This window comes from Copadichromis virginalis, linkage group LG13 (genome assembly GCF_057382275.1).
Source record: "Copadichromis virginalis isolate Kocher_CV1m ecotype Utaka linkage group LG13, C_Virginalis_male_GT1.1, whole genome shotgun sequence".
NCBI classification, from domain to species: Eukaryota; Metazoa; Chordata; class Actinopteri; order Cichliformes; family Cichlidae; genus Copadichromis; species Copadichromis virginalis.
The window spans coordinates 25,507,655-25,579,743 of NC_140630.1; the positions used below are offsets into that span (position 1 = coordinate 25,507,655).

At 43.0% G+C, this 72,089-nt stretch overlaps 1 protein-coding gene across 7 annotated transcripts; it reads left to right on the forward strand.

The window, feature by feature from the left end:
• Window positions 1-11,239: 11,239 nt before the first annotated feature.
• On the forward strand, window positions 11,240-49,364 carry fgfr2 (fibroblast growth factor receptor 2). 7 transcript variants are annotated; one of them, XM_085478212.1, is made up of 18 exons: window positions 11,240-11,874; window positions 13,931-14,183; window positions 21,185-21,442; window positions 21,766-21,840; window positions 25,798-25,967; window positions 27,630-27,753; window positions 32,153-32,343; window positions 32,626-32,764; window positions 35,297-35,496; window positions 36,982-37,121; window positions 39,148-39,269; window positions 40,100-40,210; window positions 40,863-41,053; window positions 41,700-41,822; window positions 42,955-43,025; window positions 45,470-45,607; window positions 46,142-46,247; window positions 47,639-49,364. In XM_085478212.1, the coding sequence occupies exons 2-18, from the start codon at window positions 14,006-14,008 to the stop codon at window positions 47,801-47,803; spliced, it is 2,502 nt and encodes an 833-aa protein (XP_085334338.1). In that variant the 5' UTR covers window positions 11,240-11,874; window positions 13,931-14,005; the 3' UTR covers window positions 47,804-49,364. The 7 variants fall into 7 exon arrangements, with proteins under 7 accessions (XP_085334338.1, XP_085334339.1, XP_085334334.1 ...); XM_085478213.1 differs by having other exon boundaries at window positions 35,297-35,490; XM_085478208.1 differs by lacking the exon at window positions 32,626-32,764 and adding an exon at window positions 33,428-33,572 and having other exon boundaries at window positions 11,241-11,874.
• Window positions 49,365-72,089: the final 22,725 nt, after the last annotated feature.

Consider the following 72,089-nt stretch of genomic DNA (forward strand, 5'->3'; position numbering starts at 1 on the left):
AATTCTATTGTATTGACTGTATTGAATTGAATAAAGTACCCTTTAATTTCTGAGGAATTCTACAGTAAATCTGGCTGAAACTTGGCACACAGGTACAGTAGGTGTCCCAGAGGGGGGATGTGTTGAAAGTTGGACATCAACTACTCAGGATGATTTTTAAGGAATTTTTGAAAATTGACACAATTGTAGTGCATTGGCTGTATTAGATTGAATAAATGTTTTCATTAATTTCTGAGGAATTCTACAGTAAATCTGGATGAAACTTGGCACACAGGTACAGTAGGTGTCCCAGAGGGGGGATGTGTTGAAAGTTGGACATCAACTACTCAGGATGATTTTTAATGAATTTTTGAAAATTGACATAATTAAATTGTATTGGCTGACTGCATTGGATACAAGTACCCTTTTATTTCTGAGGAATTCTACAGTAAATCTGGCTGAAACTTGGCACACAGGTACAGTAGGTGTCCCAGAGGGGGGATGTGTTGAAAGTTGGACATCAACTACTCAGGATGATTTTTAATGAATTTTTGAAAATTGACACAATTGTAGTGCATTGGCTGTATTAGATTGAATAAATGTCTCCATTAATTTCTGAGGAATTCTACAGTAAATCTGGCTGAAACTTGGCACACAGGTACAGTAGGTGTCCCAGAGGGGGGATGTGTTGAAAGTTGGACATCAACTACTCAGGATGATTTTTAATGAATTTTTGAAAATTGACATAATTCTATTGTATTGACTGTATTGAATTGAATAAAGTACCCTTTAATTTCTGAGGAATTCTACAGTAAATCTGGCTGAAACTTGGCACACAGGTACAGTAGGTGTCCCAGAGGGGGGATGTGTTGAAAGTTGGACATCAACTACTCAGGAGGATTTTTAATTAATTTCTGAAAATTTACACATTTGTAGTGCATTGGCTGTATTAGATTGAATAAATGTCTCCATTAATTTCTGAGGAATTCTACAGTAAATCTGGATGAAACCTGGCACACAGGTACAGTAGGTGTCCCAGAGGGGGGATGTGTTGAAAGTTGGACATCAACTACTCAGGATGATTTTTCATGAATTTTTGAAAATTGACATAATTAAATTGTATTGGCTGACTGCATTGGATACAAGTACCCTTTTATTTCTGAGGAATTCTACAGTAAATCTGGATGAAACTTGGCACACAGGTACAGTAGGTGTCCTAGAGGAGGGATGTGTTGAAAGTTGTACATCAACTACTCAGGATGATTTTTAATTAATTTCTGAAAATTGACACATTTGTAGTGCATTGGCTGTATTAGATTGAATAAATGTTTCCATTAATTTCTGAGGAATTCTACAGTAAATCTGGATGAAACTTGGCACACAGGTACAGTAGGTGTCCCAGAGGGGGGATGTGTTGAAAGTTGGACATCAACTACTCAGGATGATTTTTAATGAATTTTTGAAAATTGACATAATTAAATTGTATTGGCTGACTGCATTGGATACAAGTACCCTTTTATTTCTGAGGAATTCTACAGTAAATCTGGCTGAAACTTGGCACACAGGTACAGTAGGTGTCCCAGAGGGGGGATGTGTTGAAAGTTGGACATCAACTACTCAGGATGATTTTTAATTAATTTCTGAAAATTGACACATTTGTAGTGCATTGGCTGTATTAGATTGAATAAATGTCTCCATTAATTTCTGAGGAATTCTACAGTAAATCTGGCTGAAACTTGGCACACAGGTACAGTAGGTGTCCCAGAGGGGGGATGTGTTGAAAGTTGGACATCAACTACTCAGGAGGATTTTTAATTAATTTCTGAAAATTGACACATTTGTAGTGCATTGGCTGTATTAGATTGAATAAATGTCTCCATTAATTTCTGAGGAATTCTACAGTAAATCTGGATGAAACCTGGCACACAGGTACAGTAGGTGTCCCAGAGGAGGGATGTGTTGAAAGTTGGACCTCAACTATTCAGGATGACTTTTAATGAATTTTTGAAATAAACATAATTGTAGTGCATTGACTGTATTGCACTGAATATGAGTTTACTGTGATTTCTGAGTAATATTACAGTAAATCTGGGTAAAAACTGGCCCAGAGGTAAAGTAGGTGTCCGAGAAGAGGATTGTGTTGAAAGCTTGGCATCAACTTTTAAGAATGATTTTTAATGAATTTTTGAATATGCAACCAGACTGTCACGATGGCTGTATTGAGCTGTTCCATTGTAATTTGTGTGCGCGCGTGCGTGTGACTGTTCACACGCGTGCGTGTGTGCGCGAGTCTAGGCTTTCAATCAGGATATAAAGCGAAAAGGCGCTACCGTAAAGACTGGTGTAAAAGCGCAAGGAAATTTATGCGGCGGATAGGAGGCGGCTGGCTTGACCGCGGCTCACAAATGACGGCTCACTTTACCGCAGTCCTCTCTTCTGTTAGGGATCATGGGTGATGTGTAGCATGGCCAGTTGTTTGTTGTCACTGTGAATTATGGTGACATGCTGAAGGAGTGAAAACTCACGCTGGGCAGCACTTGCAAGGAACAGTGAGGGTGTGTTTGTGTGTGTGTAGGGGGATGGGTTGAGGGGGCTTTTATCCTGCCATTTATACCCAAGGTTAACTGCACAGGAAGGGACAGAGGGGCGGAGCTTTTGGTGAGAACATCGGCGTTCTCAGGGATCAGTTTACAAGGTGTGTCTGGTTGACTTTCACTGTTACAGTTATAAGATTTTCCCGCGGTGACTTTAATTACTACAAACACTCCATTGGATGATGAATTGTGTCCAGGCTGACGAGTCATATTGTCTGAGCACAAGAATTTATTTTATAGTTTATCTATCCTTTAACAGCACGCTACACACAGTGGGCAAAATTAGCGAGACAGTGACATTTTGTTTTTAGTCAACTCAAATGGAAACCTGAAGAATTATTAGCATGTGAGAAACCAACAGCTGTTTATTGATGACTTACGCAGATTTATAATTGCAGAACTAATGGCTGCAAAGCATAGCGGCCTCCAAAACAAACAGTCTGCAGTTGTAAACTGTACCTTCTAACTGAATGCATGGTTAATTCAACTAATTTACTGCTTCAGTTAAATGTTTCACATATAGGTTAAAGTATCGCTGTTTTGTTTTTTTAAATGTAGTTATTTTAAAGTTAGTCATTTATAAGCTAAAGTGAAGCAAACTCTTCAGTAAAAACGTGGCATTGCATCTCAGCTCCCAGATGGATTTCGGTGCTTCTTTTTCTAACCACGCTCTACTTTTCACCACTAACACATTTACAGTTCCATCAGTCTTTGCTAAAATGCTTCCCTGCTGGAACAGTTCTCCGTGCTGGCCCGGTCCCATTTTTCCACAGTGATTTGATCATGATTGATGGGTTACATGCTAACAGGGCACCCAAACTGCGAAGCTCTAAAAAGGAATGAGAATGAATGAAGTGCACGACGGGAGCCCGCGTGTTAAAGCATGCGTCTGTTTACACGAAGAAATTATTCTAAAGACTTTTCCTGGCCCGTCCCAAAGGTTTGGTGCCAGAATGATCTTTTTATATAAATGAAGCAGTCAAAAGCTCTATTGTCTCGAGGAGTGTTCACTTGTGCAGAGACGAGTCTATCCGGGTGCCTTTATAATTGCACGGTTATTCTATAAACCTTGTAGGAGTTTTTAATCTGCTTTGCTTTGCCCAGCCCAAGGTTTCTATTGCATTGCTGTGGGCAAGAAGGCTGAAAAATAAAACATGTACATGCTGAGAGATTCTTTTTTTCATTGCTCAACAGCACAATTAGAACTTGCAAGTGCAGAACAACATGGTAGACGACAATATAAATCTGTCAGTCTGTGCTCCAGAGGTGGGCATGCTGCAACTTGAACTCTTAAGTCTCGCTCGCAGTCTTTCCTCTGTTACTAAGTACAGGAAACCGTATAAACAGAAGAGAAAAATGTATTCAGGAATGAGCACAGAAAAAAAAGGTTATTTAATGCAAGCATTGTACTGTCATGTATGCACAGGAGTTATTTTCCAGGATGCAGGCTGAAGAGATGCTTAAGCAGACATATATCTCTGTCACTCTCTCTAGTTCCCTCTTTCTGTTTCTCTCAAGCGCAGAAGAAACTTGGGGGCGGGGTAAAGGTCAGGGCCCCGGTGAGGAGGTCGCGCCTCAGGAGCACACTCAGCTCAAATTAGGTCTCAGATTGGCATTCACGGTCAAAATAGTTAACCTCAGCTCACCTCACCGTCCCTTAAGAAAACATATGCTTTACCTCAGCGCCTTAGGTTCATTTTAACAAACTCTTTCACCCACACAAAGGTAAACGTGCTTCGCTGTGAAGCACCACTGACACATGTCTAAACACCTCCTCGGTAAACCGTCGCTTTCAGACGCCCATATTAGCACATGGGTTGGACCCAGGCTGTGTTTTCACAATCATCTGCTGCCCTACTACGAGTAGGACCAGATGAAATATGTTGGATGGAAGTAATTTACTGCTCCCCTAACTTACAATATCTTATGCCCCTGCCACTGGACAGAGTGGTAAGAAGAGACGCGGAGAAACAATAAACGTGGTTAAATGTGGGAGTGGGGAGTGGAAAACGGCACAGAGCCAAGGTCAAGTCTATAACTGCTGCTGCAAGAATGATTTAGGTGCTATGGCCAGGGGGCTAGACCAATAGCGGCTCGGCAGAGTGAATCAGGGAGGGATGGCAGAGGTGTTGAGAGCCTTGGTGGTAATGACTTGCTGATGACATCAGGACATAGCACAGAGTCTTTTCTCTGCAGAGGGGTTAAAGTTCAGACAGCCCATTCAGTGACCCTGTGATTTATTCCCGGGGCCTCCTTTAATATATAAACACAATGAAAGCTGGGTCTTTGCTGGGAATGCACGACTGTCTGTGAGGCATAGTCCAGAGAGCTGCTAAACACTTTTTGTTTGTTTCTTCAGCCCTCTTTAGTGCTTACTTTATCACCATCTGTGACAATGAAAGTTTCCCAAAAAGAAAAAAGTCAACAACCAGACAGACTGGGCTCATCTCTGAATGTTGTAAAGACTCACACCTGCTTTCAAAATGCAGCGAAAGTCTTTCAAAAGCCCCACTGCCTCAAAGGAGTGTCCCCGAGGACAACCTCGAAGATAGCATCAGTTCAGTTCATAGCAGCGGATAATGCTGCTGGTAAGAGCAGCCGATTATAAGCACTACAAAGCACACATCCTGTGAGTTGTCACTCAAAGCAGCTGTTAGTTCAGGGGAACAGTTTGGCCCTGATGCACAGTCTAATATTTAACCTGACTTCCTGCTGCACCACAGAAGAACTGCAGGAATCACTGCAGTCAGCAAAAATACCTTACTCCCTGCCAGAACTACGAAGCAGCAGTAAGGCTCAAAATGATATCAATTATATGCATTTAAATAAATCACGCTGAGCATTTAAACAGTCCTTCATTCCACAGATAAGATTTTAAAAATGCATTTCTTTAAAAAACCCCAACAACTTTTAATTACTTTAAAACGGTTTGTGTTCACTTTCTGATGGAGAGTTATGGGAAAGAGTGATAGCTCTCAAATGCCTGCGTGTTCGCTAAAGGACCTGAAGCCATCAGCCAGCTTGGAATGAAGACTGCAAAGAGTAAACACCTACCCCACGCCTGTTCAGGGGTGACAAAATCTTCCCCACCAGTCCTGCAAAAGCTCATTAACTAAAATCTACAATTTGGTGTAAAAATATTTTCTTTTTCCTTTTTTTTTTTTTTTTGCCAGGAGCCACGTGTCAGAATAAAAAGCGCTCAGAGCCAAGAAGCAGTCCAGCATACAACTCTCGATAAAATGGCAAATTAGCATTTTTTCCACAACATTTTTAGTTAATGAGCTTTAGAGAGGCTGGAAGCAGATTTCAGGCACAGCCAGGCAAGCTGTTTACCCCTGTTTCCAGTCTTTATGCTAAGCTAAGTTAATCAGCCACAGGGTTTATGGTTTCATATAAACATAGAGTGGCATCAATCTATAAATTTCTCTAGCAAGTGAAAAGCAAGCATCTCTAAAAATGACAAACATTAGCTTTTATACAAATTTGTTGCCACTACATTTGTCACAGATTTAAGTAGCTTGAAATAACTTTGTTTAAGCACTTAAATATTGTCTGATTATCGCTCGAGGCTAGCATATTTATTGTCCAGCAAAGATTACATAGATGAATTTTAATGTTTCATGCTCACTGTAATGTCACCTCAACATAAGAACTTAAATTCCAAACATCACACAAGAATGTGATAATTTTTGACTTGATGTAAAGGAAAAAAAAGTAATTTTCAATGCTCAACACAGTTACTTAGTGACTCCATAATTTAATCCATCTTTGGCTGCAGCATGCGTAGGTGAGGAGCAGCAGCAGTTAGCTCAGGATTGTCAGCTCGGGGTGAGAAACAAACCTGATTTCAACGCTGTCAGCACAGACCGAAGTCCTGACTTGCAAAGTGTGAGTCATGCAGGATGGCTGGAGTGACCTGCTCTCTGTGTTTGTAGTTATGTGTGTGAGTGTAATGTGTTTTGTGAGCAAAGGACGTTGAAATAAAAAGAGCAATAAAGCCAGGGAGGTAAAAACAACATCAACAACAACAAAAAGAGTGGGAGAGAAAGCCTCATCACTTATAAAGACAGGAGAAAGATCTGTTCATTCTTCATTTTATGTACGAGATATAAAGTTGTCAGTTCCACTCAGCTTTTCTCTGTGTTTCTCCCTGGAAAAAGTCATGTGTTATTTTTATTAGGTATAATAGTGCCAGTCAGGTGGGAGGGGAAGCAGACGTTTTGATCAGAGGTAAAGCTGCATTAGCACAAGCGGGCACATGTTTCTGCTCAGTGTGCTCCTGTTTGCCGTTTCCCGTCGTTGCTCGAGGGATTCGAAACTATCAAACGCCCTGCTCGAGCTGGAAACGCCAGCTTTCTCCGTCTGCTCGTGTCCCCCTTTATAGCTTAGCTCTGCAGCCAGCTCAATCTGCAGGCATCCCAGCTATTCCAAACACTCTGGAGCACTAAGGTGGAAACATGTGAGGAATCTGGATGACTGACCCTCCATCCACTCCCCTCGATCGCTGCATTCTGTTACCTGCTGAGGAGGCGGAGAGGGCGGCGGAGGCCTGGGTGTCCAGATGAGGTTATTATAGCGTATCAGTGATGCCTCCTGAGGTAAAAGCAGAGTCTGTGACAGCGTGAGATGGCTCAAGTCAGGCAGTATGAGAGTCCAGCGCTAAGATCTGACCTCCTGGGTGGAGAAAAGGCATATATGATATGATGACATTTTCAGGCGCACATCTAAAACTGATTTCTGCTTGTCTGTTTCGAATGCCCCCTAAACTTTCCCTTCACACCTTCTGTCAGGGTCCTCTTACATCGGCACACGGCTGCAGAGGAGCTACATGGTTCAAATTAGACCCTGAGGTGTGCTTTTACTTCTTCCTTCTCTCTCTCTCCAATCCCCCCCAACACTTATAGCTCCGCGCATTTGTTTCATATTTTGCTCAGGATATGACTCACTCACCCGGCTGATGTTTGATGTTTTAATTATGCAGTGTCAGTGATACACTGGGAGAAAAATGAGGGGTCTTTCTGGCTAAGATTTGGAACAGGGAAGTTGCAATAACATATCGCTGCCATTCATGATTAACTGCAGGACCCTCAAGGAGGAAGAAAGCACGGTGTTCAAAAGGAGAACAAGTCTGTTTTGTGTTCTCAATGGCAAATATCTCTGTTACGCTTCTATAGCATTCAGAGGGACACAGGGAGGAGTTTGGTGCTCTGGCTCTGTTCAGTGTGAGGGAGTGGATTGTCTATGTGCCACTGCAGTAAAAAAACAACACAAAAAAACACTGTATAATGGATGATTGACTCCAGCAGAGGCGTGCACGGCAATCATTGCTGCGATCACTAATACAGCACTGTGAGGATTTGTTGTGCAGACTGTGGCTGCCTAAAATAGACTTTTATGAGACATGATATTTCATGAATTGTTAAAAAGGAAAACGATAGAAACACATTCCCGAGACGCAACTGTATAAAAAAAGCAAGACGGCCCACAGCGATGCTAGCCTCTCTGTGAGGCTGCTTAAAGCCTTGCAAAAAAGGAAGTTTTCACAGGACTCTGTGTGAAAAGCTAAGCACACCCCATATGTCAGTAGTTTCTAGAACCAGCAATAACTTGAAGTGATTATTTTTAGTGTGTCTCACATCTTTGTGGAGGAATTGTCATTCTTCTTTACAGCGTTGCTTCATAAACTAAAGTGCAGAACAAATTAGATGTGCGTTCAAACGCAGTGGATCTCAAATTCATCCTCTGGGGAGCATGAATGTTTTTTCTAGCAGCCCATCAAGGAGTTGTAGAGATTTTCATCTGGAGTAAGTGGTCAGCCAATAACACACAGTGGTCCATATTACCGCTGCTGCCAAGGTGAGGTCAGGGGAGGTCTTCTTGAGCAATGATTTGAGTCTACTGCCTCATCTATTGGAAAACCACGAATCAATAAATGTGCGAGAAAAACAAATTCAGATATTTTAGAGCAGAATGTGTGATGTTTTATGCTAAAGAGTAGATAAAGGTTGTTATACTTCTACATGCTATTTGAATAACTGGGCTCTTAAAGCCCTTATGCAAACATATTTTATGCATTTATTTTGTTGTTTTTTAATTGGCTAATACTGTGATTTATTCTCAAAAGCTGCCAGGTTCATATTTTTCACATGCACCATCCATTTTCTGAGCTGCTTATCCAACTAGGATCAGGCTGTTCCCTGTCCCAGCTGACCTGAGGGAGAGCGACGTTCATCACGCTCAGCTCACCCATACATCACATGGTTAACACAGAGACAAAAACAGCACTTCACTCTCCTGTCCACACCTACAGCTAAGTTACAATCAGCAGTTAACCTAACAGGAAGAGTATGCAAACTCTGTGGAGGGAGATCCCAGCCAAGCACCCGGTTTGAACCCAGAATATTTTTGCTGTAAGGTGACAATGCTAACATCTGCACCAGCATGCAGACGTACACAGTTCATCTCATCAGACTTTCATACTAATACTTTCATGAAAAGATGGGACATCTGGGTGTGATCCAGGAATCGCTGTTATTCATCCCTCACATCATCTCAGATTTGCATATCAGGATGAGGTAAACATAATGACCTGTGATTGGCTCAGAGCAAAACCATCAGTTGCAGCTTCAGTTCTCACAGCAATAAGAGACGTTCTGGCATTAACATATCACTGGGCAGCCATTCCAATAAGCTCACCTCCTTACGAGTTCTATCAACAATGACGAGAAATCAATATATTCATCTAACATGCTGATTACAAGCTACTAGCTTGTTATTTCCTTCCCTGCATCCAAACACTGTGGTTGCTGGCACAGGAGGGAGAAAAAGCAAAACAAAAAAAGAAAAGATTGGAAATGAAGAGGGCCAATGACAGGTTGACGGATACCACAACACCAGGGCACTGAGTCCATCCCGTCCTCCGTCAAAGCCCCATGAGAATCTGCTTGATGAGGTTTCTTTCAAATGTGGGATGCCCGAGCAGTGGAAAATAAAGTGGGTGATTGTAAATAGACTTCTGTAGTGGGAGGAAAGAGTCACAGAGAGGGAGAAACGGTGGGGGGTATTTTGTGCCACTTGAAAAATGAGTCAAACTTTCCTTCCTCACCTCTTGCTCCCTCTGTATTTCTAGCCAACCTGTCAGCTCCACTGTTATCTGAAGGTTTTACTGGTTTTCAGGCAGAGGTGGGAGAGGAGAGAGAAACAGACGAGAAACTCTGCATTCACAGGACAAACCTTTTGCTGAAAGAAAAAAAAGCCTTATTAGTGCAAATTGAATGAAAGCGTTTTCCCTCCCTTGTTTAAAAAAAAGGGGCTCCTGCAGTGAAAGCGAGACAAAAATAAAAAGTCTGCAGAGATTAGAGTCTTCCACCCTCGCCTGTGTCTCTTTCAGAGCACTTGAACGCCTGAACCAATGCAGGAGACAGCTTGAATCAGTGGGGGACAACTTTTGTTGGGCCGACCTTCAGTTTCTCTCCGGGTAGCTGCAGACAGAGCTGTTCATTTATAGGAAAGTTATAAACAGAAGTTTTTTTCTAAACTCCGCAGCCTTGCAGAATATCATAAACCTCCCCCTCTCTTAAACTGTGATTCACTTCTTATTGCTTTCATTTATTGTTCTGTTATCACGAGCTATGAAAAAGATCTCTTATTTAAAAATGTGCACAATAGTATGAAACAGTAAAGGTTCAGACGCAGAGAGAATGTTTTCAGTGATATATCAGTATTACTTGGACTGCTATATTAGTGATGTTTTCTTATCCCAACTCTAAAAAAGTTGGGACGCTGCGTAAAATGTGAATAAATACAGAATGTAATGATTTATGACCGACACAAACTGTGTGGAACTGAGAAAATGTGACATTTTAAGGCCATTTAGAATTTGTTGGCAGCAACACCACTGTGTAGCATCCCCTCTACTGTCTGTAAACATCTGGGAACCAAAGAAATGAGTTGCTGGACATTTTGAAGGATTTTAAATGGTGCTGATTCTGGATCATTTTCACATATCTTTCACTTCTTTGCATCATAGGGCTTTGCACTGCATGGTGAGCTGTGGTCACAGACAATTTCTGGCAGTGTTCCTCAGGTCATACAGTGATTTCTATGCCTGTTTTTAATGCCGTGCTGTCTGAGGTACCAGAAACCACAGGCATCAAATACTGTCTTTTGCGCATGCTCTGAATCCTATTATGCCCTGCAGATGATGAGATAGTCAAAGTCTTTGCAATTTTATATTGAGGAACATTGTTCTAAAATTGTTCCACAATTTGTAGACATGGTTTTTGTAGTTTGGTGAACCTCTGCCGATCTTTCATTCTGACTTCAGTTTTCTTGCTCTAAATCACTGTACACTATTTCTACTTTGAGAAACTGATCTGAATATTCTAATACTGAGTCTGCAGGGATGCTTCACTACAGTCTACGTTGTGTCACGTCTTGGCCACTGAGCGGCGTTGCGGTCTGACAGCTCGGCAGAGGAGCAGTGGCTCTCGCATTCCCACTCTGTGTGAACGAGTCGAGCGCGGGGCAGGCAGTCAGGCAGCTCTGCAGTTTGATGGGCGGAGGAAGGCAGGGCCCGAAAGCAGTGCAGGCACAGGCTCGAATTACACTCGGGGTGCTCGGGACAGGAGGAGGGAGGGGGGGTGATGACACGCACTGGAGGGAAGGAGGAGGGCGGTGTGTGTGGAGACGTAAGGAGGAGAAAAAATCTAGTAAACCTGACAAAGCGTCTGAGTAACAGAGTGAAGACTGTCGGCGGAAGAAGTAGACGCGAGAGACGCTCGTTTCACCGAGAGGACGCACATTCACGGATTTTACGAGGTGTTTTTTTCTCCTTGCAGTGGACAACTATTCTCTTCTGCCCTTTAGAACTCGTCCCACGTACGTGGTAGCTGCAAACTTTCTGTTGAGTTGACAAGTGCGCTGTTCGGGGAACACTGGGCAGTGTTTTGCGCTTTGGAAGAAACTTGGTGACGAGAGGTGGAAAGTTTCGAGGGGGGGACAGCGATATGGTTTTACGAAGTGTTTTGGAAGGATAACGCGTGTAAACCCGGATTTCTGTGCATGGCATTGGTCTACGCTGTCAGTCGGGTTTGGAATATATCTTCAGATCCGAGCTGATGCCGGCTGATTGTGGAATAGTAAGCTGAAGAAAAAAAAAGCCAGCGCCTCGATTTTTTTCCCTTTTTTGCCGCTGCATTGTATTATTGGAGACATTCCTCCCTCTGGATTCAGCTCATGCTCTCTCCTCCCTTATCTGTGCATGCCAAAACAGAGATCTCCACGATTTTAGTCCTCCCTGGTAAGTGTTCTCTGCATGGGATAAAAAAAAAAAAAAATCTAATGCGTCTTCAGAGCCTCATCTGTCAGGGTTCCTGCTGCCATACGCGATAGTGGAAATGCGCTTCCACGGTTTGTGCAGTTATTTATTTTTTTACAGCTGCACGAAAAAAACCCTGAAAATTGTTTGTTTGTAGTTTTCTAACCAAAAGAGTTTCCAGAAGACGACGAAGTGCGTAAAGTTCTTAAATCTTAAAGTTTTTAAATTTTAGTTTCATATTTTCCTGGCATGCATTAAAAAAAACCCAATTTGTTTTTTTTTTCTTTTTTTGCACGTAAAAACTTATTGCTGTGAACTTCATCTTTGTTTATTTAAGACGCGAGAGGAGCCACACAACACCTTGCATCATCACTTTAGGGCCCATTAACAAGTGTCCGGGTTATTTATTACTTTGGTAAATTTTCTACATTGCATTTATGGTGCCAATTACCCCGTGACCGCTGTTGTTTTTTCACTGCTTGGTGCCGGAGCCCTAAATCACCGAGGAGCTCCAAATGAGCCCCCCTCATTGTGGAAAAAGCCAACTGATTTGAATTTCAATCGGGGATTCAATCAGTGCCAAGAAATTTCATTGAAAGCTCGAGTTTTTAAATGAAGGCTTGGTTATGTATGAGGCCGAGCTCTCAGTGGGTCCCGTTTTAGAGTGGATTATATCACGTATCACTATATACCGTTTACTTCTGAGTTTTGCGCATTAATTTTCTCTTTTTCCCAAATCGTTTCTGTTGTAGGTTATTTATTTGACGGCTGTAGAAAAATGTAGTATTTGTATTGCTCTCTTTAAGCAGCGTAGCACAAAAACACCCCCACATGGAGGCTTTTTTGGTGGGGGCGTGTTATCTGGGCTCTTTTCGTCCTGCAGAAGTTTTTAGACAGCGGTGATGCCAGTAGTACTTGATTGGTGCACTGATTCGTTTACTTTTCATCAATAATTCATGAGTCTGGGCTGTCACTATGCGGAACTGGGTACTCTAATTGCAAAATTCACACCGGCGCATTTCTCTAATAAAGTTAAGACGTCGGATGAACTCAAGCATGCACGCCGACATCAGGTGCTCGGTCACCGTCCGTGTCCCGCAGTCCCCCGCCCCCGAGCGGTTGAATGAAAGATAACTCGGCATGTGCACGTCTTCTTTTTCGCCCTCTAAAAGTCAAATTACATTTGTCTTTGCGGGTGAAACCAATCGATACTTCCAGCTGGAAGAGAAGGAGCTCAGGGAAGCGTGACTTAACCAAACCTCCAGAGACACTTCGCCGCGGTTGAACCGCAGATGTCTGGCTAAACGGAACGATGTGTGTGTTTGTCCCCATGTTGCAATATCGCTTTTTTCAATTAAAACCGTACGGCTCTCATAATCAAGTCCTGGGCATGCAATAAAAGCTCTTACGAATGCGATTAACACAAACACAACAGCGCGGGCAACAGGTTTGGTGCATCTGTTGCGCATAAGCGGCGTCCAGCGGAGAAACTGGTGCCACACTGGCTGCTGCTGCTTTGCCTTTTCTGCACCAGCGACTTTTGAAAACATATAATGACTGATCTGTTACAAAAGAAAACGTAATATTAGTAATTTAGCGGGGAAAATGAGCAGCGTGGAACAGGTGATGCTCTTTTTTTCCATTAGATTCATGTGAGATTAAATAAATGCTAGAAGTCTGGGGGACGTGAGTGAAACGGCTCCTTTGACACTAAAATTTAGAAGAGGGATGTTTGAGTTCGTGTTCTGAAATATATGTCAGTGCGTACAGATCAAAACTAAAGGTAGATGCGGGGCGGCTCTGTGTGGGCTGCCTCACCTTTCAGGTATGTCTGTGGTGTGGCTTGTTTGACAGCATTTTGAAGCACTTGGTGACTCTGTTGTTTCAGCTGTCTCTCACTTTTTACGTGGCTCAAAGAGCATCTATGAATTAAGATGAACCATTTTGACTAAATCTGTCTTCTTGTTCTCTCCCCTTGCTGCCTTTCACACTTCTGCCTCTTCAACCTGTCTCCCAACTTCTTCCCCTTACCTCCCAGCCCAGGTGATTGGGTGAATTCCGGTGAGTGACAGGCCAACCCTGCAGCAGTTGATGGTTGGGCGGACCCCCTCAGATGGGATCAGTGTCCAGGGGGAGGTGGAGAAGGGGGGTATGGGGAGCGCTGTCCCCCAATAGCGGGATGGCCTCGTGGGCCTGGCTCCTGGCCGCTGTCCTGCTGTCCCTTTTGACTGTCAGCGTGGCCCGGCCGCCCCTTACTGCCACCAAGGGGGAGGCCACTCTGGAACCTGAAGGTAAGCAGTGAGGGGCTGTAACACGGGGTAGGAGAGGGGTGGGGGGGGGACCCACATTTGTTTGCCTTGTTTTTCAAGAGCAGGCACCAGTTTGTCAATAACTAAATAAATAAATCCACCCTTCATCCTATTTTTGTTTACTTTTGCATCCTTCCCTTCAAATTCTTGTCATTTACTCACATTGAGGTGGATAAGAATCCAGAACTGGCCCGTGACACAGTTTCTATATTTTATACTCTTATTTATTTATTTATTTTGTAACTTTCGGAGTTTCATGCAGAAGCACAAGTTGTTGTTTTTTTTCATTTAACTTCCAGTAAAAGTTAAAATATTGGAAAAGAGACAACATTTTAGAGGGAGAAATATAAATAAACTAAAGAGAAACAACTAACCTTGGCATGGCCGACCTCTTGTTTTCCTCACTGAGTTCTAATTCGCACTCTTTTTGTTTTATTGTTCTTCTCTGTGCGTAGCTTACTGAGCTATACTTGAGCTGTAAAGCCTGGTTTGTGTCTCTGTTTGGAGGGAAAGTTGTGAAGAAGGGTGGCACAATGTTTAACCCGGCATCTCTCTCATGACCTTCTCGCCTGGAAAGAGATTGAGATGGAGATTTAGAGTTCTGGTCTTTGCTTTCTTCCAGTCACGACTGCTGTTATTTCCTGTTCCTGCAAAGTTTGAATAATTGTTTTAAGCTATATAGTTTTGAGAAACATCTTAGTGAAAGGCTTTTTTTTTTTTTTTTTTTTTTTTTTAAGTCTTTCTTTTAGGCTTCTCTATTTCTGTGTCTCTGGTCTCGGAGTCTGGTTAGAGACGAGTTAATTAGTTGTTTTGATGGATGGTAAGTCGCATTCCAAAGTCCTTTGTTCCCTGGCTTTAATCAGCATGCTAATTGTGAGTTAGGCCAAACAACAGAGCATCACTTTTAAGCCACCTCCCCCACCGTCCTTCTGTCTTTACACAAACACACACTGTACCTTTTCTCGGCCTTTGCCCTTGAGGTCAGGTATCAAACTTACCTACTTGGATGAGAGGCTGCCCGAGCTCTCCTCTCCTGTTGTTTTTGTTGTTCTGTCTCAGACTGTTTGGCTCCAAGCCGGTGAGTTCAGAGCCCCACATGGCCCGGACGCTACGCTACATGGCCACAGAGAGGACAGGGGGAGTTTTCCAGAGTTACAAAATCCCCCAGAAGAGCTCTAAGAGGATTTGTGCATATTTGACTTCTCCTTTAGATGGAGAGATTACAGAGTGCTGCTGAGCAGCGATGAAGTCATGTGACTGGAGATTAAGTGGCCTGGGTGAGGTCACCTGTAGAAGAACAGAGGGCACAAAGAACCTGGTCTGCTTATCTGATTGTGAACCAATTTATCTGTTGCATGTTGCAAACAAATATTTATTTATTTAAATTATCATCAACAGCACCTTTGTGTGATTTTACTCAATGTGTTGTCCTCTTCAGTCTGTTGCTTTCTTCCATTCACTAATACTGACAGGACACTATGGAGTCACCTGTGGGATGCAGATGTTAGAGAGAGATGGACTGACTTGTCCTACCTACCGTAACTGTCTTGAATACCCCCCCGCCTCCGTCCCCACACCCCACCCAGAAAGGTTAAGAATTCTCAAAATTTGAATTCTCGCTCCCCTCCCCTCTGCCCTGCAGACGTGCTTGTGTCTGTGGGAGCAGTAATTACTTTAGATTCATCAGATTGCATATCAATGTTGTCTCTATACAGCCTGCCCCTGCACCCCTGGTAGTTTGCCTACCTGTGGCTGTTACAATGGAAGAAGCGGACTGAACGTGCTGTTTAATGTCTTCACACAACAGGCTTATTGTTGCCACTGTAGCCACTTCAATATGGGAAAGTTTACCTTGTCCAGGCACGCTCTGTTTGCACATTGATTAAAATACTCTGAATGACAATGGCAGAAAATACACAGGCATTTTTCTGCTCTTTCAAGCCACTCTTCTTGCACATAATGCGGAATAAATGTGGCACCAGGCGCACTGGAACGCAGGCTGACAAAAGTCAGCTCATGGTTTGGCTTGACTTTCATGTCGTCCCCGCCTGACTGTGTTCTTCAAAAATGCTCTGATCAGCATGGAGGCAGCGCTTCAAAATAGTCGAGCGGTTAAATAAATATAGGCTCCATTATGCATCAAGGAAGATTCTTTGATGCCTAGACAGGCACACGAATGGGATGGATGCTTGTTAACAACACACTAGTTGCTTTTCCACAGTAGGAATGTAATTGCTCTCTTGGCTTTCTTGCTGCATCGTTCCTGCTTTCACATGTACGCTGCGCCCTTTTAAACCAGTCACACAGTCGGCACATGTTAAACAAAATGGGATTACAGTTTTCTGTCTCAGCGTGTGCATCCGTGTGCGAGGTGTTGCTCATAACCGATCTGTAGCACTGTGCTATCTGCACAGTAGGAGTGCAGCTGTAAAAGTGTAAAACTGTCAGCTGGCCAGTTAATGACATGGATTGTGGGTTTAGATGTGTGGCGATGGCAATGGAACTGAACTCTAAACAAACACAGTGTGTCAGTCGGTGTGTGTGTGTTTGGGGGGGGGCATTGGGGTTTAATATACAGCTTTCACACAATGGCTTTTACTAGCCTGCCGTTAGCTGGTGTTAATCTTGTAGGTTGGAGTGCGTTATTTGCTTTAGCTTATGTGCCAGAAAATACCATGTCACTCCACCGCTCACTCTCACAGCTGTCTGATAAGAGGCTGGGAAGAGCCGCTACCTGTGCCAGCCTGTTTCGTCAGACCTCCATGCGCTGTCTGGTGTACTTCAGGTGGTAGACGGCAAAAAAACCCCACCTTTCCTATTAAGTGTGTGTGTGTGTGTGTGTGTGTGTGTGTGTGTGTATATATATATAAAAATAAAGATCCGTGGCCTCATAAAAGTGTAAAAGGTCTAGATCACATTGTTATTTGTTTTTCTCCTTTCTCTCACAAGCTGAGGTCACATTTGTTGTTATCTGCGCATTATGAAGATTTTTGAAAAGGTTACTTAACCACTTAATTGGTAACCATAACGATATTATTGAGTTAAGGAACAATGCTGCGTTACAGGCAAATTTAATGTGATTAGGGTGATGCAATACATTTATATTGTACTCTTTCTGCCATTAGCCCCACCCCTCCTCAGTAGCCCCCCCGCCCCCCAGAATTACCACCTCAATTTAAAAAAAAAATAAAAAAAAATTAAAATCAACAATACAAAGGGATCAAAATTAAAAAGAAAACTAAAACAACTCAAACTTGTCCATGCCACTGCAGCAGCACATTGATTTGTTGTACAGCTTTAAGAATTAAGCACTCAATATGTTTTTCTTAACATAAAATAACTTGCATAAGACAAGTGTTTTTATAGTCTACTGATCTGACAGATTATCATTAGATTGTCGTTACTGTTGGCTTCAGCGTGTCCTTCATCTGACTTGTTATAATCTCAAGATTAATGCAATGTTTCTGAGGGTCACTACTGCTACATTCAGCCTAAGAATAATAATAAACTTTATTTATAAAGCACACTTAAAAACCAAGGGTATGCCAAGGTGCAGAAGATTGTTGTACATAGTGTCCAAAGGGCTAAAGGGGTCGTGTGGGGTTCAGGGAAGGCCTTGATGAGGGGGTGAAGGGGTGAGCGAACTCGAGGGGCTGTTGCCATGGATGCTTGCAGGAGCCAGTTCACGGAGCTGCTTCTTTGTCATAAAAAAAAAAGCAGAGGAGGGATTTGAATCTGAAAGGACACAGACATTAGAAAAGGGGTAGAGACAAAAAAGGGGGAGAAAAGTCCTGGGATTTAAGTACGTGAGGGGGTTACAGAGGAAGAAGAGAGGGGTAAAAAGAAAAGAGGAAGGATAAGAAGGGCAGTGGAGATGATGTGATTTGAGCACGTGTATGTGAGTGTCTGTGTTGGACTCCATGCATGCTTAGTGTGCGCCTTTGAGATGGCAGTCATTACATTTAGTCTTCGATCTCATTTTGCAGAATGAGGCAGGGAGGAGATGGGAAGATAGGCCTGGAGGCAAATGTGCCTCTCTGAAGAAGTCAATTCCTAAGATCAGAGAAAAAAAACGTTGCTCTTGCCTTTTACCAACATTTCTGTGGGGCTCATGCCAACTTGATAGATGGACAGATGGGCAAGCAGACATTAAAGGGACTTTGGTGAGAATCGCTTGCTGCATTTAGCCACACATACACACACACACATGCACATATATTCGGATTGTGAGACTTAATTATTGCCAGCAAAAGATGGTGCGACTGAGGATGAGAAGAGGGAGCGGGGATAAGAGGGGCTGAATCTGTTCCACCTGATGGACACTTGTAATGGCTGTGCATGAGAGGGAGAGAGATGGAGTTTGAAATGTGCTCCAGGAGAAGAGAGGAAAGTGATAGGACTGTGAGAGGGTGGGAAGAGGAGAAAGCTGCTTTAGAACGAAATTGAGAAAAACGTGTGTGTGTGTCTATGTGTGAGAGAGAGAGGCTCCCGCCTCCTCCTGTTGTGCAGAAGGGGGATGAAACTTTGCAGAGATGAGAAAATCTGCAGTGAAGTGTTTCAGCTCTTACACACAAGAGGCTACAAGAGTCCATGTACACATGCTGAGAGTAAGTGTTTCACCGGAGCTGTGCATTTAGATAACATGTTTAAGATTCAGTTCTGTATCTTTATTTTCTTAGTTTGTCTACAAGTTAGTTTCTGCATTCTGTGTGTGTGTGTTTACATGGGGTTAGATGACACAGGTTCCCATGAAAAATCAGGTATGCTGGAGGTGTCAACAGGTTTGGGAAGGGTCGAGGTTAGGTCAGCAGGGTCGTGGTGGGTGTGGATGTGTGTAATCAGAGGAAGAAGAGGGCAAAGCGGAAGGAGAGGTGAAAGAGCAGCAGGAGGAGGAGGAGCTGATGGAGGGGCACAGATGGACACAGCAGAGAAAAGAAAATGATGAAGACAAATTCAATCACTCACACACCAAATGGATAAATTCCTGCCCTTCCCTTTTCCTGTTTTTCCTTCCAAACTTGCGTACCCTTCTTCCATCGCTCCTTCATTTCCAGAACTATCCCTGTGATATAGAAAAAACCCCTCCAAGCAGTAATAACATCACACTGAATGCCTCCAGTGTGGAAAACCACATTGTAAAAGGTAGCGGAGACAGCTCCCATCAATCAGCACAGGAGCTCCACCTCTTATCAGACCACACACTCGGCCCTGGGTGCCAAAGGGGGGTTTAATCACTTCCGGTTTGAAGGAGTTAAGAGGGAAAAACAAGACAATGCAGGAACCGTACCTGTGTGCGTACGTGCCTAGGGGCAAGAGGTTTGCGCACATACCTCAACTCCAGGCTTGTGGCGGAATGACTTTCCCTTCCTGTTGTACGTGTGTGTGCAGGTTTACGTTACATTTGACACAAACATAGGAAGCGCAGAGGTGTATAATGAGGGTGGGGTGTCGGTGAAAAGGTGCATTGAGGTACAGGAAAGGCAGGGAGTGCCGCTGCCTCTGTAATTACACATATCGGACTTCAGCTAAACGCTCTGCATATACCACCATCGCTGGCTTTTTTTGTACGCTTTTCCATTGTTGCGACTTTCCTCCCTCGAATCTTTTTAATCCCTCTCATTTTTCACCTTGTTCCCACTGAAGACGTAAACTTGTGAACATCTGCATTATAGAGAACAACACTGACTAAGATCAGTCTGCAATCGAGCTGAGTGAACACATACACGTGTGCATGAATGTGTGTGTGAAGTTTGCAACGTGCCCGGGGTGACTGGAATCGACTTGAGCATATACGGCAGAACCCAGCTTAGGTTTTTTCCTAGTTTGCTCAGCGTTCCCAAACTGTCTCAATGTGTGTGGATATGTAATCCATGATGATCCTGATGTAGAAGTGCAGTCTCAGCTATGGAAATTCAGAATTCTCTCTTTTTTTTCTTTTTTTTTAAAAACATGTCGGGTGTTCATCTTGCTCCGTCAGTGCAGATGTACGAGTCTGAGAACAGTGTGTGCACACGCACTCGCAGGCAGGCTTGATTTTTCTCCCAGAAATGAAGAGTTCTATGCACTTTGGAGTAGAGCGCTGAGTTTCTTGCTCTCTGCCTTGGCTGGCAGGAGCTGAGGCTGTAGATCTGGCCGAGCTGTAGATCCTCCATGGCCATGTTGTGAAAGAGAACGACGACAAGAGAGATGGAAAACAGAAGAGTCAGGCTGCCGCCAGCTCAAGGTTTTTCGTAGCTTAGGTGCACAGTCAGTACCAGAGAAATGCCAAGACAGGAAAAAAAAAAAAACCCCGTCCGATCCCATCCCCGCCTCCCCCCTCCCACTTCCCCTGCCTGTCAACTACTTCCGTCTTAGACTTTTCTGGATGCTTTCCTTTCTGATGGGCAGACATTCTGGAGTTGTATTACCTTCCCTTTTTCTTTTTTTTTTTTTTTTTAAACGCTGCAGAAATGTTTCTGCATTGCTCCTACTCACCTACACACACTGCTTGGCATCTGCACTGAAACAGATGGATGGCTGGGGAGGGGTGTTTCACCACAAAGATGTCCATTTCACAACTGTTCGCAAAGCTTGGATTGTTTTCTTTGGTTTTGTTTTTATTCCTTTCTCCTTTACACACAGCTATGGCCATAACTGCATGCACTGAATCTATAACAGCCAATCGTCTGCACACTTCAACAGATCTAGGTTTCCAAGGGTCTCATTTTAAATGACTGGGAGTTTGTAAAGATGTGTTGGTGTGGCGGTTTGAAACGTGGGCCTCCTCTTTTCTGTATTGCTCCTCCTGCATAAGTTGATTTAAATGCATCCGTTGGGTTTTTTTGGTGTTTTTTATTTCTTTCTTAAATTGCTTATTTCTTCCTCTCCCACCTCTCTTTCCTCCTCCTCCTTGTGCACCCTCTTCCTTCCTCATCCTTTACCCCCACCCACCTTCCCCGATCCCCTTCGACCTTACCCCACTCCTCCCCACATCTGCTCTGCAGAGGCGTCGAACAAATACCAAATTTCTAAGCCCACGGTGTGCTCAGTGCACCCGGGGGAAGTGCTAAAGCTCAGCTGCCCTCTGCCAGGGACGGGGACCATCACCTGGACCAAAGATGGCAGCTCTCTGGGCAACAACAACCGCACGCTGATAGAGCAGGAGGTGCTGCAGATCCGTGACACCACGCCCAAGGATTCGGGCCTGTACGCCTGCACCAGCGTGGGCAAAGACACAGTCTGCTTCATAGTCAATGTCACAGGTGAGTCAGGGATCAGGCAAGGTTAGGACAGGTCAGGATGTGAACTTTAGAGAGAGGATTGGTCTGTGCTTGGTGTGGATCCAGGAAATGGCCATGGAGTAGATGTGGTCAAGGATGAGCAGCCTGAAGCTCAATATATAGTGTGTGCGCTTGTATAACAACAGTAACTTACAATCATATTTTAATATTAAAAAAAAAAAATGCCCTCACGCTATTGATTCCTTTAAAACTGTGTTGCAGTGTTGTAACATGGAAATTGCTACATGTGTGTCTGTGTGTGGGGTGCAAAAAAGGATGGCAGTAACCGTGGTTACTCTGTGCAGATGCCATCTCGTCGGGGGATGATGAGGACGATACAGAGCGATCGGAGGACACTGGGGCGGATGGAGAGCAGTTAAGTGAGTATGGGAGGAAACCAAAGGGGGTATGAATGAGTTCGAGATGCTCTCCCTTTCCTCACCAGGTCGCGTAGATTAGGCACCCCTGAGCAAGATGCCTTAAAGAGACAGTAGTAACCCGTTTCTTCACCGATCTGACATCTTCCAACTTCTCCGTTCAATAATTTTCTCTGTTTCCTGACATTTGTTCCATCGTTAACTCAAGCTTCATTCTCCTACCAGTTACAGCTATGTCTCCATGACACTTTAAATGCACATTTTGGATGCAGAGAAGGCTAAAGCAATTAACTAATAGCATATTTGCCCATATCAAATAACAAAAAGTTCAGTTTAAGGGCTTTAAAATTAGCACATACCATGGTTTGAGTGCTCTAGTCTGTTAAATACCGAAGAGTCCCTAAGAGCATGTCAGAACTTAAGTGTGGGATGCTGATTGTGATAGCCAAATACTTAGAAAGGCTTAATCCCCAAGCGAAATAATCTACTTGGCTTTGTCAGAGTTTGTTAGCAGAAGTGAGATTCTGTGATTATGATTAAAGCAGCACAGACAGTGGATGGTCTTTATTTGTTCTGGGAGTGACACCAAACTCTTGTCAAATTGGACTTTTAGCCATATTGCTGCTATTCTATACATTAGTGTTCCTGAGATTTGCGTGCGCTGTGTGTGTGTGTGTGTGTGTGTGTGTGTGTGTGTGTGTGTGTGTGTGTGTGTGTTTCAGGCTGGACGCTCCAGGGGAGTGCAGGGATTCCTTACATTCTTCTAGCTTGTGTCTCACAGGTAGTCAGGCCTCATGGAGCCATCCTGTCAGCCATTTAGTCAGCTGGGCTCATCCATTATGAAAGATGCCCATCTGGACTCAGTTACCCACCTGATGGGTTTGTGTGTGTGTGTGCATGTGTGTGAGAAAGAGAAAGTTCTTTACCCAACTTTGTGGCGAGTATCTGGGATGTTTCTGCACGCGCGCATGTGCACGCTTGCGATCGCATACGCTCTCACGAAAAGGAGGCTGAAACAAAGTTGAGGGCTTCCACATCTTGTTAAACTTCTCCACAGGCGCTGCGTCTCATCGTGAGTTCTCCTTCTCCACTTTTGGGCTGACTGTAATTGCCTGAAATCCATTAAATATGTGGTGGTGATGGTTGGGGGGGGGGAAGCAGAACTCGAGCAAGAGTAAAAGGAAAAAAATGGTGGAGGGGAAAAGATCCAGCCACTCTGGTGGTAATAAGCTGTTTGAAAACAAAGGCGAAGCTGTTCTGGCAGTACAGTTGCATTTTCTCGCCGTGTGTGTTTCTGAAAATTCAAAACCAAGATTATTATTAAAAGAAAGGGGGGGGGGGGGGAGAGGGAGAAAAAGAGGCAGGGGAGTGGGGGTGTGTTGGATCAGTACCAACTCTTTTCTGAGCATGGCGTGGAGCCTTGGCCTCGGGCCGAGAAGGAGGAGGGTGGGCGTGGGAGGGAAGGAGAGTGGAGAGTGAGGGGTGTAGCTTTATATTCGTGGCTTTATTTTCTGGATCGGGCAACACAGAGCATTTTGTTTAAACTTTGTACAGAAGACTGACGAACATATGCTAGTGAAGAAAAGATGGAAATTTGTTTGTTTATCAGCGGGGGGTGGTGTAATTGGAGAAGATGCAGAGGAGCCTCTACAGGGATCTGTGAGGGGAGCCATGCTTAGGGTGGTGGATGGAGGGAAGGGGGGCAGGGGGGGACTGATGTCATGATTAAGTTGAAAAGCCACGAGGAGCTTCGCTCTAAGCTCGGGTCTAAATCATCAGACCTGTATCCTGTTTACAGTTGTGTTGTTTAGATGATTGCTCACTTTTATTGCGTGTTCCCTTTGGTAAAAGTTGTGCATCTTTCGAATTTTTATAAGGGAACTCCTCCCCGTCTCAGTTTTTACTTTGCTTATGACATCATCTTCCTTGTTGGGTGGGACTCAGCTGAAGAAAAGTTGATGTCATAAATCTAAGCGAACCAACCAGGATTAAACAATGTCTGAATCAAAACTTGATGACGATTGATCTGCCACTATCTTTCAGATCGAATTAAACCTTCCTCACATGTGTTAAACATATGTAATAACTCTTTGAAGCTTCCTTCGTTTGTTGCATATTTCTTTTTTGGATTTAGGAAATCCTGCCATCATGAAAGGTTGTCAAAATAAATAACAGCGTTTCGGCTTGATCAAGAAAAACATTACAAATTGAATGCTTTTATATCAAATTTGTCTTGGTGAAGAACCCATATGAACATGGTAAAAGTTGACATTTTAGAGGTACTTTGATTTGACAGATTTTTCCAGCACTGGTACTAATTTACCATCAAGAAAAATCACTTGTTCAGCTTGCACAGATGAACGGTAAACAGGAGGATATTGCAGCTTAACAAGAAATCATTTCAACAATGAAATACTTCTCTGGGACACTTGCAGATTTAGCTCTCTAGAGGAGCTTAGAGAGAAAAAAAAATCTTGACTCTCAGTGCCTGAGTTAGATAACCTCAGCTCACCCCAGGCCAGCTAAGGATAAACAGCCGTGAGCGGGGAGCCGGATGTGCAGGGCTTTGGGGGCGGCAGGGATTCCTGGAGGCCAAAGCGTTTGGGCCAGCGAGAGTTTGGCTTCATCTGAGGGCTTGTTGGGTTTGAAGTGCTATCCCTCCGGACAGAGAGCATGGGAAACTGCACTGCTCACCTTTTATGTCTCAACCTCATCTTCTGACCGGCTGCCAGTTTGAGGTCAGAGGTCGGTTTTGAGAGACGGGCTCACGATGGGTTAGTCTCCACCTAATCTGTCTCTGTCTGAATGGATGGAGTGATAACAGGGCGAGTGTGCGGAAGTGAAGCTGGAGGAAAAAGAAGAGCAGTGATAGTGAGAGTGAGGAGGAAGATGAAAGGGGTAGTGACTAATTATAGTGCGAGCACTTACTGTATGCATCCATTCAGGAAGGAAGAGCGATGTTTACTGACTGTACTTTCCAAATATGCTCGACTTGTCCGGTTGTTTAAGCCAGAGAAATGATTGGTGGCTTCTGCTGATAGTATGGGCGGGAAGGAAAGAGAGTGCAGGGAATAGTCTCCTTCAATTTAAGCTTGTGTTTGAACCAGTAGCAGTCTTATCTTTGGGTATTCCCTCTGTTACTTGCCATATGAGGGGGAAGTGATGGTGTGGAAGACCGTTTGGATTGTTGTTTGACTTGGAGTTTCTCTTCCCCTCCGAGTCCCATCTGCTTAGGCAATCACCCTCCCAGGTGCAGAGAAAAAAAAGAGGGGCGGGGGAATCCAGCTGACTGAGTGACTGAAATTGTGAGAAAAAGAGGAGCTGACAAATGGACGAAACACAAGCACGGTGACAGATTTCAGTAGGAGAAATAACGGTTGTCAGTTTGGTGTTGATATGAATCTGGACAAAAGTATGCAGCGAAAACTCTGATATCCTTCGTTAAATGTGACATTCATTTTCTCCCCTGACGGCACATAATGATTTTCAAAAGGTGATAAGCGTCCTGGGCCCTGCTGTCCATATCTAGCCAAGTGACAGGCAGATAAACAGGGCAGCTATGGTAATTGGAGGAAGTGGAGGGAGGAAAAAAGCTGCTAAGTGGAATGAGATGAAATTGAATGTGATGGTCTAGTTACCCTCCTGGCAACGCCCAGGCACATTCTCCCCTTAGAGCCGATGTTTTCCTCCCCTGCTACACCCCGTCGAGCCTGCAGGAAAAGTGTGTTTTTGTTTAGCTCTGTGAATGTTGAGCTCTGGTTTTTGTTCTGTTGGAGGGGGGGTTTGGGGTTCCCAAAGCCCTGGGAGTTTTACAAATGCTTCAGGTTTGTCTCTTCTTGCAGTAATTCTTCAAATGTACATGCCTTAGCCAGTCTGCAGTCCCACTGCCAAAATGTTAATGCCGAGGACATTATTAGGAAATCTCAGCCTCACTCAACACCAACTGTTCTCTGGTTGCAGGCGCGCCGTATTGGACCTCATCAGCAAAGATGGAGAAGAAGCTGCATGCGGTGCCAGCTGCCAACACAGTCAAGTTCCGCTGTGCTGCAGGAGGCAACCCCAAGCCCAAGCTGCGCTGGCTTAAAAACAGCAAGCCTTTCCGCCAAGAGGACCGCATGGGAGGGTATAAGGTAGGATAAACACTAATAGATCAGAATTTTTATTACTAACGTCAACTCACTTCCCTCTCTGGGTTTTGGCTGCTTTTCTGGGCTGCGGTTCTCATGGCCATTTTGTGAATTTTATTTGCAAGGAGAGCCTTCTCCTTTCAATACTTCCCTGAATGTCCTTTCACCCCTTTTCCACCCTTCGCTGGAGAGACGGGAGGAGGAAAGACAGAGGAAACGAGGGCAGGGTTTCTGGTGTGAAATTGGAATTGCTCATCCGTGCGCCTCTTCTCACCGGGATACTTTGCAGAGCCTCTCACTGTAACTTGACATGGTTCTATACCCCCAACAATTAGAAATGTAAGCCCAGGACATAAGGGTTAAATGCTCCTAAACAGTAATGCATAGAGAAAGTCGGTAGCGTCAGGTTTGAAATGAGTTCACAATGTTGAGGTAACTCGATCAGGGAGAACCTGTCCCACTGGCTTTAGGTTGGAGACTTATAGTGATTCCAGCTTGTTATTCTTTTGACCTGAAATATGATTTACAAATGCTATAGCTGAGCTTGTTTATATTTAAAATTCATGTGCTGTGCATGTTTACACCTTTGATTCCAGGTGTAGATTAAACTGGTGCTAGTCTGATACGCAATTTGGTTACAGTTTGTTTTCTCTCCTTTAAATTCATCTTTGTCCCCTTACTGTATATGATGGAGTCGTACTGATGAAGTGCATTAATAATGCAAATGGACAGTTATGAAATTCATTTATGAAAAGACCCAGTGATGCTGAATGAGTCTGGGGCTCCTGGTTAATGACTTGTGGTTTATGAGGAAACACATTTCACTGCCAGGAAAGTTTAGGTGCAGATTAATGTTGATGTAGCCGCTAATGTTGCTTCCCGTTGGCTTTCAGCACACTCATTACAGCACGGACAAAAAACAGCCACGACGTGGCGGAAATGACACAGTCAAGCTGTCAAATCTACCGTGGACAGTTCATTTCTCTCTTTTTGTCAACAAAGGCAGGACAAAAGCTGTACCTGAGCCCAGCCCTGTAGTATAATCTCTCCATTGTGTGAAATGTAGGCCTGTACAAGCAGTGGCTACAGTGTCTCTTCAGTGTGCTGATGGAAACTCTATTGTCAACTCACACCTGCTGATGCCACACAGAGGTGAAGCTATTTTTACAAATAAGTATGAATAACTGTATGTTTTTAAAATGGCTTTGACTACAGGATGGGGGAGACTAAATGAAATAGCAGTGGTTGACAGAAGAGGTAGACGGCTAACGTGGAAACACGCAGGGCAATGTTAGGCGTACTTGCAGTGTAAGTACTTCTTAGAGCACTCGGAACTTAGACGGTGATATAAACTGGGAAGCTTTCGCCATCAGGGTATGTAATCTGCATGAATAAAGAAAAGATTGTGACGTTGGAGAGTCATTTTGTTCAAATCTGACCTGAATATTGTTTGCACACCGGATCGTCTCGTTTCTTTAATGCTTCTTTTCAGATCCCCTCTGTCGTGTGCTCCTTTTTTTTTCTCTTTCCTCCTAGTCTTCACATTTAGCACCGGCTCTCGGTGTCTAATCTCTGCTCAGTGGCTCAGTATTTAATGACATGCACGTGATAATAAGTTGTGTGAGTTTCTGTCTGCGCATAACAAGAGACTGCTCCTTTACCCAGGTGCGTAGCCAACACTGGACCCTCATCATGGAGAGCGTGGTGCCGTCCGACAAAGGCAACTACACCTGTTTGGTGGAGAACGAGTTTGGATCCATCAACCATACCTACACCCTGGATGTAGTGGGTCAGTACTACACACACTTAGGCTCAAAGTACACCTGAGAGGCTAACAAAGGAGGGATGGAGGAGGGGGAGGGCAGTGGGTGTTTCTCACAGTGGGAATAGAGCGTCTTCTGTGGAATTGCCCAGGTGCGCTCTGGATGCAGGTGGAGGTCAATGAGGAATGTGGAAGCTAAAGATGAATATGTCAACAGTTTTAATATGGCTATCAATAATTTATATAACAATATTTAATTTGTGTTAAGTTAAACATTTGATGATTTTGAAACTACTCGAAGAATTGAGTGGTGTCTCACTAATGTAGAAGATCTTCATTTGGCCTGAAAAACATTTTATTGCTCTATTTTTCTTTTTGCCCTCTGTACAGCTGGTTGTCTCACTATTCAGCAGTGATTGAAGAAAACAATCAGACTTCAGCACTGTAGCCAGACTGACAGTCGGAGCTCTGTTCCTTTTACGTTAACTAGTAGTTACTTCATGAATTTCTTTACAAATAATTTAAAAAAAATACTCATAACCCTCTCACAGACATATCATTGCATACAGCTGCTTTGATAATTCTTTCTTGATTCTGAAGAATCTTGAAAGAGCAGTTGTGAAACAGCTAATTGATTTTCTGCAGAGGAAAGGCTTATTTGAAGTGTTTTAGTCAGGTTTCAGAGCCCATCACAGCACAGAAACAGCTTTAGTGAAGGTTACAAATGATCTTCTTATGGCCTCTGACAGTGGACTCATCTCTGTGCTTGTCTTGCTATACCTCAGTGCAGAGTTTGATACTGTTCACCACAGTATTTTGTACTGCGCTGCAGTGGTTTAAATCATGTCTAATAAAATCCAGTTTGTTCATGTAACTGGAGAGCCCTCTTCAAACACTAAGGTTAATTATGGAGTTCCACAGGGTTCTGTACTAGGACCAGTTCTGTTTACATTATACATGCTTCCCTAAGGCAGCATCGTTTGATAGCATAGCATACATTTTCATTTCTGTGCAGACGATACCCATCTTTGTGTCTAGGTGAAGCGAGATGACACACACCACTTAGTTAAACTGCAGGAATATCTTAAAAATATGAAGTCTAATTTCCTGGTTATAAATTCAGATAAAGTTCAGGTTGTACTTGTGTTGTAATTGGGGTTTCCCCTGTATTGTAGGGAATTTAGTGTCTTGCCACAACTGCTGTTGTGATTTGATGCTGTCCAGATAAAATAAAATAGGTTGTTTTTGTAATTTGTCTTGATATGTCAGTCCCAACGAGCTAAAACAAATGTTTAGTGTCTATTTAAAGGATAGTTTAATGCAAATTGCAAGAAAAAAATGTTGAACCTACTCATGTTTCTTACAAATTGGCCCCTGATGATGTCATGAAATGTCAAATTCTTGTCATTTAGTACAACTTACAAGTCAGTAAAAAGATTTGTGAATGATTTTATCATCTAGACTCTGAGACAACAGAATGCTGGCTGAGCAGTATCACAGGGTTCAGATCCACCTCAGTCAACCCCCTTTTCTGACCTTTGGAGTAAGACAGCAAAGACTGTTTTTCTGCTCAGTTTGCAAAATCGATTGTGCGGACAACAAGGGGAGTGGGATAAAGATAGTAGATAATGTAAGCCTGTGTGCTTGTGCAAGCGCACACACCAACTTTGATCTTAAATTGGATTTGAACCAGTTCTCCTTTGGCCTTTGCTGCGCATCATAACTTATCTGACATAGTAATTCTTCTACAGCCTAGTCAGTAAACCACAAATAATCAGAATAGACATGAAGCTGCAGCTGCTTGTTTCACTGAAGAAAATTTAGGGTGCTACACTCATGCATTTGTAGTTTATGGTTCTAGCTCTGTCACTAATCTTTAGCAGTCATGGTGTAATTGCACGCTCTTTTTATTAGTGCCTCCATGGTAATGATGAGTATTATTTTCACTGTATCAGATTTAGATCAAATACCTGAGGGTTTTAGCACAAAAGTGAACATACAGGCACACAAACATGTGGAGGTCGACACACGGGCGCAAATGCTCCCCAACTAAGGCCCCCTGCTCTGCTTCGCTCTGCACTTAGCTCAAGCTCTCCTTCAGACTGCATATTTCTGTTTTTGTTCTGTTTTATTGCAGAGCAGTAAACCCCCTCCATGTCTGGCTCCACAGCCACTGCCCCCTGCAACCTCTTGCTTCATTTTACTCCATTATAGCTGGTTGGACAGAATGGAGAGAGGGGGAGAAAGAGAGAAAAGGAAGGGAAGCAGGGACAGAAAATGCTGCTCTTATCTGTCTTTTTTTTAAAAAAATTTTTTTGTCCAAATGACCTGCATGATCAGCATGTGCTGTGCCAGTGTGCCTGCACATGTGATGTGACAATAAAAAGTGATTTGATTTGATTTGATTTAAAACCAAAAGCAGCCAGTTTGCTCTGGTTCAAGCTGGGCTTTGGAGAAAGGGTTGCAAAGTGACAGCCATGGCAAGTGGAGAAATGAGGAGTTAAAAGAGATCGGGGTGGCTATGTGACATTTTGTGGGTAGCCCTGTGTCCTCCTGTGCTGTGCTGTGTTTTTCCTAAGCCCCTCCCTGACCTTCAGGTCACTGTGTGCCAAGCCACCCAGCACCCAAAGTTCATCAGACTTGAACGATGGAATGCCATCTCCTTGTTGTGACCCTGGTAACAACAACACATAAAAAATTAATGCGGGGTTTGCTTCTTCGTTTGTTTTGATACAGAGAAACCTTAACTTTGGCCTATTTTTCTGTTGCTTACTGGAATTTTTTCCAAATATGTCTTCTGCTTCCTTCCTTTAAGTTCTTGTACAAGTTCAATGGGGAAACTTCTAGACCCATAACCACGCGTTACACACTTTCCCATCCCTTGTGTTCATTTACTGGAGACTTGACCATAACTACTACCTCGTTAACTCTCACCCTAACCTTATTCTAAACTTAAACTGACCTTTCATGCTAAATCTTTATGATTTATGCTATGGGAACTTCCCAAAGCCAAATCTCCTCCATGTGACAACATGAACAGACTTGTGTCCTCACAACATCAGATCTAAGCGTTTACACACACACACACACACACACACACACACACGTGATATTCCTTTTTCTAATTTAAGAAAGAAAAGCTCCACAGCCTTTTATTGTTTGCGGGTTTCTCCCAAATCATTACGTGGCCTATTTTTCTCACACCACCACATATTCTGTCATTTAGTCTAAGTAGTCAGCTATGCAGCTCTAAATGCTCCAGCCAGAATTGGCACAGCTATAATAAAGTTTCAAGTTCATTTAAAGAAAAAAAGAAAAAGGAAAAAGTCCTTTGACTTGCCAACATGTTCCTCTGCGTGTGATTGTTTCACATTTTGAAATGGTTTTAAAGTTCTTTAAAAAGAAAATTGCCTCATAAAATGCTGTTCGGTATGTTTTACAAAGAGAGCACGAAATTCAAGTCGATCACCTCTCCCTGTTTTGTAAAGATCGAGAGGGTGCGGAGGCTCGTGAAGTATGGGAGAGGAGAGAAAATGGGGGCAAATAAAGAGAGACAATAAACAAGACGTGCTCTAGGAATGTGCAGAGGGGAGGAGGGAGGAATAAGGGGTGGGATTGATCTGATCTGACAGATGTCAAAAAGGTGGAGCGTGGAGACAAATGCAGACACATGGAAGAAGTCTCTACCTCTTAGGTTCTGCACTATCCATCTGTCGATCCCTCGTCTTTCCTTCCTTTCACCCTGCTAATTATTCCCCCCCCTTTTTCCCCCTCTTTCTCTCTAATTCCCAGCCTCCACGCTCTGACCATCCCCCGTGACGAACCCCGACACGTATACATACACGGGCACAAACGTATTCACTACAGTTACCTTCAGGCTTTGTTTTGGAAAGGCGCTGCGGCGCCCCCGGCTCGGTGATGTCACTTTGTGCGTGTGTGAGAGTTTAGTGGCAGCGGGTGGTTGCTGTCAGTGTGGGGGTTGGTGGGCTCTTCATAGCGGTGGTGTTTGAAAGGGGGCATTGTTCCACAGGTCTCGCTCTGGGCAAATGTTTGCTTGTAAAAGAATGCAGATAAGTCGAGATGTGAGGGCGCTATGAAGATATTCCGCTTTCCGAGACGGGCACATAGTTTAGGTTAACCCCCAATGTGCGCCTCGATTTATAAAAGTCCTCCTCTACCTGATTTCTGTTTACTAGAGCTAGATACTCCTCTTTGTTTTGTTTGTAGCTTTCAAGAGCTTCTTAGATTTACACATCGGGATCACCATGATTATACCTGCCTGGGCTGCTCGGAAAAACCATTCACACTCGCAGTGCATAAAGCACAAATCAACGTTCACATTCTTAAACATCAGATTTAACTACGAGACTCTTAAAGGGAAGTGGCAGGCATTTAGACATGTTCTAATTTTCTTCTCTCTCAACAGAGCGGTCTCCTCATCGGCCTATTCTTCAGGCCGGCCTCCCGGCCAACACCACTGTCCACGTAGGAGAGGATGCCCGTTTCGTTTGCAAGGTCTACAGTGATGCGCAACCTCACATCCAGTGGCTAAAACATATCACTCAAAACGGCAGCCGCTACGGCATAGATGGACACCCCTATGTCAGAGTGTTAAAGGTAGGTCGCCTCACGTCCCCTTTTAGATTTTATTTCTGCGTAAACAAAAATCCTTCCCTCCGTTGTGGCGTTCTGCCAGTGACTCCAGGTGAATGTCAGCAGTCATATAAGGAACTAACTCTGTTTTTCTCCTGATGAAGTGCCAGGTTTTATCCGTGGGGATTCCTGCTTTCTCCTCTCTCCTGCAGATCCATATGCAGTAGCTGTAGTCGTGATGTTTGACTAATTCTGCTCATTCATTTGATGTGCGTGTCTAAGAATGTGTGTGTATGTGGATTGCAGCGTTCAGGCATTAACAGCTCAGACGTGGAAGTGCTCACACTCACCAACGTGACAGAAGAAGATGCTGGAGAATATATCTGTAAAGCCTCCAATTATATAGGCGAGGTCAGCCAGTCGGGCTGGCTGACTGTCATCACAGGTAACCTATGAGACCTGACTCACCTACACTCCCTCCCTACCTTCCGGTGTGGTTTCATAGGCTTCGATCCTGACTTGCTGTGCTGTGGTGGTCCTGCTGGTGGTCCCTTGGTTGTCCTGGTATCACAGTCCGTTTTCCCCCTTTATGTTGCGCCCTTGTGTAATAGCTGTTCCCCCACCCCCCGTCATTACCTGGGAATGGTGAGACCATGGAAGCACTGGACGAGCCCGCACACCTAGACATCAAAATTGACACAGCTAGCATCTTTTTTCTGTGCGAGCTGTGTCAAGGTGATGCATGGTGTTGCAGTGTTCTCCATGCTCGCTCTGTGTTGTGCATGTGTCTAATGTGTGGTTTAGACTTGCCTTTTCTTAGCAGGTTCTGTGGGTGATGGGAACCTTTTGGGTATTTGTTTCTGGTGCACTTGTTCTGTTTTCCTCATGTATTTGGTGGCATATTGGGTTCCATCTGTGTCCTCTCCAGCCCCGAGTGTTCCCAACATCCTTTCCTCTAGATGGAACTGCAACGATGGATACTATCCAGCTCCTCTGATTTCTCTTTTGGTGCTGTGGGGTCTCATTTTTTTCTCTTTCTCTCTCCGTCCTTATTTCTCTCTTTGACTCTTCTACTTTCACCTTCCCTCTTTTCCTCCTCCTCTTCCAGACTGCAGGTGTTAACACCACAGATAAGGAGATAGAAGTTCTCTACTTGCCCAATGTAACATTTGAAGATGCTGGGGAGTATACGTGCTTGGCGGGTAATTCTATTGGGATCTCCTATCACACTGCTTGGTTGACGGTGCTTCCAGGTATATACACCCATGTACTGTCTTCTGTTTCTCTTTTCCCGCTCTCATTCTTCTCCAAAAATGATTGGATTGTGTCATTTCAATTATCTCTCTGGAAGGCAAATCCTCCCTCTGGAGTCTAATTCACACAACTCAAATAGCAGATTATGGCTAGGAGCCAGCGCGGCCATCATCCAAGGCAATGCACTGCAAAAAGCAGGGAGAGCTTGTATTCTATAATATGATATGGCCTGGTGAGCTGCTGAATGCTCACAGCAGATGACAGGGTGGTTTGGTGTGCTCCAGCAACAGTTCAAGTACCTGTAGACTCCAAAACGTGGGGAAGGTTTGCCTTTCTTCTGTCGCTCTTCTTTGTCTCCTGCTTCTCGGGGAAAGTCTTTGAGTGCCACAAAAATAGCATTTTTTCCCCCTTATGCCTCAAGCTGTACTTTACCCCCTTCTGGCTCTGATAATTGGAATCTTTTAAAAACTCTTATTTCTCCCTGAAATAAAGGTTGAAAGTTAAAGCTCAACACTCGCTTCACGTTGGCTTGACTTTCTCAATTATCAGAGCCAAAGCTTTCAACTTCTGCACAGTGAATGTCTTATGCTTGTGTGCGTCGTCATTTATCAACATCCTTTTTTTTTTAATCCTCTATTTTTGTCCATTGCTGAATGTCCGGGCTGTAATTACACATGCCAAAGGATGAGAAACGTAAAACTCATCGACGAGTTAGTTCCAGGCTAAACGGGTGATTATTGATGCTCAAGTTCCTTTCAAAAAGTACAGTGGGCATTAAATGTGACTGAGAGTAGCTGGCTGTCGGCAGCCCTCAACAGACAGCCAGTATTAAACCATCATTAAGGCTGTAACAAGATAATAGTTTGGGTTTTGTCTGTAAACAATACCGCATAATGATCACAAGCAGGCTATTTCCTCTGGGAGTAATATGCAATATTTATTACACTCAATGAGCTCTATCTGCACGGCTGGCGCCTTTAAGGCTGTAACTCCTCTGTGTGTGAGTGTGTGTGTGTGTGTGTGTGTGTGTGTGCGCTGTGGTTTTTGGACCAGCAGATACAAAGTAGGCTGAAGAAAGGTTCCTACATGTACAGTAGCTTCACCTCCAGCTGGCTGAAAGGCAGTTTGGTTGGCTGTACTGTACAAAAGCCTTGTTTGTGGTCTGGAGGCTATGCATTATGGAACAGTCTGTTTCTATAGTGTACACACACACACTCAAATATAAACTAAGACCATTTCTGACAGGAAGTTCAGGCGATACGCAACCATATAGGACAGCGCTTTCCCTTTTGCAATCTGAAGTGAAGCGTTCATTGTTCCACCGTTTGTGGGTGTGGGTTTGTGCTCGCGTGTCTCCAACATTAGCACAGAATGCAGACAGATGCAGGCCTGGTTGGACTGGCTGAGTCAAGATTTAATTGTCTGTTTAGACTGTTAAGCCCTGTACGGAGTTTCTAGACTTTTTTTGTTTTTTAACTAGGAATGCTGGGAAAAATAGAGAGGAGAGGATATGCAACAAAATAATTTTTGTTTAGATAGTTCGTTGATGGTGATTACATTTATACATGAGTCACCTCCAGAGCATCTGTCTCTGTGTTTGTCTGTCTGATACCCGTGTTTGTCTGTGCAAATGGAGAGCACGTATGTGAGCAATCCTAGAGAGTGTTCCTTTAACCTTCTTCGCCTGACCTCACCCTCGCTGCCATTTCTCTGTTTTCCTCAGCCCTTGAGAAAACTCCTGAGTCCATTTCCCCAGACTACGTGGAGATCGCAATATACTGCGCGGGCGTCTTCCTCATTGCCTGCATGGTGGGCATTGTGGTGGTGTGCCGCATGAGGAACACTGCAAAGAAGCCCGACTTTGGTGGCCAGCCAGCGGTTCACAAACTGACCAAGCAGATCCCCCTGCGCCGCCAGGTAACAGAAAGTAGATAAAGAGTTCTAAAGGCATCTTACACCTCTAGAGGAGAATAACACACATTGCATACATGCTGAAAACACAAAACATAATAACAGACAGTCTAGATGATATAGTTGTTTTAACTGGGGGTATCAAACTTATCTTACAGGCCAGTTTAATCTCCAGTGGGTTGGATATGCACAGCCAGTGCATAATAATCTATTAAATAAACTTTTAATTACTGGTTCTTTTACAAATCGAACTATAATAATGCACTTTTTTCCCCACATTCAGTCACTTTACTGCATTACAAAGAAACACTCATGCTGCAAGTCAAGCAAATGTGTCAGCATGGCTCATTGCGTTGATCACCTTTCTTGGTGTGGTCCAGCAGGCCAGGGGTTATTTCTTTGTTAGTAAGAACGTCATAAAACTAATGAGGACTCCAACCTCTGGCTTGCATAAACTTAACCTTGCAACACACAATGCTTCTCCACTAAAATAAATAAATAAGCAGTAAAAAGTCTCCAAATTTGGGACCCTTTCTTTGCAGTTTTCACGCTTCTAGTCCAAGGGGCCAAATGGGATCGTTTTTGTCAGCTGTACCTTTGACAACCCCTGATATAGAGTAATGCTGAAAAAATAAAAGCTGCATAGCAAATAATGAGAGGTGAGGGGAAAAAACATTGTGGCACAATCTGAGCTACATAGTTTTCTCTCCTAATGAAGGTGTTGCCACAATTTAAACAAACAAACAAAAAAACATGCTATTTTTTTGTTTTTTTTATGATAACCATTTCTTTTAAAAGACCAAAGTAAGGCCATGTCGTATAAAGAGCAACAGAGCTCGCAAAGACTTGAGATAAAAAAATGCAGTAATCAGTTTTGTTTCTTTCTCACATGCCTCTCAGGGCTTTCATACATGGTTGATACACTTGTAAATAACACAAAGATTACAACTGATGTGGTATCTTAAAGAATCTACTTCCAGATCTCATTTAGGTGGCGTGCATTTTTGTACAAGTTAGCACTGCTGCCTGAAACTGCAGCCACAGTTTTTCTTTTTTTCACCCTGTGTATGAGCCACAGTTTTCCCTCAAAGGAAAACCAAAAGGTACAAAAAGTGTTGGATTACATTCTGCAGAGAGACTGATTCCTGTGTCAAGGTAAGGTTAGGCTGGAGGGAGGAGAGATGAGCCCTGGAGACGGTGGCGAAGCTGAGCATTTAACACATATTTATCAAAATTACTGTTGCTGCTCAATTAATCATCATTGAAATGTAATCTCCGGCTCTGGGAACGACTTTATCGTAATACCAAAGCCTTAAATGTGGAATTCCCAAATATACTACTTGTGCTGACGCGCCAGAGTTCCCAGCAATGTTGTTATTTTGTAAATAAAGTAGTCAGTCGTACATGCCTCAATTACTCCTCTAGTGATGCCTCGGAGCTCTAACTGATCTGTGAATCCAGACCGCGGTGATCAGCCAATCCCCTTTCATCCTGCAGGTCTCAGCAGACTCGAGTTCTTCCATGAACTCTAGCACGCCTCTGGTGCGCATCACGACACGGCGGAGCTCTGCACACGATGAGCCAATCCCAGAGTACGACCTTCCTGAGGATCCGCGGTGGGAGTTTTCTAGAGACAGGTGAGAAATATTCTTCCTTTTCCTGTCACAGACATTATCCTTCCTACTTACTGGTGTTTTTGTACCCTGAAGAAAGGAAAACCATAACTGATTATTTTTTCCCTCAGAAAAGAATTTGAGATTAGGCTCGTGTCACGCAAATAAGAACTCCCTGTTCTTATTTGCATGTCTCACCACTTTACAAAATGCCAAATAGACAATTATGTAAATCAAATTCAGCTCCTGCATAAACCAAAAAACACCTGAAAATGCTGATCTGCTACCCAGTCCTGCTTTCTTTTGAAAGGGGGTATTCAGAAAAACACTAAGGATTCAGAGCCTGTGTGCAGTAATTGTTTGATGGTATGCATAATACTTTTTTGGGGCCGTCTTTGAGCCTCTATCTGATTTGATCTCACCTGCTAAATGATCAGATTAATCATTTTTATAGGTGAAGAGTGCAGACTTTAATGACTAACTGTTAAAGCACAGTTGTGGTAACTGAGATAAAGGGCTGCTGGCTCATCTGTTGGTGCTTTAGTAAAATGACCTGAACTTGGCACGCTGCACACCGCCTCATCATTACAACGACTGCTACGTCACACTCTCGCTCACCCGTAGTGACACACACACATGCTTCTGTTGGGAAGGAGCGAAGATGTGCTAATTAGTGGTTAGCATTCACAGCTTTCATCTGCATGTTTGGGCTAGGAGTGTTTGCTCGGTTTCATACCAGAGGAATTAGCACCGCTGAGGTTTCGGTTAGTCACAGTAACTACAGCCAGTGATAAGCTTTAGGGTGGATTTAAAAGGACAGCAAAGGTTAGAGCAGTTTAAAGCTGTCTTGAGGCCTTGCGTTTTGAAATGAAAAATGAAAATCCAAAGCTGTTAGTCTGAAAGGAGGCCTGTCTTTTGTTAAAATGAGTTGTTAAAAAAACAGAACTTGGATCATAAATAAAAATTTTTAGCACCAGTCATCAGTGGGGGAAAAACATTTCTGATATCATATTAGACTTTGTGAGTGTGTGCTGCTGAATGGCATTCTGCTGAGGTTTGCTTTTTTTAACACTTAGACCCCCTTTAGATGAAGCAACCATAGTTGTTTTGTCTGGGTTGAATAAATGCATGCCTCTGTTTGAGTCTTTATTCCTTGCTTGCCATCCTACCGCCCGAGGGATCACGTTGGGCTTGCAGAAGGCTTAGGAATGCTAACGTTTGCAGTTTGTGTGCAGGAAAAATAACATTGATTATGTGTGGCTGGAAAGACAGACTGGTTGTCATTGAGTGTGGACAGACAGAGGATTGTGTTACTACATAAGGGCCACAGGCTTTTTTCATGTCCCAGTTTGAATATTTACATAGCCTGTACACTGAGCCTTAAGGTAAGGGCCTCTACTGTCAATCAAATAACAGACAGGAGGCTACACTACCAGCTCAGTGGTCTGATTGGTGCTGCAGCTCTGATGCAAAGTTATGAAAGAGCCTGTGTAAGAATTTCTCCCCCTGATTGATAAATCAGTGTAATAGAGTTTGGACGTTAAATTTAACACCAGATTTTGAAACATGCACCTGTAAGGCAAACTAAAGGAAGAATTCCATCCTTCTGAGGCCAATGTTTTAAGGCTAAAGTAGGCTCTGTGTAATGACTTGAGAAGAGTGTATATTGAAACATGCCAAGAGAGGGTAAACAGTTTAGAAATTAGTGCTCTCCCTGACTTTATCAGACGATTATCGTAGCCACGTCTGCCTTCCTACCTACTGCCCTGGCAGAGGCTGCGGTCGCTGTGCCAATAAAACACTCACACAGACACAATCTGATTTAAACGTAGCAGTCTAGAGAAAAAACCCCCAAAACCGATAGGGTGAGGTTGACAAGCTGGTTCTGTGCCAGGTTTCATTAATGCTCTCTCCCACACTCTAACCTGTTTACTGCAGCACTGTGGGTGAGTCAGTGCACACAAATCAGCCTCATGCATTTGTCTCCCTTTCTGCAGCTAATCAGCTTCCTGTCTATTTTTCCTTCTTGCTTCTCCTTCTGTGGCTGCAGGTTGACCCTGGGCAAACCCCTTGGTGAGGGTTGTTTTGGCCAAGTCGTAATGGCAGAGGCCCTGGGCATCGATAAGGACAAACCCAAGGAGGCTGTAACTGTTGCAGTCAAGATGCTGAAAGGTAAGTGAGTCTCAGTAGCGTTGTGTGTCAGACCGCGGGGATAAGATGTACACTTACTTCATTGTGTCTTCTGAGCAAGGTGAGAACATTTTACAGGTGATTTATGTTCCAGTGAGGGTTCACTAAAGGTGCGTGGTGGAGCCTGGGGCTGTCGTTATTATTCCTTATTGGTGGTTGCTGAGTGACAGCTAGAGGGATGCAGGTTGGGAAGGTAAGGGTTAGGGTGCGGTTACATACCTGACCCCAGAGCAGCAGCTGGCTGGAGCTCAGTCAGCACCCACACAAAGAAGTAAGTCACACTAGCAGCACTGCTGAGATTAATGAAAACAGGAGGAGGGGGCACTGGGTTGGTTTGAGGTTGCGGGGTACGGTGAGATCAGACATGGCAGCAGGCTATTGAGCCGACCTCGACAGTATACGTCTGCTTTTTTAAAACGACTCCAGATACGGTAATGGTGCAGTGGAATGCAGGCAATGCCAGTCTGGCTATTGGGATATCTCCACTTGCTCAATCAGTTCCATGACAAAAGGAGCCTGTGCAGCAGATAATGAATCCAGATTGAACGTCTTTAATTCCTTCTCCTCCCTTGCCCTGGTGCTGAAAGGATGCCTCTGTAGTCATTGTGGGGAGCTTCCCTCGCTGCTGTAACTCGAGCCGACATTGTCTGTCATCCGCACTTAATCAGACGCACCTAAAAAACAGGGTGCTGTCTAAAGGGACAGCTCCTTAGTCCTGAGCCAAAGGGTTAAAGGGGCGTTTGGAACATGGGGTGTGTGTTTTTCAGACCTTCTCTTGGCAACCTTTAATATGTGACTTCTTCTGCTGTTAGATGACGCCACCGAGAAAGACCTGTCTGACCTGGTGTCAGAGATGGAGATGATGAAGATGATCGGCAAACATAAGAACATCATTAACCTTTTGGGGGCCTGTACACAAGATGGTGAGTGCATTGATTGTGAGAATCAGTGTGCATGCATATGCAGATGAGTTTGCTGATTTTCTGTACAATGCCATAAAGGTTTGCCACAGGACCCTTTAGTGTCCTTAAGCACACTTGTTGAGTCCCCATGAAAACAATACTAAAAACCCACTGGCTTACTCTGCTTAGTTAGTCTCAGGGGACAATGTTAAAGTCTTTGAGGTTTCCAGTATAGCTGTCACTAAAAAAGATGATAAAAAGCTACATTGTCATCACATGATAGTCAGTGGTTTGCTCTTCAGTGAGCGTAGTCTCTTTCTGTGCACACGGGCTGTTCAGCTGCATGCAAAGCAACAGGAATCGTCTATTCATATGCAGATTTGTGTTTGGAGCAATTACTGTGAAAAGGAAAAGAAGAAAAAGAATTGGCTATTCTGAGTTTTGGAAATGCACATAACTGTTGAAATGCAGCTCTGCACAGACTGGCTGCTTTAATGCCGTTTCTCACACAGCCCTTCTCAACTGTTTTTGAGCAGAAATTTCCATGAAGCAAGCGCTGGTTTTATGATCTGAATGTTCTGTTTTTCATTAAAATTCACTCTGAATTTTGTCACTTTGTTTCAAAGGGAATAATTCAAGTTCAAACACTTGTTTGGCTCCGTCTCTTGTGCAGGCCCCCTCTATGTCATAGTCGAGTACGCCTCCAAAGGTAACCTCAGGGAGTACCTCCGAGCCCGCCGGCCACCCGGCATGGAATACTCCTACGACATCGCCCGTGTCTCAGACGAACAGCTCACGTTCAAAGATCTGGTCTCCTGCACTTATCAGGTGGCGCGGGGCATGGAGTACCTAGCATCGCAGAAGGTAAGGAGAGGACACGCACAGACACAGACAATGCCCTGTTCTCATATCGATCGCACGCTTGCTGGTTGCCAAAACAGATCTCGGTGCCAGCACACAGAGGGTTTGATGTGCTGTATCCACAAAGGTTTTACGTAGAAGCTTGTATGTGCTTCACTGTGGGAATACTGTCTCCTAAAAACACAACTCTTACCCCGCCTCTCTGCCCAAATCCCTACATTGTCTCTCATTCCACTACAAAAGCCCCTCTGTGTAGAAGAATTGTTAAGTTTTCACAATAGGGGTGCAGCCATGTTGGCCGAAAGCAGCATTACGCTCCCTCTAACTGTTGGAATGTGACAGAGCACGCTGCCTCACACGCACGCACACGCTAAAGTGCATATGTACAACCATACATGTGTCAAGGTATGCGAGGAATCTTTACTGATCCAGGCTTGTTGAAGACTGTGTAGTCGATGTGGCGTCGTGTTATTCAGTCCAGCACTCCCTTTGTGCAGGAGATTTCTGGATGATTTCATGCACCACAGACACTTTAACACCATCCCAAATAAAGCATGCACCTGTTTCCAAGTTGATTTATTTACAGAATGAGGTAATTGTCTTATTCTCATCTTCTCCCTCCCCCCTCTTTTCTCAATCCACATCTCAGTGTATACACAGAGACCTGGCAGCGAGGAACGTCCTGGTCACAGAGAGCAACATCATGAAGATCGCCGACTTCGGCCTGGCCAGGGATGTCCACAACATCGACTACTATAAAAAGACGACCAATGTAAGTACTCTGCGTGTCAGCGGATGCTTTTTGGAGAGCTTCAGCGGGGGATGAGTTCACCCTCCTCTCCTTTTGCTCCAGTTCCTTCCCTTCCCTCATCTTTCTGTTTCACTCCGTTTCCTCCGCTGGTGTCTTGGCAAAAGCTGCAGGTTCCCAGGCGGCCTGTGAATCTAGTGCTTCTGGAGATTCTGCCTGTTTACCCCTCAGTCTCTTGTTCTTTTGGTTTCATCGACACTTATACAATTAGCCCAGAAAAGAGACCGAGCGAGAGGGGAGGGAGCAGCAGCTTAGCCGTAATTGACATCTCCATAGCGGCCCAGTGGTGTCTTTCTTTCCCACCGCAGAACGTTGTTGCCTGCGCATCCTCATTTCATATGCATGATTGCCTTTTCATCGCATGCACAATCACGCTGAGAACTAGCTGACAACAACAACAATATTCGATGATGCTGACGGTGACGAAGATTAGGGCAAGCAAATGCGACAATGATTGAAACGGGACCAATAAAGACAGAGGCATCATTGTAGTGCTGCATTTTTTTAATATTTCTGTTAATCTTCATTGGTCTGACAGGAATGGGACACTTTACATCAGCCTTTTATTGAATTGCTTCATAATTCTTTATGGAATGAATGAAAACTACAGCAAATTCAGATTTTGTGTATTTAACTTGCTGCCCACCACAGCATCTGTAACTAAAGAATACCTATTTAGTGTCTGAATGATAATATATACTCACCAAGGTCGCCTTGTCAGCTACGCTTAGCTTCCCGGCAAGTGTTTCAATGCTACAGTGATAGACTCTTCTTTATCCGTGACCCTGTTTATCAGCTCTATTGCCCTAACAATGTAAACTGTCTAGGGGAGAATGGATTTCCCTGAGGAATCAGGGAAATCCATTCTCCCCTAGACAGTCGCTCCTCTAGTGCCTTATTCCCTTGACTACTTCCACATATCAGCTTTTCCAGGAGTAATGAGATCTCCTGGTCATGAGGGATTTGAATTTCTTGCTGATGAAGCAAGAAATTTAGAGCTCGGCAGTCTTTTAAGGGGTACATTTTATTTGACCTCTCACCTGAGTGAGTGTGTGTGTGTGTGTGTGTGTGTGTGTGTATGTGTGTCCGTCCTCAGGGTCGTCTCCCGGTGAAGTGGATGGCTCCAGAGGCACTCTTCGACCGGGTCTACACACACCAGAGTGATGTGTAAGTATATAACAAAGTGTTTCTGTGTCCCACCACTGTAAATAATCCAAAATCCATTTACTCACATCAGTGGTACATTAAGCTTTATCATAAAGTAAAAGATGCTGTCACAGCTATTTTCTATAGCCTGCAGTCAGAGTGATTGTTTTTCATGGGGTACAGGAACAGAGGGTAGGTGATGGTTTGGGGTTTTTTTGGGGGTTTTTTTGGTGCAGTGTTGGTGAGTGTTAGGTTGAGGGGGATGACTGGCTGTAGGGGGCCAGTAGTGGCCAGTCTGTGGCAAAAGTGAGGATTTCACGCTAGACTTGGAGCCAATGCCGTGTTACTAATCTGGCCGGCTTCAAAGGGCCTAGAAGGAACCCGGAGCCCACCAGCACCTCCTCTTTTCCCCCTCTGATTCACCCCTGCTCCTCCGGCCCTGCTCGGAAGTTTCCCATCTTGTTTGGGCCCCCCATGCACCTCTAAACGCAACAATGCTGCAGCCTCCCTGTGCAGGCCTCATCCTCCCTGCATCCAGCCTCTTTTAACTCCCTGCCATCCCCTCTTCACTCTCCTCTCCTTATTCAGCAACACTTTGAACATGTGGATCATCATTTTGGAGCAGTTCCACGATCAAAATACCCCCCCCCCCTTTTCCCCTACTCTTCTTATTTTCATTCATCTGGTATGTGAATTGCTGACCCGTCTCTCTCTCTTTCTTTTTAAGATCAAGAGTACTCATTCTAAAAACAGAACAAAGGGAGCGCGTCCCTCTCTTTTTGGTGTTTGAGTCTTATGTGTTCTGACAGCATCGTTTGAAGCTTCTGCTCCAGACACTGGCGGCAGAAAGTGTATGTGGCAATTAGATAAATGCCTTGCATGCTGACCCCTGGGAAGGGAGGCTTTATGTGTGTGTGTGTGTGTGTGTGTGTGTGTGTTTCAGTCATACAGCAGTAGCACACTAAATATAGCACTTATCCGTCTAAGCCCTTTGATAGAGAATTTCTTTCCTGTCCGTGCCTCTGTGTATTGTTTGTGCACATAAGGATGTGTAAGTACACATGATGCCCTTCGTGTTCCACAGCAGCAATCAATAACCCTAGGAAGTACAAGGGGGAGGAGCTGAATGGGAGGTGGGGTGCAGTCATGAAGTGGCCACTGTAGTTCTGCTTATTAGCTCACCGCTAATTACGATTCATCACTCACTTTTAGTAATTGGCTTTTTCTCAGAGGTGCAGTTGGAGCGGCGCTTACGCTGGTCGCCAGAATGACAAGCGATCCATACGTGACATCAGATTAAATGAATACATGAATTCCAATTGAACTCGTGTGCTGTTGTTTTGACAAATGGGGACTTTACAGTCCAGCTGTCAGGGCCTCGAGTATTCATATTTGCATACGAATCGCATATTCATTTATTCTCTGGTTTTTGTGCTGCATTCTGTCATCAGAAATTTCAACAATAGAGAACAAAAAAACCCAACTGAATGTTTATTGACTGGTTGTTTTTTAAGTATAGATTCTGCATCTAGTTGGCTGGAGTACATACAGATCCACCTGGCCGCATTCCAGGTCAGGTAAATTGACCCCAAGCGTGTTGCTTTGTTTGGTACGTCATGGCTGACTGCAAGTAGACACAAACTTGTTCTCCCCAACAAGCGCTGAGCGATGGTTACAATCTCAGAAAGGAGAAACGAGTGTGTCAACAAGTGCAGTGATAGAGCAGAGAAGAAACCTGGCTGGCTGGTTGTGTAAACAGATGGAAGATCCTGATAAATGCCCAACCTGCCTCTCAGTGCATACTTGCCTAGTTAGACCACTAACACAGATTGTGGTTGCCTGAATGCATGTGCACACACTGCGTTTTGTCAAATGTGTCTGCACGTTACAATAGCTGCAGCCATTGGGTGAACATGAATCAAGCGTGTTGTCATTGCTCGAATGATTCATTTGAAACGCTCGGTACGCGATGATGACATCAGCAGCATGAAAGCCGATGATGTTAAACAACCGGATGCTGCAATGAGGAAGTAGTTAAAAATTAATAGTCACCAGCCATCTCTGGAGTTCTTTTGTCTTTTCTGGCTCTTTTGTCAATAGTGGGTGGTCCAGCGTTTGTTTTGGTGTGGTGCGATCAGACAATGCGAGTCTGTGCAACTGGCCAGCCGGGAACAAAAGCCATCATTGAGATCGGGGCCAGAGTAGCACTGGCAGTGCGTTTGAACCACGAGTCATTGGACAACAGAAAGAGGGCATTGACACCACGGCTGTCACACTGTTGTAATTTTCTAACCCATAGCCAAGTAAATGTTATGTATGTAAATGATTAGAAGCTTAAGGACATTTGTACTGGTTTGCAAATTCTAGAGCACTATTTACACAGATATATATTTCCTGCTCTAGTCATTCTTAAACACCCTGGTTAACATGTTAATGTGTATATATGTTCATTCTTGTGTTGCCAGCTGGTCATTTGGGGTGCTGATGTGGGAGATCTTCACCCTAGGGGGCTCACCCTACCCTGGCATCCCCGTTGAGGAGCTCTTCAAGTTGCTTAAAGAGGGCCATCGCATGGACAAGCCCGGAAACTGCACCAACGAGCTGTAAGTTTAGCTTTTTTTTTTTTTCTGCGAAAAGCACATATTCTCTAACTGAGCTGCTACCAAAATACACATCACGTCGTGCATCGAGACTGAATGCCAGCCCAGTCTCCCATCAGATCCATGACTACGCGGCTCTGTGTCCACTCAGTCGGGCTTCTGCACAGCTGTGCCTGTCTGCTATCAGTGTCCTCATTCACAATGAGACCTCTGCAGTCAGCAGACAATGGCACAGTTTCTGCGGCGGTGCCACAGCGAGAGGGCTGATGGGGGAATAGCAGAGGCGGATAAACAGAGAGTACACATTATATTAAAATAAATCCAAAACACTGAGAGACATGTTTCTAATCAACAGCAGGGCTTCACAATGTGGGGAAAAAAAAAATGTCAGAGTCTGCAGTTTTTGTTTTTTTTCTTTGATAATGGAGAAATCTGAGTGAGCAGCTTACTGTATACTTCCCTAAACAATTTGCGGTCCTTCCCTTCATCCCCAGAGTTTTTCTTTTAATAAATTGACCATAATTATCTCTTTTTCAGGTACATGATGATGAAAGATTGCTGGCATGCCATCTCATCCCAGAGACCCACCTTCAAGCAGCTAGTAGAGGATCTGGATCGCATCCTAACCCTGAGCACCAATGAGGTGAGCGCAGGCTTGTCTTCTTGATTTCTGGGTGGTCAGAATTCACACTACATAAACCTTGCTGGCAAATGGGAGTTGAGCATTCCATAGCAATAAAATAATAATGATACAAAAGCTTCTCCATCCAAACCAAATTACGCTCTTGCCAATGCATGCATGTGTCAGAAAAATGTTGCATAAGGATTTTTGTGCATTAGCCGTGACGTTATTGAAATAAGGCCTAAATAGTGACTGAAAAAAAGGGGCCAGATGATTTGATCCAGGCCTAACATAGTTGCTACGGCCAAGTAAAGTTGCCCAATCATCAAATCCATACTTTGCTCCTTATGACGGCCCACTATTTTTTCCATTCCCCTTCCTGTCTCGTGTGATATCCGAGTGCCGACCTGAAAAGAGGCCGTCGATGGAAAGCTGTCAGGACTCGTCTTCTCTGGAGCTCGAGCTTCAGGAATTTATGCCAGCAAAGCCCCACTTTGAGTTTGAACTTTTGAAATGTAATAAAGCGTCTTTTTCTTGCTTTTTTCCCCCCCCCTCTCCATCCTTTCCCTTTTACCCCAAACCGCTGGCAGATGTGGAGATCTTTAGTAATATGAGCCTTTTCGTGTTGAGCTGGGAAAATGGAAGCCAGTGCTCATTTTCTACAAAACCCCAAGAACTCTTCCTCCTCACAACTTGTCCCAATAACAGCCATGAAAGACTGGGAGGAAAAAAAAGGGGGGGAAGAAGGCTGCCTCGGCCGACAGAAAAGACCAAAACAACTTCCCAATGCTGGCTAAAGTCAAAAATTAATAACAGCTTTCCATCTTATTTCGTTTTCATTTAGCTGTGCTCTGCCAGTTTCTTTATTTTTTTTCCCAACAATCTTGTAGTACTTATGTCTGGCGCTTCAGTGTCAGATATCAGATCTGTTTGGAGTGAAGTGAGATTGAGGTTTATGCCACATCCCTACCCAAGTTTCCTTCTCTAAATGTATCCTCTTGTCCCCAAATCCTATCCATCTCAAACCACTCTGTGGTGGACGAAAAATGCGTCCAGGTCGGCCCTGCTAGCTTCAAGCTCAGTCAGCAGTCCAACGTTCACTTTATTACCTATTATTCCTGCAAATATTTTCATACAGTATCCAGTTTAAGATTGCATTTTTTTCTGTTTCATTTCATAAGTCCTCCCAGGGTTTGGATAAATACCATAATAAAGGTGATACTCTTCTACTCCACTGCTCTCCCAATGCTCTGGAAAGTCCCTAATCCCGTCGACTGGATTTCAGCACGAAATTTGCGTTCTTGTGTTTGTTCTAGATCTTCTTCCTCTTACGTCTTCGAAACGTTCCTTCCCTTTGTTCTGCGTGTAAGCGATCTCACCCAACCCTCCCTTTCCTCTCTCTGTGTCTGCAGGAGTATCTGGACCTGTGCGCCCCAACAGAGCAGTATTCCCCCAGCTTCCCCGACACTCGGAGCTCCTGCTCCTCCGGCGACGACTCCGTGTTTTCCCACGACCCATTACCGGACGAGCCCTGCCTCCCCAAGTACCAGCACATCAACGGGAATGTCAAAACATGAGCCCTCATCCACCCTCGTCCACCTAGTTTGACCTACCCTAATCCTACCTGTCGGAGTCTTAAAACACGCTCCAAATTTCCTCCACCCGCCCTCCCCATCACCTCCTGTGGCTCCCGGTGGACTAATGGGCCCAGACAGGACTGGGTGGTGGCAGCGCTGCTGTCACACTCTCATACTGCCATACGCTCACACTTTATATATAAATATAGGACATGCTCACATGAGGTCTTAAAGGAGAGGATAGGGACCTTAAAGAAGCCTTTTTGTACTGACTGAATGAAGTGATGTTCCCAAGGGACTCTTCTCCTCTTCCTCTTTTGATATAAACAGAGATTTTTCATTTTGGTTCTCATGTTTATACCCAGAGTGTTTTTTTTCTCCTTTTTTGCAATCAACAATGTTTGGTGGTCCAATTCCAGTGGCTGGCATCCCAAGACTGTTGTGTACTCCTGGAAGAATGTATGGGTTCATGTGAACTTGTGGAAAAAACAAGGGACCAGAAGAGGACGGCAAATAGGAAATGGACTAAGAGACAGAGCTGCGACTAACAAAACAGAAGAATAGGTGGAGAGCAAATATTAAAAAAAAGCAAAACTTCTGTTTATTTTGTAATATTAATGCATTTCTTTTTCAGTTTTATTGATAAACCTTCCCAACTATCCTGGAGGAAAAAATACACAGTATAATGTATAGTGCTGGGTATATTTGTAAATATATTCAAATATGTATAAAAATATATTATATATTTACAATGAATTATTTTTTGTATGGACTTGGATATAACCCCCACCCTCACCCCGACCGCCCCCTATATGAGTTGAAAGCAGGTGTGCTAACAGGTTATGTGTTCTATGTTTCTCGCCACACACACGCACACACGAATACACACTTTAATACACACAAACACCTGTCTCACACTCACCCAGTAACACAGTCGAGTATTGGCTTTCAGGGACCGAGGTACCATGTTAATTTATTGACTTTTTTTTTTTTTTTTTAATGAATCAAAAAATATAAAAAATAATATGGAAGAAATTATGACATTAATGATGCTGATAATACATAAATAATCCATTAAAAATGTATGGTAATTTAAAATGATCTTTCAACAGTAACAGGAAAACTATTTTTAGTGGGTTTGAAAGATCCAGGTTTTGTAAGTTTTATATATGAATGTGAATATTAAGTTAAATTTTTCGAAAAACTGTACATTTTATAGTCAGCTAATCCCTTTCTTATGTAGATCTTAATGGCATTTTTATCCAGTCGTTCTTAGCAATGCTTTAGGAAATAAGAAGACTGGATATTTATATATGATTAAAATACATAAGAATTTGGAAACGCATACCAGCAGTCTGCTCCCTCAGTTTGACTAGATATAGGTTTTAAATTTCCGTGACAGAATTGAAAGCTGAAAAACAAAGTGTTAAATCATAAAAGTGGTTTATTTTATTTTATTTTTGTTGTCGTTTTTTTTTTTTTTTTTACTGGACCAACTTTAAGATGTTGTTTTGCAAGTGTTTATGCCACATTTGCGAAATAAATGATGGAAAAAAAGATATCACGACCCAATGTTTGGCTTTTTGAAATGTTTTCAGTGTGAAGTTGATTAGTTTTGCAGCAAGTGGCACTTTGTTTGGTTTTCCTAACACTGCACATTGTGTTGTACAGCTGCACTCTCCTCTGACCTAAATATCTTTTCGCTTTGTATCTGATAAGGGTAGAGTTGATTTAGCTGTTACTACTGGTATGCTTGGATTCTTTGCTTACTATGTAAAGAGAGGAATTTGTTACTCTGTCAGCCATTAAATCACACAAACTGCACAAATGTACAGGGGCTCTATGAACAGGCAGATGACGTTTTTCTGTTTCATTTCTGATAGAAGCTGTCCAGATGCAAAACCTCTGAGCTCATCACAAACTCGGAGTAAACCTGATCAAATTAGATATTGGATTTGTGCCAGTGGTTATACCGGCAGTTTTGTTAATGAATAGGGGACTCCTCATTCTCTTGATAGCTTTCCTCTGCGTCTCTATCCGTCTGACTCTGATCAGCCGAAGAGTCTGTTAGCCTTCTAATGTTCTGATTAGCTAATTGATTTCCATTTTATTCTTATCAGTATAGATTTAAATCAATGGATTCAGTTGTCTGACCTTATTTGATGTAAGATAATCAAAGCTGATCTATTAGCAAGTGTGATTGTTAGTGGCAGATGTGGATTTGGTTGCATTTGGCTAATAGTGGTTAGCTTGCACGCACACACACAGCCGATGGGTTATAGAAAAACCCAGTGAGGCAACAACAGTCAACTATGCTAACAGCTGTTGTGCTAGCTAAAAAGAATATTGTTAGCATGCTGTGTTAACTTTTTCTTATTAACAATAACCATAAAGTAGCTTACGATAATGATTCAGAGAATTATTTAATGAAAAATTAACTGCTAAATATGAACTTGTTAGCTATATGAAACATTACTGACCAAAGTTACTTGCAGGACTGTGTACCTAACTTTTACTTTTTAGTCTACTGACTGAATTATGTCGGTTCTACTAAACACCTATTTAAACCTACTAAGTTTTTGGGTACAGAGTAGACCTGGGTCAGAGGAAGAAAAAGAGGAAGCCCATGTAATAGCACGCATGCTGAAACTGAATTTAGTTCAATTGAGTTTTATTCACAACACCAGTCACCTTACAGCTTTGAAAGGTAAAGACAATGTTTGCAAGAAACCAGACAAACTCAAAGAGCAATGGTGGCATCCTGAAAGTCTAAGTGTGGTTTAACTTTTTACAATTCAACACATTTATCTTACACAACGCAAAGCCGACCATGGCAACACATTCAATCTGAAGAAATACTGGTCAAATACAAAATATACAATGTGAAGAGTCTACCATGTTGGATACAGACCTACAGCTAATGTTAGCACATGTGTGTCATCGTAGAGGAAGCTTAACCCATGGTTAATGATGATAAAGATGAAACTGTAAGTGCGGCCACCCTATCCACATCTGGCCGTTAGGTACCAGTAGTTGGATAAGTTGTTGTCTGAGAAATAGGTTGATGTCTTTTGACTAGCGGCACAGAAATTTCTTATAACAATGCTATTTATCGTAAACAGGCAGTATATTAGCAAACTTTCAAAGGCAAAGACTCTAACATTTCTATTTAATATTGCAGTATGCGAACAGGGACTGATGTCAACATTAGACACACTGTCAAACAGTGACCAAGGCAGCTGGTGTTATGTGTAAAATGTATTATTTTAGAGAATATGAATGTACTAAATTGTAGGTACTGGTAACAGTTCAAATGTGAAAGATACCCAACTCTAGTTGCTACAGTTCATTTTGTGGATGGATGAACATTTAAAAAAAAAAGAAGAAGAAGAAGAAGAAGAAGATTGACTAAAACCTCCATCATACACACTAAAGCATTTTTTTTTTTTTACATAAACCAGGAATCCACCCCCTCTGTTACCAAGCTTCAACTTGTTGTGAATAAAAATACAAACTTTAGTTCCAAGCCTTCCTCTAACAAACGTGTCCCCTCATGTCTCCGGAACCTGAAAAGGGCTTGGAGGAAAAAGTCAGATAGTCAGTCAGAAAACATTCCTCTTTTTCCATAGAATAACGGGGATGAAAGCAGCTACAGAGGACTGGAGGGGGTTTGGAAAGAAAGAGTGGCAGGATAAACCTTAGCAACATACACTCTCATTAAAGGGGTAGAGAGAAGAGAAAGGCAGCCGGATATCCACACTGGCTTTTGCAGACTTTTATCAGAATGACTGCCTATTGTGCTGCAGAGGCAGGGAGGCGGGGGGGACTCCATGGAGACCAAATAGAGGATTAGATTGTTCCAACTTGACAAAATGCCCTCTGAGATGTCACAGCATTAATGTGAAACAAATACACGTCATCTGATTTTCTATAGGGCATGTTCTATCAAGAAATACATTATCAGGTCTGCTTATGCATTGTCAGTGACGTAGGTAGAAATAAGTATTTTGGTTACCAATAACTCGGTGATGCGAGAGCCTGGGAACCAAATGAATCTTGGAGCTCGTGTTTAATTTGCACTTATCAAATATCAGGTATGTTTAAAAAAAATTCTTTGCCCTGATTGATTTTGAATTTATTTAGCTGTATTCAGAGGCATTTTGAGTAATCAGAAATGAACTATGCATTTGTCTGGCAATCCTAGATTAATTATATGACAACCAACAAGATTATCTGTATTTAGAGTCGTACTGATATTTCATTGTCTATGGATGTTTATGGTTTATAAACTCCACACTGCCCTCATCCAGTGAAAACGTACCAAGGACTCAACTAGCATTGGTGTTTTCTTGCCCTCCATCAATAAAAACAAGCCATCACCCCTGGCCAAAGCCCTGAAGGAGTTTGGGTGCCTAATGTCTTGAACCTTAACCCACTGACCCTCAAATATTAGCTTTGACCAATTTTAGGGAGATGGGGCCGCTGCCAGTGGACACAAGCTGACCCCTTTATGTTCAAAAGTGAAAGTGGGTGTTTTTTTGCAGGACAGGACACTTCATTTGCTACAAGGTTGAAATTGAGGCCATCTGGCAGTGTGACAGGCGGATGATTTACTAGTGTTGCCTAACATTTTGGTGGTAAAAGTGGTTTTCACTTTGATTCTGCCTTTCCACCTTGTACTTCATTCTCTGCGTCCTTCATCTTGCTCTGCTCTCCCTTGCCTAGCCATCTGGCGAGGCCCGTTGTGTTTGCACAAGGCTCGGTCCTCTGGAATGTCAACATAAGGCTTTGTGTGAAGCCAGAGGAGCCCACATCCACAAGAGATAAGACCCCAACGACCCGGATTGAGGAGAAAGGGTCAGCTACCAGGATGGCGGTGGCTGACTTAAAGTTTAACAAAGTGGGCGGGTGACCTCCATATCCGCGACTTAATCCTGAGAGACACTCTCACCACTCATCAGAATCCAGCTTTGCCTCATCAGTGGCAAAATCCTATTTTTGAGTAGAAGGCATCCATCCGCTCTCCACCGCCAACTTAATCTTATTATTTTATACCCAACCTTTGAAGCAGATATTTTAGTAAAGTTCTTCCCATTGACCAGTTAGCTGACAAGGCTGAAGTTCTCAACCTACCATTTGCACTGTGTAGCAGATGAATGGTTCATTGCTAGGTCAGTGCTCACGAGAGGGAGGGGTCTACTTGTGTTTGATTAAGGGCTTGCAAGGCACCGTGTCTAGTTCTGCATGGAAGGATAAACAAGTCGAGTATGTGCCTGCATGTACGTGTGGATGTGGGATGTGTGTGTTTTGTTGCCCCGTGGGATCTTCTAAACATTCGCTAACGGCACGGTTGTGTCAGAGCATCTGTAATTCACAAATTCCACTTCCAGTTAGTTTATATGCTGACTCTGCTACGTCTGAAGGTCTGAGGTAACGGCTCTTGGAGTGTAATCATAGCAAAAAGAAGAGTTGAAACTAAATTGTTTAGAGGAAGATAATGGGATAGAACTCCAAAACTAACATCTTGCAGAAGAGTTTAGATTACTTGTGTTTGTTGACTAAGCAGGAGTCAGGAGAGTAACAATGTGTGTTGTAAGAGGGTTAATTATTGCCCACTACAGAAAATAGAGCTAGTTTTGTTTCACACGCACTTGCAAAATTATATTGGAATCCAAAACAGTGAAGTTTGTTACACTGGGATAATATGGCATATTTTACAGCTCTGGGTGTGTTCTATAAATGGGCTTAGTCATAATGTTCCCTGCCTAGTGATGGCAATCACACTCACCCAATCAGTCAGACAAATCCCCCTGTGTCTTGTCTTACAGTCATGAAGTCAGCAGTGACATCAAAAGCCTTAAACCCTGACGTACTCTGATGATTACCTGCCAAGGTGTCAAACGTGGGTTTTCCAGTGGCAGGATTTTTCATTCTGTGCACTGTGACTAAGGCAAAGATGTTTTGTTTTTTTTTTGGGGGGGGAATTATAACTACAATTGCACTTTCGATTTGCAACAATTTAAAATACCCAGTTCCCGAGTATTAGTCTGTACAGTGTAACTCTTACTTACAGTTGTTCTATACTTCTCCCATAAAGAAATATCCAAAAGATCAGAGGTCTGGGCAGACTGCAAACTTGTTAGTGGAGACATTACAAATGAGGATTTAAAATGGCTTATAATGCTGTGCAATCCTATAAAATTTGATAGTTGAGTCGATACCAAGAAACTACAGGGCCATACAGATACTTCTACCCTATAAAGGCAGCTTATAAAGGTAGATCAGTGTGTCATAACTAAATAAATCATCATCAATCTGCAAATTCTGAACACATTTTTATGATTATTTTTTACTTATTCCACAATAGTTAGTTAACATAACAAAACACCTTTCAAAAGCTTTTCATGTATTTTGAATCTGGGTTTTTGGAGACTTGTGCTGGTCTCTAAAGCAGTCTGGGTCAACCTTTGTGGTTTAAATGTGTTATAGGCTATAAATCAAATAGACGTGACAGTCAACAGAAAAAAGTTCAAATGTTTGTCATGGTGCATGAAATACATTTATTCAACACAATTCAGTTGGCTACGTACTGAAATGACAGGATAGAGAGTAAAAACAAATCTATCTACTGGCAATATTTGGACTGATCCACCCACCTCTACTGGCCTGTTACTGTTATTTTAATGGCTTATTATTATTTGTCCCCTATAGCTGTGGTTCATTCTGTAGAGCTGTTTACTGTATATTCATCATTTTATTCTGTTTTCTTTCTGCATCGCTGACTTCTGGGTATGTAGGGACACGAGGTCAATCTAGAGTCACAGTGGAGAAGTGTCTTGTTCTTTTGAGTTACTGTAATGTGGAAAAGTTAAAACAAAAAAAGAAGAAACAGCAAAATTCAAAGAAATATGCATGAGCAGGTTTAGAGTTAAACTCCTGTTCTTTCCTTGTATAATGTCAGCTGAACAGAAAATGCAGTATATTACTGACAGGAAGACATACTAAAAAAAAAAAAAAGGCTGTACATTGTAAAGAGTGTTTTGCCTCCTCTGGTCTCCGTGACAGGAGACAGACTGGATGGAGATAAATGGAAGTGTGTAAGCAGGGTTGTTAACCACTCCAGAGCTGCTGCTGTCATGAGTAAACACAGACCCATGCCAATAAAAGAAAAAGTGCCCATAAACGATGTTTAATTGAAAACTGTTCAGGAGGGCAGTTCGTCAGAGCGATGACTCCCAAGACTCCAGACACACACTTTTACGCATGAGGAGGAAGACGACGAGGGGGAGACGGGGAGGAAAAGCAGGAAGTGAGTGAAGGGAGGACAGGATTGATAGAACTGGGAGGTTCGAATCGTTTTACTCTCCAAAAAGGTAAGAGTGAAAGAGAGAATTGTCACATGCATGATTAAGAGCCAAAAGTACTTCCTAAGGAGGAATTAAGATTTCAACATTCAACTTTTTGTCATTCAGAACAAAATGGATATATTTCTTCTTGCAAAGCATTTATATACAATAAGCTCTAAGCAACACTGTGTAGTGCATAAAATTTCCAACCAAGTTTGCACATAGTCAGCTGCAAAAGTTGGCGCCTACCTTTGTAAGGTGGACTGTTTTTGCAATCTAAATAACAAATGATCACCATGACAATGCCATGGTGACGGACGGGGTATAAATCACAAGGGAAATAAATCACCCGAAGACCCTCCACCCCCTTTTCACCTGCATCGCTCTTTCCTAGCTAACAACAAGTCGACTGTTTCTCTGAATGCCAGCACAGTTCATTTCCTTTCACCCCCCTCTACTCAATTTGTCAATTTCAGATATGCTTTCAATGGTTTGTTGGTTCTTTTTGCTGCCTGTGTTTGTGTCTCCCTCCTTATTTCCCTTCCTTTGCTCTTTCTTTCCCGGCGAATTACCCCCACGCCCCCTCCCTCTCTGTCTCTCTGACTTGTATGGCTTGCGTGATTGCATACTGCTGAAAGTTTGGGGGCAGGTACAGGGAAACCTCTCCCTCTCTTGTTCTCATTCTTTACAGTAAGGAGGTCATTAAATAAAAGTGTACAGTGAGTGATATGCCTTTCTACCTGCCTGTCTGCTTAGAAACAACAAGAGCCTACTCTGTCCTGCCCAGGCAAGACGAGATAATTATAGCTACTGACTTAATCACTTACCTCAAAGGCTTTTGGGTCTGCAGCTTCTTGCTTCTTTCTTTTTGCGTTTGCTGCCACCTGCCAATTGTGCAGTGTTGCAACATTATGAATCGCTGTTTTTTTAATTTTATACAGAAACAATGATGGGTGTAGGCGCAGCTTTGCCATTGACGTTGGTTTGCAAACGCGCACAGAAGGGCAAATGGTTCAAGGTGTGTCTTTGGCTTAAACTTAGACACAATGTGTGTTGTGAGTTCATTTGCAGGTCAGAATCCATCTCCTCTAGGCATGACACATTCATCCATTTCTCACATTTTCAGAGAAAGAACTTGGGTTTCTTAGAGAGTCAGATCTGCTACAGCAAGTCTTTCTCTACACTACAGATCAATGAAGCGCTGATCAATAATACACTAGTGCTCTGCTTCTACCTCTTCTACATGCTTAACCTGTGTGTGCGTCAGTGATATTACTGTCCAGCCTTGTCCTTTTGCTACAGTTGGGAACATATGAATCTGAAGATTGAACTTCAGCCTGTTTTTACAGTGAATACATTCCCTCCCAGGCTCCATGAGGTAGCCGGCCCCTGGCTGAGCATTGAGAAGGGGGAGAAAAAGGAGAGAGGGCCCCTGAAAAGGTGCTTTGTGCTGGTTTAGAAGGGCCCGAGGCTTTCGCCTGTCAGAGGTTGTGGTTGTAGGCCAGCAGCCAGGCCTTCAGACCCTCTTGCTGGCAGACAATGAGCTACCATCTGGTGTGACGAGCCCTTCCTGAACTGCTCCGTGAGCTGCACGGAGCCAGGCTGGGTTGAGCTGGTTAGGCGCTAGGCTGAGACACACCAGAGAGGGCTGCGAAAATAAACTATTGGTACTTTGCTAAAAATTCTTTGGCTCCAGAGTCAGAGGATCATTCCCATGGGAGAACAGGAGAAAGGCCTCACACTGAGCTACACAAACAGAGCACTGAACAAAATAACTTTAGTCTCCTAAAACAAATCCACGAATGTGATCTGGCTTGTTGATGATTGTATTGGCGTATTAAGAAGAGGATAATGATGTTTGAACTGCACTCAGAAACCTGCTCAGGTTGCATTTGGCCTATGTAAAATGTCTTGACAAAATAATGAAAAGAAAAGAGGGGGGCGGGGGGAGTCAATTGTGTGAGATGAGACACTATCATCAGAAGCGATTTATCATGTTTATGGAAGTCTGTGCCCTGGCTGTCATCAGCAGAGGCAAGTGGGAATGATCAGTGCACTACGTGTTGCTGCAAACACATTTAAGGAGCATGTCAGAGACAGGAGGCTTCTTGACTCACCCATTCATTGGCTTTGTTTACCTTTTCTGATCCAGAACAATATATTCTAAGACTACGGAGTCTGGTGAAGGAGGGAGATCGACAAAGCCCGTGTGCTTGGCAGTCAAGACTCATATAGGCTCCGATTAGGTCTGTGCAGTGCATATGCTCCTCCACGCACTGCTGTGTTTCAGCCACACTGCTACACATGAAAAGGAATCAGTTTTCCCCTTCATCTGAAAAAGCAAGATAATTCATGGTACATTAAGTACGAGGGAGAAAAATGTGAACCACATTGTGCCGGGTGTTTTCAGTGGGGTAAGTTTCTGTGTTTCCCCATCCCCTAACTCCTGCAAATAGAATAAAATTCCTTAGCCCTTCTGGAGATGGCCCAAGCCAAGCAAATTATGGGCCGAAATCTTTTTATATGAACCTCTGTCACGCAAAAAAATATCACTAAGCCCCATCTCAAGCTCTTCCATCCCCTGGAAAGAGCCTTGCTTCGTCCAATTCCTCTGAGCAATGCCATTATGTTGAATCCTCAAGGCCTCTCTAATCGAAAGGGAGAGAAAACAAACACAAGGAGGAAAAGCCTGGGCCCAGCAGAGACCACTTCAGAGAACTGGATGCAAAACAAAAAAACAAGTTTCTTAGACTTAATCTAACACAATTAAAGATCAATTCATCAAAACTCATCATCGCTTCCTTAAGGCTTTACAGTCGCAACCCACCCAGCAGTAATTCAGCTCGGGCGATATTGGTATGGTTTGGACCATTTTCCTACAAATACAACATCAGCAATGGTAATAATGATATGAGCAAGTGTATGAGTGTTTCATCTAATTTTGTCATGTCACTGTTATGTTGTTGATTACAGTATTTGAGAGAAAACAAAACAGGCCAAAAACAGAAGAACTAAATAAGACCTGAGTTGGAATAAACTGCAGGAAACCTTTAAAGCAAAACGAAGTTACTTCCTCACCATCTCTGGTCCAAGTGTCTTCATAGGAGCCCGCAAATCTCTGTATGGACTCAGATCCTGTCCTCTATCTAAAGTTCAACTTGGTTGTGAACCACTCAAATGGCTCTGTTGTTTACAGTAGTGTTAAGTGCATACCCCTCCAGGATCAGTCAGAGCCATAATCCCCTCTTCATTCCCACTGAGGCCCAGAGTGTGTGTAAGTGGACATGGGTGATGGCAGACAGGGACCGGCCCACCAGCCCACCCATTCAAGCCAGCCACGCAGCTTCAAACAGACACGGAAAAACATATTCATTCTTAGACACACACACATACACTATGTGTGTGCATATATATTTATATGAGCACTAGCACAAACGACAGAGAATGAAACCGAGTAAATGAGAAAACTTTTCATGTTTTTGTCCCGTCACTATCCAGTTCTTTTTCTGCTCTCCCTGCATTTTTTATGTCATGTCACCTTGTAAAGAGACTTTATGGTCTTCCCAGACCTCATGGCTATGGTGGATTGTTGGGGCTTTAGAACCCTTCCAGGACCTGCACTTAGTGCGAGTGACAAGAGAGCATCTCCAGAGAGCTTTAGCAAGCACACTGGGAAAGTTTTACTCTTATTTTTTTTTCCATTTATCTCTTTGGTTAAGTACAGATTTACAGCAAAGCAAAGAAAAAGAAATAGGTTACCGGAATTACAAAGTAGAGCCAGTGGAGTAAAAAGAGAAAGATGCATTATTCACATTAAATTTTATATGTATGAGATCATAAATTTGGGAAGAAGTACATGTTAAAAGTGACCCTGCCTGTTAGTGATTCCAAGTAAATCCAGGCTAAGCATTCAATATGTCTTTGATCCAATTCAACTAATATCCTAATGATGTGTGAGCTGTTCTGGTTTCAGGATTTTTTTTATTTTTTATTTTAAAAACAACTAATTTATAAGTGTATGGTCTCAGTTACTTGTCCTTTTCAACACAGCACTGTTTTAATTTTGGAAATTGTGGCCCCTTTAGGGTGAAATAAGACACTGAACACATGATTTCGAAACAGTAGTCAAAAACAAAGAGATGATCTCAGTTTGCCTACCTATTGTAACGTATGTTATATTTATCCATGTCTTTGCAAAGCGTTTCATAACCACAATGACAAAGTTCAGGTTCAGATGAAGGATCAGCTTCTCCAGCCCACGTGTCAAAGTGCCCCTCAACCCCAAACTGTCCCAGATTCTCCCATTGTTATGTGATTGTGGATGAGGGGAAGAAGCTGCATAAAGTTCCCAGAATAAAGCACCATGTAAATTGGTGAAAGCAGCTACTTTCAAGAGTAGAAAAGTGTTATTTAAATACCAACCCATTAATGCACATGCAGGCAAATGAGGGAGCATTAAAGGGAAGAGGCTGATATATTCTCTGTTGACCTCAGACATTAACAGTCTCTATCAGGCATGCCTTACTCCCATAAAACTGACACATCACCTAACAAAACTACCTTAAAGTGTTTGTCACACAAGCTGTACACTTGCCAGGTCAGACAATGGGAAAAGCGCAAGTCTTATTACTTTTATTATTTATTGAATTCACCTGTGGCCCTAAAATTGTTTCCACTCACACCCCAGGTCACACGACGCAGGACACCATGTGCTACTGCAGTCATATATAAAATGTGCAATATAATATAACTGTCAAAAGAGGGACTAAATGGGAATTCCACACGACAGAAAGGAGGAAAAGGGACTGGAGTGGTTCTGGATGCATGTTAATCTAATCAGGTATATGTTACCCATTAACACTGAGGTCTCATATCAGTCACATCTCTTATACCACCACCTTCACTTACACCTCTTTCCTTCATTCCTCAACATTTTCTGTCTTCCAGTCTCTGTGCAGGTCTGCCTGTATAATGTACACTCAGAGCCAGTGTGGGACCTCAACGCTTCGCTTTAAATCATGCAATTAATGCTCAGCTCGGGGATTTATACTTCGTGGCAACAGCATTTCCTCAGTTTATATATGGCCGTGGGGAGACATTCTTATGAAAGGAATGCAAAAGTCAAAAGATCCAGGGAATCACATTTTATTTCAGAATGCATACATTGTTCAAACAGTTCATTCTTTCTATTTTTGCATGAATGCTTTTATAACTTCTTATATGCATGGATGGATATGAGGAGTTATAAAAGTGGGCAATAGTTGGTGCATGGAAACGTTTTGCATTCATTTTTGCATCTAGCAAATTTTATATGAGGGTGTTCTTTGTGTAACTTGTATATGTTTTAGAGATTTTAATGCAGGTGCAGAGAATACGCAGATGTTTCATTGTGTTTTGGGTATTTTGGATTTTCTTTTGCCTACCCCTATTCTTAACCTCCTGCCTCAGGCACCAGTCTGACTAGTTTTATAATTTATCCCAGACAAATAAGCTGGCTAAAATGGACATAATGAACAGAGAGCAATGAGTCCACAGCTAAAACCTCCCTTCCTGACATGGATGTCGTCACAAAAGCAAATACTCTTTAACTCAACTTTGGAAAGAAATGCTGTTTTTTCTCTCTCCCCCACAACTCTCACATTTTAATCACGGATGTCTATATTGACACTCAAAACAGAAACCAAGTAAACACTGAATAATACAAACCCTGGTTCCTCACCAGTTTCTTGGTGTGAGAAAGCTCCAGAAACATGCATTTGTAACAAAAAGAGCCAACCGCAAATTCCTGAGGCTGTCCAGTCGTCTGCCACTGCCTCAAGTCCAAAACCAAAACCACTAAATATTCAAGACCACAGAAAATTCTTCAAGACAACGGGACCCAAGAAACTGATACTACACACACACACACTACCTGCCTACAAACGAACACTAATAAATCCCTGTTATGTCTTCACTCCCACTCACAGACATGTCAATTAATTCACAGCGCAAGAGCCACAGAGAGAGAACGAGGGAGACAGAGACCCTTCGTGAAGACAAAGACAGCTGTCAGACGAGCACATTTAGAGCAAATTGAATAATCATAACGATCTTCATCAATCACCGCTGAGGTAAATATGAATTTGTGCAGGAGGGATAAATCACCCCTGATGAATTGAATCCATTTAATTGGGCAGGCGTCCCGAAGATGAGCAATGAGTTTAAGACGTTTCGCAAAATTTGATTTCCCATTAGCTCGGTGAAGCGGTCACAAACACAGCGCCATCCATGGAGATTGATAAGATGATGATTTGTATGATGAGGGGTGATAAAATAAATGCCTTATATGTTTTGGCAAGAAATAATTAAATAAATAAATAAAAAAAAACCCACACAACACTGTGACTGTGGCTTTTATTGGAGAAGGTGTTAAAATGGAAATTTTCATTTGCGCTTGAGATATATGACTCTGTCTCGCTCTTCCTTTTTCATCCCGCCCTGTGCGTGTCGGTGTTTGTGCGTGCCATTCTGTGTGTGTGTGTGTCTGCGTATGGTTTCCTGTGTGGCAAACTCTCCAGGTTGTGCTGTGGAAGAAAATTTACGATGGAGGATGTTTGGTCTTCCTATAGCTCCAAGGCAGGAAAAGTTGTGAAATATGTGTAAGCAATAAAAGAAAACAGCGTGTTGTGTGTAAGCAGCACAAATAGCAACATGTGCATGGGCTGCACTGACACACAAGCGCACATCTGCAAGTTGTAGATAAAGATGGATTGACTCAAATTTGTGGTGAAAGCGAGAGTATTCATGCTACTCTGTAGTAGAGGTAAAGGAGAGAAAGTGGCATTAGGAGATTGTGTGTGTATTTCTTGGCCTTGTATTTGGACCCTGTTACATTCCTTCCATGAAAGAATGCATAGTATAAAAACCCATTAACTACAGAGGTTGTCCAGAAACAGCCTACCCCATTTACTGTACTATAATTTACTGCCTTGTTAATTATCTGGCTGCATTAAAATGCACCAATTTAACCAAAATTTGGTCTGGAGCATCTGACTGTGGTTTTAACCACGTATAAAAGAATTATAGTGCAAAACAGCTATTAAGGAGCAGCTTTTTCCCCCACTGGTCACCAGCGCATTCCTTTTTTAGGTGTGAGGTTTGGGTTTCTTTACTTGTCATTCATGTTTTTACAAATCGAGGAAGAGCTGGAGAAATAAATTAGTGAGTAACACTCACATGACATGACAAATGTCAGGTCTGGCAGTGTGTCCACAAACCCACACGCGTAGTTGTGTATTTTCAGCCGTGAGTGTGATCTGACAATTTGACAATGTTGCCTGACGTGTGCAAGTGCGAAAGTAGTGCATATATGTATGCTCGAAAATGTATCTCCCTGCTGCCCGAAAGTTCACGAGGTAATGTTTACACACATTCTTTCGATAATAAGCCAACTGGATGGACTCCAGTGAAAACACAACGACGGACGAGATGGTAATCTATTTACCCATTTTCACATTCTTAAAGCGGTAGGGCTCACCTTTGTGCGCTGATCTTGGGGACACCGTTTAAATGCCATTTTCCAGGTTGATGTTAAAACCATATTTTCACTTAAGAACTTCAGTTGTTGGTTTTGTGAAGGTTATTAATCTAAAACCTCTGATCACATTGAAGAGTGCTGACATAGATTTAAGGCACCACATTTGTGGGTGAATGAATGAAAAGGTGAACCCTGGAAAGCTGCTGAAATCCTTTAATGGGACTTTTGGAACCACTGCTGATCCCATGTTCGCCCCCACCTCTCTCTTCCCACATGGTGGATGTCTCCAGATTGTGGCATACAGTAAAATTATGGCCCAATTAAGTCAGGGGTGAACGCAGAGGGGGGAGGGTGCCAGTGGTTTCATTTCAGGGTCTAACTGCTGCTGCTGCTGCTTTTGGCATGATGCTATCTGCTGCAGCTCAGAGGAGCACAGGGGACCAAGATATAGCCTTCACCCCCTTCCCTTTTTAGCAGACAGTTTGGTGCCACGAAGTCCGGAACCAGTAATGGACCGAGCCACGTGTAATGAGCTTCCTAACACACAAATAAGAGCAAGTGGTGTGTGACTCCTCCACTCCCCCTGCCACTGCTGCAGTGCTTACTGAGGTATACTTATATACATAAGGGGCTACGATAGTCTCTTAAGATCAGAGTGTGATGTAAGACTTGGTACTCAAACTTGCCAAAATCCTTAAATAGCTTGCTACAATGTAACTGCAACAGTATTTTCTCGGGTCTTCCTTTGATGTTTACGTGTATTTTTGCTGTTGCAGAAACAAGGAAACACATGATTCATTTCCTGCTTACCAGATTAGGCAGGCAAACTGGACGATGTCAGATGAGGAGGGTACAGCTAAAACCACAGCTGTGTTGCATAAATTGGTCACTGAACTGTTTATTTATTTAGTTGAAAATGTTGCAAATCATTGAGAATCCCTTTCCTTGCCAAATGCAAAAAAAGAAAAAAAAAAGCTCTCCCACTTTCTGGCACCCTACAGGCATGTGGCTGTTAGTGCTGCGACAAACTGAGTTACAAAGGAATATGGACGTCATCTAAGCGTATGCTATCCATTTGTTGTATCACTGACACCCACAACAAACCAGTTCCCCCCCTCCCTCCATCCCCCTTCAGTGGATGTTTTCCACAAAGCCAAACACATCAGTTCACTTCTGACACACTTGTGACAAATTACAAACCGTTCTAATGTAAGGGGTTTTGCCGGGCCGCGTCGGCGGGAGAGCCAAATCCAGTGTATTTGGAAATGAAGAGCTGATGATTGCCAAGCTGTTGTCATAAACATGTGGTACACACAGCTAACAATGGAGCTCTGAGAACCACCATTGACCATATGGTGGCACTTAGCTGAACCCTTTGTCAGAATTACATTGTTTAATCTCATATATGCCTCCTTAAGAAAGAAATATGTTTATGTTTACTTCTTTAATGGAATCTGGATTTGTGCAACGGATAAATATTTGCAGTCCAGATGAAGAGCGATTTATCAAGTTTATGATGGCTTCTTGGGGTGAGGACGGTTGCATCAGAATGGCTAGTGGGATTTCTCAAAGCAGGCCTGTATAGTTTATCTAGATGAAATTGTTATTCTATTAACTGTTTATTTTTGCTTGAAGTCGCTGCGTCTTTTTTGCTTGGAAGACCCAAAGTACTGAAACAGCACATGCTGGCGCACTTGTGAACTCAGGACACGCATCAGTGCAAGTTAAATAAGATGCTGCATCCCATTTTGTTTGCAGCTGAACCTGGTCCACCTCTACGTGCTGCCTAAAACAGGAGCAAGCTAACATGTGAAGGTCTAGTGACGCTAAAGTAGCAATATATTAGCTTAGTTTTAGGTTACCAAGTAGATGATTCTCTGCTCAGCTAACAGAGAGCTGATTCACTGCAGGGGTAAAAGGTGATCAATGGTCCATTGCATCAGATAAGCACCTGACTGGGTGGCTGGTTGGGTCCCCTCTCGAAGCTGAGGGCAAACAATGCAGTCCTGGGGTCACCTGGAGGCACTTGAAAATTAAAGGACAATTGCAGCTTTTCAGAGTGGGCAGTGAGGTGAGTGGACAGGTTGGTCCTGGGTTTGGAGGGAAGCAGAGGCAATAAAGGCTATGCTATTAACATGAAAATAACTCAGTTGAAGGATTTGGCGACAGTGATCGAATCAATGTGCATCTTTCAGTGTGCGTGCATGAGAACGCAAGAGGAGTAGTATTGCTTGGCTTGCATTACGAAGGAAGAGACAGTCACGGTTTGGCATTACTCTTGATGTAAGGGAAGTAGTAAGGGATAGAAGATGTGTTACAGACAGAAGTCCAGATGAACAAAGCAAGGAATGAAGCATGAAGAGAAAGAGTGCAAAAAAGACACTATCTTAGCTACACAGCAGTGTAATGTCTCTTTCACAAGCCATGATCTCATACTCCTGAGCAGGAACACCTGTTCAGAGCTGGCTGTCTCTGTTTCACATTGATATGTAGCTGCAGAAAGAGAAGATGAGGATAGTTGTGCTAAACATCTGCTAAGCTGGCTGCTATTAAACAATAAAACTCTGTCAGGTATACTCTCATTAAAATGGCATCGATTACAGATATGAATGTGACTGAGCTGACATGACAAATGAAGAGGCTGTGCTACAATTGATTGGATCTTTTTTTTAGTCCATATAATAAAGTGAAAGAGAAACGTGAGAAGCTTTTATCCATCACAGAACGTTGCTCGTTTATATCAAACATTTTATATTTGATGATACACTTTCCTGTGGGAATGGAAGTTGACTCTGATAAACACGCGATTAAAGAATCACTCTGGCCTTATTTCAGATTAATGTGGTTCAATTGGGGCACTGACTTACGAAACCAAGACACTCGTTCAGATTACAAACTTCTCAGCAGTGCCTGAAATTCAAATTTTCATATGAACAAATGTTGCAGTATGAGTGTAGCTTCTAGGTCCTAAACATTAGGCCAGTGCTTTAAATCTGCAGTCTTTGTAATAAACAGCAGGAGGTGATTCCTCTGGTTTAAAAAGGACTCTCAGTTACATACAAGTCTTTGGGAAAATGAAGCTTGGCTCCCTCGTAAACAAATTTCTGATGACTATGAATAAATGGACTGGTTCTTAAATAGTGCTTTTTTATTTTATTTTATCTCATTCGCAACAAGAACTTTTTTTCTATATCTAAGTGGTTTCTATCTAATAATCACACTCCAATAAAATGTACCAGGAGCAATTTGGGGTCATTTTCCTGCCCAAAGATGCTTTAGCATGCAGACTGGAACAGCCAGGGATTAAACTACCAACCTTCTGATTAGTAGATGAACTGCTCTACCTCCTGAGTCACAGTAAGGTACAAGATGTGCTACTTGTAATAAAGTTCCCTTTGTAAATTATGGTCATTAATGGATCAGAAAAGGTGGATATTCAGGATATGCTCATTGGCTAATGACTTGTCAAGTTGTGATGATGACCATGCATTGGTTCACAGTCAGCTCGCACTCTAACTCATCACGTCCTGTTAAAAATGCCATGATGGCGACAGTGAAAACACTAGCTCTGGGCTTACCACAGGACTCATGCCACAATGGCTGTGTACATATTTTATGGTACATACTAACATCTGCATGCTATGCTAACATTGCATGCTGCTATGTGATATGTTTTCTAGTTTGTTCACATTAGCATGCTAAAACAGTACAAAACACAGCAAAGATGCAGCAAGATGGACCTCAGTAAGCAGCATGAATGGGGCTGTTGTATTTCTGTTTCTGTATATGCAGATGTGGTAAATAGATGCCCATCTTTCTGCCGGTGCGTGTGTGAAAATCCTACCACATGCACACAAGCTACATATCAACATATCCTCTTCATTTTTTTTACGTGTATAATCAGGAACCCTTGATTAAAAAAAACAACAACAACCAAACCAAATGATACTTAGGTCCACTGGTTTTATAAGAAAACAGTAACGTGTGTCATGGCAAGGCCTCACTTCCTTTGCATTCCTTCTTATTATGTCCTTTCAGGTGCAATGCAAACATCTCCATGGTCACTTCATAATGTTCCAGGTAGTTGCCAAGTAATGTTCACACAGGCTGCCCTCTTCTGAGTGTCAGTTCACCATAACTTTGTAGGAGGGGTTTGCATACTGAGACATTCTTAGCTACATAAAACAAAGAGGTCAAGCATCCAATGAACATGGAAATTTGGTCTTCAATCTTGATAGAAAAGTGACTGTTAGACTTATTTGAGTTAAAACAACAGCTGCCCGATTGGTAAGATGCTTAAAAGACTTTTAAGATATCCTGCTTCAGTTAACACACTTTCACTCTTTGGACACGTTGTTGTTTTGTCTCCCAGAAAGCAGCCTCTTCATGCTTCTTGACCAGAACCCTGATGTTTCTAGTTAACCCACATTGGAAGTCTTTCATTTGCAAGCAGCAGATCTGCCGCAGGAGCTTTGATATACCAAGAGGAGGGCCTATCCACATGAAGACCAAAGCTGGTAAATGAAACTTTTACTGATCCCGCAAAATACATGCAGACTTTCTTATATGGGACATGATTTATGTCTGCCTGCGATGTGAGGATGCTCCTAACAAGCTGCGATAATTGAGAACAGCGTTGTGTGTGAATTTAAATCATCACTCGCACTTCTGAAAGTAGTCTAGATTCTCTCCGCTGGGTTATTGACTTTAACACAGAGGCCCAGGGGTTTCGCAATGTTTATTATTTAGCTTTAGGATAAGTCAGAAATCTCCAATAAAAAAACACAGAAACCTGTGGCAGTCTAAGCTGTGCTGCAGTGGACATGGATGAGGTGGTGATTACCCGTGCTTATTTAACATGATGGAAAATAGCAGAACTAGAAGACTGATTTTTGGCAGGGCTGTGCCAAACTGCACTTACAGCTTGGCCATGTCCACATCCGTACACACTGCTGATGTCAGTCACCCAGACATGTCACACGTACACTTATGCCAGGTGATCTAAATGATATGTATGCCACTCGATGTCAGTTAAAGGTAAGTGGATGATGTTAATAACAGACGAGGGAAGGAAAGGCATGGATACAGAAAAAGCAGACCACTGTCACCTGGGGAAGAAGCCAGGAAAAGTTGGGTTACTTCACTGTGTAGCTGTGTGAGGAAGAAAGGGAAGGACGATCATATGGGCCACTTAAACCAGCAAAGACTCCTGCCTCTGTGGCCTTACATGAAAAAGTGTCACTTCATCAAAACAAACCTTTAAAAGTTGAATTTAAGATGCAGTGTTTAATATTTTTCCAGCTACCGGGGCAGAAATGATAATGTCAGAGCATGGTGATCTTTCCAGTTTTCCTTTATTAGTTAGCTCGGGGTTACAGGGCTTTTTTTTAAACCACCAATTACTCTCCAAATAGAAATCTAAAAAAAAAAAAAAAAAAAATGCTGCAAAACAAAAAATGTAGTGTTGGAGTATATGTTCTCTATTTTAAATTCTGGAAAACTAATAAAAGATAACTTCTGGCCTAGCATTAGCATGAGTCATGACATTATAACACCTTCTTAAACGGTTGGATTTATTTGTCACTATAAAAGCGCTTCTTCAGCCCCTGGGTAGAGTAGAGGATTAGCCAAATAGTCAGTGTAAAGTATTCAGCTTCACACCTGCTCATTGCCACAGCTTAGGAGAAACTCACTTACTCGACTCCTCTGAATAACCACGGTTAGCACCCAAAAGACACACACACACTCATCACACTGAGGTGTTCCAACTTGTTGGAGGACAAACAGAAAAGCTTAACACTGAACAGTTGCTGCACACATCTACTACAGGGTGGGATAATAAGTCTGACAGGCTGGGACACTGCTAAAAAAAGAACAACTTGACTGAAGCTCCTCCAAGTGGTTTATTTGTTATCTATAATTCTGCCCGCAGCTAGTGTGTCTTCCTGAGAGCGCCTCTCTTTTTCTCTCTTGGCAGTTTAAGATCTGCCAGCAAGTTTAAAAGCAGAGACAATCTGAAAAAGCCCACGAGGCTTGCCAGCGCCCAGGCTTAATGAAAACACCCAGCGATGGCATGAAGTCATCCTGCAAGACTATACATGCAGTCGGCAGCAAACACTCACCTAGAACAGCAGCGCTGGCTCTTTCCCACTGATTAAAAGTGTTTAAGGGGGTGAGACACATTTAGAAGAATTGAAGGCAGAATCCATTTAATTGTCACTGAAATGTTGTGTGGGTAACATATAGGGTCCTGTTACCAAAGTCATGAGTACATACAGTCTATCCACTTGCTTGCTTTCCTGACTGCAGGCTTTAGCAAAATAGCTCTTTAACTCTCACGTCTGTAAGTGAGCTATGAAGCTTACCCAAGCAGCTGGTTATATTAGCTTAGCATAAACACCCCTTTTTTGTTCTGTGTGTCTATGTGTGGGGTTTTTGAGTGTTTTGGATAAGATAAATTGGCATTTTTAATCCTCTGTATACCACCCAGATTCCAACAGGTAGATTAGTTTTTAAATAGGTGGAGCCATCCAGATCGTTTGTCCGATCCTTTAATCACCCATCTGTTGATTACAGCTTGTATACGGTTGCACGGTGCATGTGAGAGCATACTTGTAACAAACTGATGAAAATCTGGTCGTAACGCGCGAGTCTTGAAGGCTAAATCCGTGTGTGTCACTCTGCGGTAACAGGAGTGGCCTTTATGGTCAAGTGATGAAGCTCAAGGGGAAAATCGCGCACGGCACAAGATTCACATTTCACACCAATCTAGCACCCTGAGATTGTGAGAGACTGTGACGAGGTGTTTCAGACAGCCTAAAGAGGACAGAGAGCGAGTGTGAGAGAAAAGGCGGCACTCAATTTGAACATTAATGCCCATAAATTAAAGAATTCTGTTCAAACAAACACAAATGCAGCACATCCTTGCATTTATGTCACTATTACACAATAGGTAAGCAAAATAGAAGAGCAAAGAAACCCAGTGGGGCGAGTCTGTAAATAAAACATAAGCACTATATGAAGACATAAATAGACAGTATAACTGATCCACCTGTGAACGTCTGACACAGTTTAAGGCCGGCATAATTAGTTAAATAGTAAAATTACTGTTTATTTAAACAGCCACAGACCATGATCGTGCTCTCAGCCATTTTCACACATGCCCTGCAGACCTAAATACGAACCGTGACTGTGGCTGAAGAGGTTGTCAGTTACTGCGTCCTCCAGTCACCATGTGGAGATGTTCTTGGGCAAGTCGCTGAGCCCCAAAAGCTTGCATTAGTGTGCAAACTGATGAACGTTGCTTTAAGTGTAATATAATTTTAGCTCTGATAAAACTGTCCAGAGAACACAGGTGGACATCATGTGTCTTATACCTACTTCCAGCAGGGACAACACGCCTCACACGGAGAAACTTCTCTTCTTCTGTAACTTTGAGAAATGGCTGGACCTGATTTTATCTTCAACATTTTCTAGAGTTCAGCTTTGGGTGAAGCACTTGAAATTGTCTTGTGATTACCAGAAGAATTCTTACGTTATAGCCAAAAATGTCTTGTGTCAGGTGACCTTGACATTTGACCAAATCCTGGTCAATTTCTGCTGTAACTGTACGTTTGTGCCAAGTGTAACGAAATACTTGCCTGAGTCACAAGAATAAGAGGCTTTATGTGACCATGACCTTGAGCTTTGACCTCCCAAATCAAATCAGTTCATCCTTCAAGTTCAAGTAAACGGTTGTTTTATACAAAAAAAAAAAAGCATGATGTCTCATGCTGTCAGCGCAGCGGAGGAATAAACATGTCCGTTGCCCTGTGCTGATCTTTTGGGTGGAGGCTGTTTTAGAAAAGGAAAGGAAAGGAGATGGACAAATGGCTTGTCTGGCATGTATAGTGTTTCTGTAGTCTGCTCCAACTAAATCAGTCAGCTGCTGATGAGAAATCTTCTCTTCCCTCAGCCACAAAGGGAGCTAAAGTTACCCTGTGACTAATGCTCTGTCCTTTTTATTCCCTACACCTTTTCCAGCCTCCTTCACTTCCTCCTGTTTCATTTATTTTCTGTCTAATGCGCCCTTCCCTTTGCTTGAATCTTTGCCTCTACTAGTGGTCTATCACCTCGGAGAGCTCTATCTTATCTCCGTCCACCTTCTGGCTAGATTCAAGCAGACACCAAAGTTGCATTTGGCCTCAGCTGCACATTTAAATACGAGGTGAGGGGGGGGGTTTGCACCTGGTTGGCAACGATAGGCTGCAAGGCTGTCAGGAGTCACTCTAGGGGGGCTGGAGGGGTTCTCTGGAGTTCAAAGGTAAATGGGCTCTGTGCCCTGTGGGATGGAGTGATGAGGTGAATTGGAGTGCTCAAGCAGACTCCAGACAGAATCAGGTATCAGTCCAAATCCCTGCTTGTTCAAATACATCAGCTCAGGAGTGTTTGGAGACATCCAAAACATTTAGGAACTGTAAATCTCGCTGATGTGCTGTAATCTCTTCTTTCCCCTGTCTCATCAGTTTTGTCTGTCTCACCGACAAACAACACACACACACTCACGTATATGAGGACCACTCACTGTTACACACTTACTAAAACTCTGACTTCATCCAACTACGTTGTTACCTGGATGTAATGGTTATTTGTGCCTGCATCCACCCTGGTCTGTTACTGGGAAATACAAAGGGTTGGAAAATAATTTGATGAGATAGCTCACACATCTGTGTGAGTCTAAAAAAACCCAAACCTGCCAGCCTCTGTGGATGTTCTGTCAGCAGAGGAGACACACACGTGGCAGAGGCAGACGTTTCATCAGAGCTGTTCAGTGAAATATTAATTAAAAACAAACATAGACAGACATAGGTAGGGGCATTCAGGCTTTGTTGCCAGTTTTCTGCTGAAAACACAAAGTTTTTAGGGATTAATAGCAACTTTTTACAGCTTCTTTTATTTTTAAATAGATATAAATATTTTCTTTTATACTCAAACTGAGCTTAAGGTTTAACAGTACAATAAATTGACTGCACTTTACAGAAACAACCTTATTCTGCTTTTCACTAATACTATGACATTTGCACATACACATATTGCCCATTCACTTATGTTGAGTCACATCAAGCAACACATACAGTGTGATTAATCGCATTGTCTTTGAGGTTTTTATGCCAGTTCAGGCTGCTAATAAATCAGCTGCGCTGGATGATGTGATGTGTGACTTCGAAGGAAATACCTCCTCTTTTCTCTAAACTAGTCCACATGGTGGGGTATCTGAACTTTAATCCTCTTTCTTTCCATTGGTATACCAGTTGTTTTCACTTTAAAATACTCAGCCCTTTTTTCAGCGATATAGTGTAATAAATATTATAATACTGAATATACAATTTGGACAAATGTTCATAGATGTTGATTAGAATCACAGACTGTGAAAGTGTTAAGCAGT

Bases quoted from the DNA above. Each gene is read 5' to 3' on its own strand.
- fgfr2 (XM_085478208.1), top strand. From the start codon at position 14,006: ATGGGATCAGTGTCCAGGGGGAGGTGGAGAAGGGGGGTATGGGGAGCG. The intron at 32,344-33,427 runs GTAGGTCGCCTC...CTCCTCTTCCAG, and splicing joins CCTATGTCAGAGTGTTAAAG to ACTGCAGGTGTTAACACCAC. The intron at 41,823-42,954 runs GTAAGTACTCTG...GTCCGTCCTCAG, and splicing joins ACTATAAAAAGACGACCAAT to GGTCGTCTCCCGGTGAAGTG.